The sequence below is a fragment of the Castanea sativa genome, chromosome 2, assembly GCF_040712315.1.
Source record: "Castanea sativa cultivar Marrone di Chiusa Pesio chromosome 2, ASM4071231v1".
NCBI classification, from domain to species: Eukaryota; Viridiplantae; Streptophyta; class Magnoliopsida; order Fagales; family Fagaceae; genus Castanea; species Castanea sativa.
Genome location: NC_134014.1, coordinates 34,873,272 through 34,944,898, shown reverse-complemented (window position 1 = coordinate 34,944,898; position 71,627 = coordinate 34,873,272). Strand labels below are relative to the sequence as shown.

General features: G+C 36.5%; 4 protein-coding genes across 7 annotated transcripts; all 4 read right to left on the bottom strand.

The window, feature by feature from the left end:
• Window positions 1-35,084: 35,084 nt before the first annotated feature.
• LOC142626491 (protein FMP32, mitochondrial) lies at window positions 35,085-38,554 on the bottom strand. Of its 2 annotated transcripts, none has more exons than XM_075800319.1 (8): window positions 38,193-38,554; window positions 37,611-37,934; window positions 37,265-37,396; window positions 37,026-37,085; window positions 35,802-35,878; window positions 35,642-35,698; window positions 35,455-35,521; window positions 35,085-35,348 (listed from the first exon to the last, which is right to left on the bottom strand). In XM_075800319.1, the coding sequence occupies exons 2-8, from the start codon at window positions 37,851-37,853 to the stop codon at window positions 35,229-35,231; spliced, it is 756 nt and encodes a 251-aa protein (XP_075656434.1). In that variant the 5' UTR covers window positions 37,854-37,934; window positions 38,193-38,554; the 3' UTR covers window positions 35,085-35,228. The 2 variants fall into 2 exon arrangements, with proteins under 2 accessions (XP_075656434.1, XP_075656435.1); XM_075800320.1 differs by having other exon boundaries at window positions 37,611-37,929; window positions 38,193-38,545.
• A 1,168-nt stretch (window positions 38,555-39,722) lies between these two features.
• LOC142623475 (uncharacterized) lies at window positions 39,723-43,097 on the bottom strand. Of its 2 annotated transcripts, none has more exons than XM_075796901.1 (5): window positions 42,804-43,097; window positions 42,029-42,216; window positions 41,788-41,863; window positions 40,362-40,434; window positions 39,723-40,249 (listed from the first exon to the last, which is right to left on the bottom strand). In XM_075796901.1, exons 1-5 carry the CDS (start codon window positions 42,988-42,990, stop codon window positions 40,129-40,131), a joined length of 645 nt encoding a protein of 214 aa, XP_075653016.1. In that variant the 5' UTR covers window positions 42,991-43,097; the 3' UTR covers window positions 39,723-40,128. The 2 variants fall into 2 exon arrangements, with proteins under 2 accessions (XP_075653016.1, XP_075653017.1); XM_075796902.1 differs by having other exon boundaries at window positions 40,362-40,431; window positions 42,804-43,063.
• Window positions 43,098-44,178: 1,081 nt separating this feature from the next.
• Window positions 44,179-52,420, bottom strand: LOC142626122 (transmembrane and coiled-coil domain-containing protein STS1-like). 2 transcript variants are annotated; one of them, XM_075799907.1, is made up of 15 exons: window positions 52,058-52,420; window positions 51,377-51,458; window positions 50,633-51,124; window positions 50,126-50,297; window positions 49,879-50,031; window positions 49,025-49,122; window positions 48,706-48,797; window positions 47,807-47,877; window positions 47,575-47,710; window positions 47,088-47,147; window positions 46,897-46,979; window positions 46,740-46,816; window positions 46,569-46,639; window positions 44,809-44,866; window positions 44,179-44,721 (listed from the first exon to the last, which is right to left on the bottom strand). In XM_075799907.1, exons 1-15 carry the CDS (start codon window positions 52,285-52,287, stop codon window positions 44,599-44,601), a joined length of 1,998 nt encoding a protein of 665 aa, XP_075656022.1. In that variant the 5' UTR covers window positions 52,288-52,420; the 3' UTR covers window positions 44,179-44,598. The 2 variants fall into 2 exon arrangements, with proteins under 2 accessions (XP_075656022.1, XP_075656023.1); XM_075799908.1 differs by lacking the exon at window positions 51,377-51,458 and having other exon boundaries at window positions 52,058-52,388.
• Window positions 52,421-54,232: 1,812 nt separating this feature from the next.
• LOC142626400 (zinc finger CCCH domain-containing protein 44) lies at window positions 54,233-64,187 on the bottom strand. Its single transcript, XM_075800222.1, has 10 exons — window positions 63,521-64,187; window positions 63,148-63,227; window positions 61,774-61,958; window positions 60,600-61,518; window positions 60,381-60,508; window positions 58,460-58,519; window positions 58,324-58,374; window positions 58,080-58,150; window positions 57,153-57,307; window positions 54,233-57,042 (listed from the first exon to the last, which is right to left on the bottom strand). Exons 1-10 carry the CDS (start codon window positions 64,030-64,032, stop codon window positions 54,587-54,589), a joined length of 4,617 nt encoding a protein of 1,538 aa, XP_075656337.1. The 5' UTR covers window positions 64,033-64,187; the 3' UTR covers window positions 54,233-54,586.
• Window positions 64,188-71,627: the final 7,440 nt, after the last annotated feature.

The following is a 71,627-nucleotide window of genomic DNA, read 5'->3' as shown; positions in this document are numbered from 1 at the left end:
GAACTCCTGAGGCTATCTCGTCAGTGGGGGACCCCGACCTTAGGTGCGTCATTATTTATTTTTTACAAGTGTTTCCCTCTTGCAGAGATGACGACCAAGTTCAACAAAGGTATGTATGATAAGATGAGGGCCAAAAAGGACGAACCCTTGTCCCATCTCAAGAAGAAGGTGGTACGTATCACTGGGAAGGGCCCTCCCGTTACTTCAGCCACTTCTGTTACCCACCTCGCCTCCGGGACTGATATGACGAGGTCTGCTTCTTCCGCTACTTCCATCGAAGAGATCCCTACTCCTGCCTCAAAAAAGCAGCGTACCTCAGATAAGGGGAAGGAGAAAGCTGATTCTCGCTCGTCCTTGATCTGGGACGATGAAAAGTTGGCAATGGACAGGGCCCATGAAATTGTGACGGCAGAAAACTTGAGGATCTTTTCGGGCTCGTCCACAAAGGAGCTTGTGGGTCGTCATCTCCACAAGCTAGTCCAGGTAACGCCCTTGTGCCAATTTTATTTCTTTGTGTTCGTCCTTCCTTTTTTTTTTTTTTTTTGGAGGTTCGGTCTCCTTGCGTGTTCTTCAGGTGTTGGGGGAGGGTATTCACCTTTCCTCCGAGTATCTAGCTCAGGAGGCCAAGGTCAAGTCCGCTCTATCCCAAATAACGGCCTTGGAGGTGGATAACTCAAAGCTGAAGAAGGAGCTTATAACTTCTATGGGCGAAGCCAATCTTGCCAAGGAAAAGGCCAAGAAACTTAGTGACGACCTCAAAACCGAGCGGCAATTGGTTTTGGAGAAGGATGAACAACTTGCCACTGCTAGGAAGAGGTTGAAGGGCGTCGCTGCTAGGGCCATAGAAGGCTTCCAACAAACTGAAGAGTACAACTCCGTGCTCTTCAGTTGGTACTTCAAAGGGTTCAAGCTGTTGAGGAGATATCTGATCAAGCACCCTTCTGGAGTAAACCTGGAGACGCTGGATATGGAGGAGGTAGACAAAGAGATGTCTGCTGACGAGGCTGCCCAGCAGTCGGCCCCTGAGCCCAGTGCCCCCGCGGATGTTCCTCCTACTAACGATGATGCAGCTAACATATGAAACTTGTGATAATTCCTGCTCTTCTTTTTTTTTTTTTTGGGTGCCCTTTGTGTTTTGGGCTTAAATTTCAGAACAATTTTATTCTTATTTTGAGAACACTACTTTTGGGTCCGATGTTTCAGGACTCTTGGATGGAAAAGTAATTACTTACTGCTTTGGTTTTTATAACTGCCTACTTTCTTGTCTTCTTGTATGTTGCACTTGTTTCCCTTTCCAATGATCTTGCACTTAGGCTCACCCTTTTTTTTTTTTTTGTGAGATAATACCTTCATCTCATCGGTAACGTACATCCGTCAGGGCGGGATCTTATTACTTAGATTTTTTTTTTTGATATAATCTCTTTGTATCGTCAGTAATGTACATCCGTCAGGGCGGAATCTTATTACTTAGACTTTTTTTTTTGATATAATCTCTTTGTATCGTCAGTAACGTACATCCGTCAAGGCGGAATCTTATTACTTAGACTCTTTTTGAGATAATCTCTTTATATCGTCAGTAACGTACATCCGTCAAGGCGGAATCTTATTACTTGACTCTTTTTGAGATAATCTCTTTATATCGTCATTAATGTACATCCGTCAAGGCGGAATCTTATTACTTAGGCCTTTTTGAGATAATCTCTTTATATCGTCAGTAATGTACATCCGTCAAGGCGGAATCTTATTACTTGGACCTTTTACTCTTGTAACTCGTACTTGTGACCTGGCCTGTCAGCACGACTATATTAGATGAACAATGCTTTTATTAATTTCAAAAAGTGAATACATTAATTTGTTACACCCTTTGGTGGTACTTCTTCAAGTGCTCAATGTTCCATGGTCGAGGAAGCCTTTTCCCGTCCAAGGTTTCCAGGTGATAACTGTCTTACCTGGAATAATGGGTAACTCGGTATGGTCCTTCCCATGTGGGGCCGAGTTTTCCTTGGGTAGAGTCTCTGGTTGCCGTAGTGACCTTGCACAGGACGAGGTCACCTATGTCAAGTCGTCTGAGCCTCACCCTCCTATTATAGTATTCGGTCAATTTCTGTTGGTATTTCGTCATCCTGTTGGAACCTCTGTCTCTTACTTCGTCAAGGCAGTCCAGATTTATTCGCAATTGTTTGTTATTATTTTCTTCGTGGAATGCTTCTCGTCTGATGCTGGCTACTCCTACTTCGACCGGGATTACTGCTTCAGTGCCATATGTAAGCCTGAATGGGGTCTCGCCCGTCGGGGTTCTCGTTGTGGTTCTGTAGGCCCATAATACATTGGGAAATTCTTCTGGCCAGGCACCCTTCGCGTCATCCAGTTTGGTTTTAATTATCTGGAGCAATGTTCAATTCGTCACTTCTGTCTGTCCATTTGCCTATGGATGCCCTGGGGATGAGAACTGGTTTCTGATGCCGAGGCCGGAGCAGAAGTCCCTGAAGCCTTGGTTGTCAAACTGCCGCCCATTATCTGATATGATCGTCCATGAGATCCCGAACCTACAGATTATATTTTTCCACACGAAGCTTCGGATTCGTGCCTCGGTGATGGTTGTCATCGCCTCTGCTTCGACCCATTTTATAAAGTAATCAATTGCAACAAGTAGGAATCTTACCTGACCTTTACCCGGGGGTAGTGGTCCGACAATGTCGATTCCCCATTGCGCGAATGGCCACGGGGATGATATTGTCGTCAATTTCTCTGCTGGAAGTCGTTGGACATTCCCGAATCTCTGACACTTGTCACAATTCTTGACGAGTTCTACTGCGTCAGCTTGGACAGTTGGCTAGAAATAACCTGTTCAAATGACTTTGCTTACTAAGGACCTAGGGCCAGCGTGATCTCCACAAATACCTTCGTGGATTTCTTCCAGGATGTACCTGGCTTCGTCTTCGTCAACACACTTCAAGTAGGGCAGGGAATGGCCTCTTTTGTATAGGTGGTCATTTAGGATCGTGTGCCTGGTTGCTCTCTGCTTGATTTTCTAGGCCTCCTTGGCATCTTGGGGGAGGTGTCTGTCTTGGAGGAAGGACACGATCGGTGTCATCCAGCTGTTTATGCTCTGGATTGCGAATGTCGGGATTTCTTCGATGCTGGGGTGTTTTTGCATCTCTATGCTCAGTTCCGTGCATGCCAGTCTTCTTCTGAGGAGGCTATTTTTGCAATCTCATCTACTTCCATATTCTAGCCTCTTGGGATCTATACAAACTCCAATTTGTCAAACTCTCAGGCCAAATGTTTCGCCATCTTGAGGTATTTCTGCATTCTTTCCTCCTTTGCTTCATACTCCTCTCTGATTTGTCATATTACTAGCTTCGAGTCACTCTGAACGAGCAGATTTTTTGCTCCGAGTGCCTTCCCGAGTCTCAGTCCCGTCAATATCCCTTCGTACTCCGCTTCGTTATTGGTGGCTGGAAATTTTAGTTGAACTCCATATCTGAGCTTTTCTCTGTCAGGGGTGATTATAATGACCCCTACTCCTCCCTTTTTTTTGGGCTGATGAGCCATCAGTTTGGATTGTCCACTGTTCTGTTTTAACACCGCAGTCGTCATCTTCATGAGGGGTGAACTCGGCAATGAAATCTGCTAAGGCTTGTGCCTTGATGGCAGTTCTGGGAAGGTACTCGATGTCGAACTGGCTGAGTTCGATTGCCCACTGTACCATTCTCCCTGCTGCCTCAGGTTTGTTCATGGATTTCCTAATCGGTTGGTCCGTCATTACGAGGATTGGATGTGCTTCGAAGAATGGTCGCAACTTCCGTGAAGCCACTATTAACACGAATGCAATCTTCTCAATCCTAGGGTACTTGGCTTCTGCTCCTTAGAGGGCTTGACTGATGTACTAAACTGGAAGCTGCTTCTTGTCTTCCTCTCGAATCAAGGCTACGCTGACGGCTGTGGCTAATGCTGCTAGGTATAGATAAAGGTTTTCTCCTTCCTTTGACGGGCTTAGTAGGGGCGGATTGCTCAGGTAATGTTTAAGCTCTTGAAACGCTGCTTCGCATTCGTTAGTCCAGGCGAAAGCTTGCTTCAACGTCTTGAAAAAGGGTAAGCATTTGTCCGTTGCTTTAGAGACGAACCTATTCAGTGTAGCAATCCTCCCTGTGAGCTTCTGGACCTCTTTGACGGACTTTGGCGACGTCATGTTGAGTATTGCTTGTACCTTCTCCAGATTTGCTTCTATCCCTCTTTGGGACACCATGAATCCCAAGAATTTTCCTGAGGCTACCCCAAAAACACACTTACTGGGATTCAACTTCATCTGATATTTTCTAAGGGTGTTAAATGTTTCTTCCAAATCGTCCAGGTGCACCAATTCCTTTTTGCTCTTGACAAGCATATCGTCCACATATACCTCCATGTTTCTGCCAATCTGTTTGCTGAACATCGTGTTTACTAATCTTTAGTATGTTGCCCCCGCGTTCTTCAGTCCAAAGGGCATTACCTTGTAGCAGTCCTAGCTCGTGATGAATGCGGTTTTTTCTTGATCTTCCTCAGCCATCTTTATCTGGTTATATCCTGAAAAGGCATCCATGAACGTCAGTAGTTTATGCCCGGCAGTGGAATCTACCAGCTGGTCTATCCTAGGTATGGGGAAACTGTCCTTTGGGCAAGCCTTGTTTAGATCCGTGAAATCTACACACATTCTCCATTTTCCATTCGTTTTTTTTACGAGCACGACGTTGGCCAGCCACTCGGGATAATAAACTTCCCGAATGAAGTCTGCCTGCAACAACTTGTTAACTTCATCGGTGATTACCTGGCTTCGTTCGGGGGCAAAGACTCCGCCAAACTGATGAGGCAAAAAACCTCGTCAGTAGATGTGAGTTCGTCCAGATGATGCCGGTCACGTTCCTGCGTCTCGACGGAAGTAAAAGCTCCTTTAATTGGTCACCGGTGTGGTGCCTGCCACAACGCCTCCGATGCCAAAGTCAGCGCAAAAAGAAGGTTTATAATAACAGAGTAACCTCGTATCTACTGTAATTGTATCTGTATGTGTAGCTTGTGTTGGAGGTGTGAAGGCTTTATATACTTTCTTCTGGATTCTAGCCGTTGCGGCATTAATTCCTTGCTTAATGACGCTCCCAGCCGAGTAATGGATCTTTAATACGCCTCCAACGGTCTACCCAGTTGGTGTTGTAACCGCCCAAGGTATTACTAGTGGCATTGAATGATTCTGGTATCCTCGTCAATGACGTGGCAGTATTAGGTTCGTCGAAGGGGTGGTGTCGTCTGAAGTATTCGTCCGTGATTCATCTCGTCAGTCCCATCACTACTTATTGATGTCTTACGGCATTGGTTAAGGAACATAACATATCTGTCCAACAAATGGCCTTAGGCTTTAGGACAATTGTTAATGAACAATTTTCATAAAATATTAATATCACTTTTAAGATAAATATAAAAATAAGTCAAAAAGTTAATTATTTTTTTCTTTTCTTATAAAAAGTTTTTTCAAAACTAACTCCCTTAGAGAAAAATTCACAATGAATCCTGTGATCCCGTAACAATAGCGGAGTTACAAAGAGACTAAAGGAGGCCATGACCCCAATATCTTGGAAAACCTAAAAGTATATATGCTTATAGGCAATAGGTTAGTCCCATATAATTATATATGGACCCCCATTTGTTTAAGAACTTCAAAATAAAAATTTTTAAAAAAAAAAAAAAAAAGTGGCCCCGATTATCTGTAAAATAAAGAACCTGTCGAGTAGGTCTCTTCTTCTTATCTCAACCATTTATTCAACAAAACCAAGATACACCTATTTTTCAATAAAAAGAAATATTATTTGACAAATCAAACACTCTACCCTTAACTGTAACTCTAACATATTGCATTTGAATATTTGGAGAATGGCATGCTTCTTTTTCTTTACTTTTTTTGAGCTCACGCCTTGTAACCTAGAGGACCAAGAAGGAAAAAAAAAATTAATAAAAGGCATTATTAGTTTTGCAGCTTTTGCTAAGATAAGGCTAGTTTTTTGGTTGGATAGTTGCTATTTGGATGAGGTTAGTTAGACTTAGCTTCTCCAATAACACATAATTTTTTGGTTCTTTGGGGGTAATTTTTTTTTTTTTTTTTGCTAAAATACAATCACTATTGTGAATGTTTTTATTGTTTTTGTTGAGTATTTTGGTTGGATAGTTACTATTTGGGTGAGGCTAGTTAGACTTATTGAGGAAAAGGAGCCTAAGGTTTTGGAAGAGGGGCCAATTGTTGGGAATAATACACCAAGTAATAAAGGAAGAACAAGGATAACACAAAAGCCAAATAGAAATAGATAACTTGGAGGCACAAAATTGTTATCCTTAGATAATATTTGCCCCCACACTCTTGTTGCTAAAGAGTTATCGCAAACTTGTTCTCAGGATACAATCAAGTTGTTAGGTACAAATAGCAATTCTGGAGAATAATCACAGGATTTCTTGTGTTTATCTCTAACTTTTTCAAGTGAATATAAGCCTCTATTTATACCCATAGGGTTATATTTCATCAAAAAGCACGTATAAAGAGTCAAAATATTCCATAAAACCATTCACAAGACTTCAAATCTCTTTAAACATTTAGAACAGTAACCAAAAATTTTTGCAGAAAACTCAATTTTATGAGTTTCGATCGGTCGAGAGTTCCTTTCGATCAATTGAATGCTCTTTTCAATCGATCGAACAAGAATCAAATAGCAATCTAATCATCTAGTGACTCCAAGATTATTTTCTTCATCATTTCAATCGATCAAGTAAAAGCTTCAATCAATCAAATATCCTTTAATTCAAATTTCATTTAGAAAATTCCAAAACTTGAATTTTCACTTTGTAAAACAATACTCTCCAAACTCAAACATCATTATTACAACATATCCATGTATATACCTATATATACAACACCAACTACAAAAATGAAAATATTATAACTATAAAAAAAAATTTTAAAAAACAACAACAACAACAACAATAACAACAAATTTGGACCCAAGGGGGGCTCAGACCCCCTTGTGCCCTCATCTGGGTCCATCCCTGATTTTATAACGATGAGTTCTTACGTGTGTGAGAAACCTTCTTGAGGGGAGTTATTGTTTTATGAGTTGATATTGTATGTGCCGATGTAGTGGGAAGATGGTAGACCACTTTTTGATACATTGCAGTGTAGTTGAAAGCCAAAATAAATAAATAAAATCCATGACTTTAGTTGAGAAGAAAAGATTGATTTTTTTTTTCCAAGGCTTTGGTAAGTATAAAACTTTTTTTTTTGGGTATTTGATGGTATAAAAGATTGAAAATATCTTATTCCAATTCATTATAATGACTTGCTATCATGTTCTATGTGTTGAAAATTTATATAATTATATGCACTAATTTACAAATTAATGTGATGTTAGAATGTATCTATTTTATTCTTAGTACTTACAAAACTTCTCTTTCTTGAATCCTTCAATCCATTTTACCAACCCACCATGAAATGTATTCACACACATATTATATATCCATGAAATTGAGCTAAAGTTATACGCATATAGATATTAATTTGAGTACTCATCCATGTACTCATTTTTTTTTTTAATAAAATATTAATATCTTAACACTGTCAATCTTGAGACAAATGTCAAACTTTAACAGATATAGTTATTGTATTTGTAATACCTATGTTGGGTTATAAAAATGTTATTTTCATCTTGAATTGTTATGGTGATATATTTTTTCAACTCTACAATAAATGGTAGAAACTAGAAAGGCCGTATAAAAAAGGAAAACACGTAGGTGAACATGCTAGTGCCACGTTTGAAAGAGATAGAAAAAACGTAACAGTTAAAGATATTTAGGTTAGTATTTTAGTGGAGAAGTTAGCTCCTATGCAATAAACGTAGGTGACATATTTTTTAATACATTTGAGAGAGTTTTTATTTTATTTTATATAAAGTTTCAATTTATAACGTCTACTTCTGATGATTGTATTTTTTACTTCTTGATCATTAGATCAAAATACCAATAAGCTTTTGGTATAGGCAGAAATTGAATCTCAAATCTCTTATTTAACCATCAAAGATCTTATCAATTAAACCAACTGGAATCCACTTTGAGAAAATTATATTAATAGATTTATGAGAATAATATGTATATATATATATATATATATATATATATATATATATATATATATATATATATATATAAATGTAGATGAGATACGGAAGGACCTAGTGGAGGCTCGATCTTGTATTATGGCTAATAATTTGTCAAGTTAGCAATAAGTAATAACTACAAATATTAATTAGTTCCTATGCAATAAACGTGAGAGACATATTTTTAAATACACCAATAGGTATTTGGTGTAGACAGAAATTAAACCTCAAATTTTTTATTCAACGATAAAAGATTTTATCAATTGAGCCAACTGAAATCCACTTTGAAAAAGTTACATTAATGGATTAATGAGAATAATATATATATATATATAAAGTTGTCAAAATTGAGATCCTACGTAGGATCGTGAGAGGTAGGTGGGATCGTAGATCGTAAAATCAGATCGTAGATTGTAAGATCCTACATTATTTGAGGAAAAAACAAAAAATATACATTAGTATGTTAAATAATCACATAAATTATGCATTCATTAATATAATTATCATACGTCATTATATTCATTTGTAAATATCATTTAAAAAAGTCAAAAATCTCAAAATGTGACACTTTATTGGAATATATTTTATTTTGGTCCAACTGATACTCTTTTTACATTAAAGTGGAAAAACTTGGTTTATTGAAATTTTATTTTTCATTTAGGTCCAACTAAGCCTCCTATCACGTCAAAGAAGAATACAAGAAACCAAAGTCATTTAAGATCATCAGAACCGTACGATCCTACCGATCCTGAATTATCGCAAAAATCTTTGAAAGATCCGGATCATTTTGGACAGGTGAGATCATAAAATCGTAAGATCCAGATCAAGATTATATATATATATATATATATATATATATATATGAGATACGGAAGGACCTAGTGGAGGCTCGATGTTGTATTATGGCCAATAGTTTGTCGAGTTAGCAAAAAGTAATAACCACAGATATTTGTGCAGTGCGTGAGAGAGACATGGATGGAAGCTAGAATCTTCGGTCGATTGTGAGGAGGACGTGAGGCCTTTCATTTGTTTTCATTCTTTTAATAATACATTTGTTTTCATTCAATTTGATAATAATGATAAAAAAAAATAACAATGTGGGGTACACCATATGTTAGTTCAGACGCTCCATCAAATGAATTTAATCTCATCTTCAAATTTCCAACAACTTCATATAGACAAAACTAGCTAGGACCCTTGTAATCTTAGATAATACTATTTTAATGTTGCCTCTCGTATTGCTAATAACATGAGATGGATTCCATTCTTGTCCAGTTTATATCCTATTACCCAAAAATAATAATTAACTACCATTTCCATAAAAATACATCTTGCTTTCGGTGGGAAAAGTTGAGACGATTACTAGCATTCGCATCAACTCGCGCAAAAATTTATATTTATTTTAGCATAATAATCTTTTTTTTTTTTTCACATACCGTTAAAGTACAAATTTTCGGACCCTAATTTTTTTAGCCCACTCACAAAAAGTACCCACACAAGCTCAAGAATTATTTTGAAGCCCATATAAATATTTCCCACATATTACTCAAATATTCTCCATGTTATTGGACTCCCACAAATATTCTCTATATATAAGCCCTATTACCTTGGGCCCTCTCACAAATATTACTTATCATATTCCACATATTATCCAACTTGGGTTTTCACAAAAATACCCATCACATTGCTACCAACATTAGGCCACAAAACTATACTTTCCCCAGAAAAAAGCCCAAAATTATTTAACTTGTGGGCAAGACCCAAAAGGCCCAACAAAACTCTTTACAAAGCCTGTTGCTACACGGCACTTTTACTAAGCCCGTTGCTACACGGCACCTTTACAAAGTCCGTTGCTACATGACACCTTTACAAAGCTTGTTGTTACACGACACTCTTACTAAGCTTGTTGCTATACGGCACATTCACAAAGCCCGCTGCTACACGGCACATTTACAAAGTCCATTGCTACACGGCAATCTTACTAAGTTCATTGCTACACGGCAATATTTTTACAAAATCTCGAATCATTTTACAAAACCCAAATACTAATTTGGCACCTATTTACAGAACCCAAATATTAATTTGGCACTATTTAAAAAAAGCCCAAATACTAATTTGGCACCTATTGTAAAAAGCCTAAACATTATTTTGGCAACTATATACAAAGCTCAAATACTAATTTGGCACCTATTTCTAAAAATTCAATATCATTTTGGCAACTATTTTACGAAGCTTAAATCGGAAGTTATATCGAAGGTCTTTTGAGGGCCCGTACCTGCAATGTTTGCACCCTAGCATGACTGAAGAACTGCTAGCTGAATTGCATGAAGGCGTGTGCGGCAGTCACGTTAGTGGACATTCATTGGCTCACAGAGCAATGACTCAGGGATTTTGGTGGCCATAAATGCGGAAGGACACCATCGAATATGCATGAAGGTGCAAGCAATGTCAAAGGCACGCCCCAACGATCCACCAACCTACTAGGAACCTAAATCCTGTTAGTAGCCCGTGGCCCTTCGCTCAGTGGGGGCTGGACATAGTTGGACCTTTTTCTCAGGCAACGGGCAACCGAAGATTTGTATTGGTAGCCGTGGATTACTTCACAAAGTGGGCAAAAAAGGAGGCGCTGGCAAACATCCTAGATGTTGATGTCAAGAAGTTCGTATGGAAAAGCATTATAACAAGATTTGGGGTGCCAGAGCCCCTCGTGTCGGACAATGGGCTGCAGTTCGACAGCAGAGCTTTCCGCGAATTCTATAGCAACCTTGGCATCAGGAACGGGTATTCTACCCCGACTTACCCTCAGAGTAACGACTAAGCTGAAGCCACTAATAAGGCCATCATTAACGGATTGAAGAAAAGGTTAAAGGGCACCAAAGGTAAATGGGGTGAGGAACTGCCAAGCGTCCTATGGGCGTACCAGACAACCCCGAGGAGATCCACTGGAGAGACATCATTTTTTCTAACTTTCGGAGCAGAGGCTGTCATTCCAGCTGAGTTAAACCTGTGCAGCACCCGAGTCGCAGGGTTTGCTCCAGCCGAGAATGAAAAATTGATGTTCAGACAGCTAAATTTGTTGGAGGAGCACCGTGAAGCGGCGACCATTCGGCTAGTAAAGTATCAGTAGAAGCTCGCCTGAAGATACAACAGAAGCGTGAGGAGAAGGGAGTTTACCACGGGAGACCTAGTGCTTCGTAAAGTTGTTGGGAATACACGAGACATCAATGCAGGGAAACTGGCCCCGTCCTGGGAAGGGCCCTATAGAGTGACCACCATTGCAAATGCAGGAGCATACTACTTGGAAGATTTGGAGGAAAAATCACTTCCTTGGCCATGGAACGTTCACAACTTAAAGAAATTTTATCACTAACCGGTTGTGCACCAGGGTGCAAATTGAATGCAACTGTGCATATATGTTTTACGTGTTAATGTGATGTTATTTATTCATGCAGGTGCATTTAACTCCATTGCTGTTAATTTATTATTGCCGGTCAACAAATATGGAGAAAGTTAAGTAGGCTAAGGCAACTCGTTCTATTCTAAGGACGGAAACCTGTCCTCGGTCCGATCTTCATCACTGAGCAGGTGGAACCCTTAAGCTATAATATTCTAAGGATAGAAACCTGTCATTGGTTCGATCTTCATCATGGAGCAGGTGGAAACCTTAAGCTATAATATTTTAAGGACAGAAACTTGTCCTCAGTTCGATCTTCATCATCGAGCAAATGGAAACCTTGAGCTATTATGTTCTAAGGACAGAAACTTGTCCTCGGTTGGATCTTCATCACCAAGGAGGTGGAAACTTTAAGCTATAATATTCTAAGAACAGAAACCTGTCCTCGGTTCGATCTTCATCACCGAGCGGGTGGAAACCTTAAGCTATAATATTCTATGGACAGAAACCTGTCCTTGGTTCGGTTTTCATCTCCAAGCAGGTGGAAACCTTGAGAAACTTCTCATCGGTTCAATCTTCATCACCAAACAGATAAAAACCCTAAGCCGGAATATCCTAAGGACAAAAAACTGCTCACGGTACAATCTTTATTACCATACAAGTGGGTGTTATGAACGGAACGGGGCGAAACCCGATACGAGTTCCCAGCTACCATGAGTGAGAAAATAAGGTATGATGAGCAACTTAGCCGTAATCATATGCAAACTCAGTAGTCATCAAGCAAGCACGGATGTGTTTAAAGGGAAGGAGAGGGGAGAAGGAGTAAAACACACAAGTTGACATCTTAATAAGATTAATTAAAACCATCAAAAGGTTAAAGAAATTGTTTTATCACCACAACCCGGCAATCTAGGCCTACCAAGCATAAAACCAGCAAAATATAATATAATAAAAAAATAAAAAATAAAAAAACTAAAAAGCTGAAGAGAACTAAAAGTCTTCACGCAGTAGGGTCGGCAAGTGGAGTCTGAGCAGCATGTTGCCCGGGTATATCCTTGGCTGACTAAGCTATAAGAGGGTCTGGTTTTGAATATCCTCGGCTCCGGTACGAATATTACTTGTGACCTCTAGGTCGACCACTTCTACATGGGAATCAATTGCCCGCACAAGATCCCTCATGCTTGGCCTATCCTCCTCATCTTCAGCACTGGCACGACTTTGAACGAAGGGAGGAGGGGCCGGATAGGGAATCTGCTCGGTATTCCACAGTGAAGAATCCTCAGCCACTCCCATTGCTTGAAGGGCGACCAACCACCCTTCCCCAAACCCATGATGTCGGGCTTGATGGATAATAGGCTCCACATAATTTTTTGCCTCCATCAACCCCGCATTATACCATTTATCCTTGCAGGCCTCAAGAGCATCTTTTAAGCCAACAATCTGGTCAGCTTGGGCCAAATTTAGGCTATCTGCCATTGCCAATTTAAGCTTGGTCTCTCCCAGTTTGGTCACCATAGCTGTTAGCTTCTTCTCTACCACCAATCGAGCTTTCTCAGCATCTATTACTTTTTTTTCCAAAGCATCGGCAGTTTTGCCCTTCTCCTTGGCTGTAGTCTCAGCAACAGCCTTCAGCGCCTTCTCCCGATCAATGACCTCAGCCGCCTCTTTTAGTCTCTCATCAATGACGCAAATCAACTGCGTGGCTTGAGGACATAACGATAATAGGGCGATGAGACAAAAAAAAAATACCTAAGTATTGCAACTCATGAAAAAAAGGAGATAGGAAATTACAGCGATGGTGTGCCATTGCAGCCGCCTAGCAAGTGACTCGTCGTCACCGTCCAAGAAGAAGTAAGCATCCTCGAGCAGAAAGAGGCCTTGCGCCAGACTCTGAGCAACCCGCCCTCCTTCGCCCTGTGCCTACAACCGAACGTTGGCAATCACCGGCAAAGGTTTATCGCCCAATCTAAAGACAGGTTGCCAACCAACCTCGAGCTGGGAAGAAGATGCCACATTGGTCCTGATCTGAGCCACTGGTTGAGTAACGCCTGTTGTCTCCTAGGTCTTGGGACCAGTTTTTATGTGGGGCGGGGTCTTCGGTGGAGCGTCATCCGGGATGGGAGTAGTTTTCTCGACAGCTCACTTCCTCTTTTGCTTACACCAGAAGGAAGAGCCTGCCCCTTTCCTTGCGTGGATTGAGGTTGAGCAACGGGGCTGACCCCGGGCAAAAATTGAGCGAGGGTCATCGTTCTCTGCTTCACCATTTTCGTTGTTGGGGCGAATTTGGCGCCTGAAATGCCGATCGGCTCAGCTACTTCTCCTTCAACTGCCTGGACTTGGGCTTCGCTCCCCTCGATGGGAATGTGTCCCTGATCTTTGAGAGCCTGGGAAACTCGTTCGGCTGACTTGTCCCTGACCGGGGCAAGGTCTTCAACAGTTACGTAGAGAGGACCGAGATCTCGGGCTTCGCAAGTAGTCAACGAGGGGGGGAGGAAGTTGCTGTGTCGGACGTCGATAGAAGACAGCAACGGGCTATCTACTAAAAAGGCTTGGCTGAAAGATTTCCAAGTCTTGTACATGGGGGTGCAGCTGAGTATAAGGTGCGATGCCTGGAGCTACCCGTCGGTCTGAACGAATATCTCGAACCTTAGCACAAAATTCTGGTCTCTTATATTCACCACTCTGAGATCCGGGGTAAATACTTTACCGTCTGCAACAAAGAGATACAGTGAGTTAGTATCCGAATAAAAATAAATAAAAATAAAAATAAAAAAGGGGGGGAAGAAAGGAAAAACGAATTGGTAATTGGTACGAACCAACTTTGCGCCTCGAGAGGAGGCAAGGGATGTCATCGGTAAACCAGTTGCCGCGCACCCGGATGAACTCCCCAGCGAAATTCCTATTAGAATCAGGCAGGCATGAAATTAGCCGTACCCACGTATCTCTGACTTTCAAATAATAATTGGTGTCCTTATTCCCACACAGACTGTACATATAGTTTATTTCGTGATGGTTCAATTTCATACCGCATATTTGATTCAACCTACTGACGCAATTAACTACCCAGTAAAAATTGGGAGGGAGTTGGTCCAGACACAAACCGTAAAACCTTAGGGTGTCGAGTAAGAAAGCATCCACGGGGAACCTAACCCCACCCTCCAAGATTGACATTAAAGGGAAAAAAATGGTGTTAGAACCTCTATAGAGAGCAATTTCACTCTCATGGCAGTACACCACATTCACATCCTCAGGGATGTTAAATGTTTGCCTAAAGATGGCTAAGGACGCCTCAATGTTCAAAAGGTAAGCATAACCCATCCTAGACTCCAAGATCGAAGAAAGAAACTAAAGTAAAAGAGAGAGGTAGAAGACTTACTTTGGGCTCTAAGAGAGAGGGATATTCTAGGCTGAAGGATTAACACGCAGGTGAATGCTCAGTAGAGAGGAAACTCAGAGAATGGAGATCGTAAAAGTGAAAGAAGGTTTCGAAGTGACTTATTTATGGGAACCAAGAAGGGAAAAGTTAACGCTGATTAATAAATGAGAAGCGGGAAACCCTGTGGATCCCCACATCAACTGCCACGCACATGTCGCCTCGGTTCACGAACCGTCAGGCAATGATGACAACTGAGCCAGCGGTCACGTACCACACGCCTTTTTAGGAGCACATTAATGAGTCTTCTAAATCGCCCTATGCCTATCCGTTGAGTCTCTCGGATAGCGCTTGACTTAAATCCTTGACTCATGCCCGAGGGCCAGGCATGAGTCAAGGCGGGGCTATTGTACGGTACATTACTCCTCTGTAAGCCCAATACCCACGAAGCCCATCATAATAATGCCACGATTACAGAGCCCAGAACTCGTTGGGCCTCAAACCCTACAGTATCAAGCGCAAATACACACTCTATTGGACCACAAACATGGCTCGGGTGATCCTCGACACCCTACCAAAAAGCCGGGAATCACTGTGAAACCAGTTACAACATGAACCACGATGGTGAGGTCCTACTTGGTTGGGGAATGCAATCTCCCAATGAGATGAGTCCCAGTGAGCTCGGTGAAGCCTAGGGAGTATCACTGCAAGGCAATCCATCCAGCGGTGGAACCAATTCTAATGCCACTCTCACCACCTCCCACTCCCAACTAAACACCCACTTAAGGGTAATAGCATTGGACCTCTCCTCCTACTTACCATAAAAGCAATCATAACCCTTCCACTAGCCTTGGGCTATAAATAAGATATGGGAATTTGAGAAAGGGGGTTGGCAATTGATGAGTGAACACTAAGAAAAGAGAGTGATTATTCTGAAAAAATAGGGAGACAATTTTGAGAGGACAAGGAACAAAGGTATTTGGGTTGCCGGGCATAGAAACACCCATTGTAGGAAATCCAAAAGCCCACAAAACAAATATATTGTGAGCCCAAAACAGAGTTGGCTCCAACAGCTCCTTTTGGGCGCACATAGGCACTATTTTACAAAGTCCAAATATTAATTTGACACCTATTTTACAAAACCCAAATACTAATTTGACACTATTTTACAAAGTCCAAATATTATTTTAGCAAATATTTCATAAAGTTCAAATGCTATTTTAGCACATATTTACAAAACTCAAATATTATCTTAACACTTGTTTCACATATACTAAATCTCACACTCATGGGAAATATAAATACTCATCCCTCAAGAAATACCTCTCTTACAAAATTTATAAAAACCCATGTATATCACTTATGGCAAAACTCTTCATTTTGTAAGGATAACCAAGCCCAAAGAAGCTCAATTACAAAGCCCAGCTGAGCCAACCCAGCTCATACACAAATTCTAGCAACTGAAGCTCACGTGAGTTGACCAGCCAAAATTCAGTACAACTTAACAGCTGGAGCCCACTGCCATCAAGTTCCAACTTGTCCAATCAGATCAGAAGAGGACACGTGTCCATCAAGGGTTGAACCCTTCCTTCACAAGCTGAAATTTCATCATTTCTCATGTGACATAAAGCTGAAAGTGACTTGACAGAAAGTTAGGAAGCTTCAACCAGCTGTCCCTTCTTTCTTCTCCAGCCTATTCAGTCAACAAACAAGAGCAGCCATGACCAGGCCATTATAGCTCCTAAAACAACTTGAAATCAGCTCATTTTCATACTAAAAATGTGCATTCTCTAGTTCATGGACCAAGCACATGAACCCTAAATGGGGAAACTTAGGGAATGTGGTTTAAAGGGCACCAAGGGGATCCCAGCAGAGTTCCCAGCAAGGTCTCCAAAGTTGACACCTGGCTTGGGGTAATACAATCTGCCCTAGGGAGCTCTGATTCTAGCAGTAGCATAACCAAGATCATTAACCTAATGCATGCTTTAATCCCATCGGCCAAGGCCAATTAACATTCAATGCTAAGTTAGAATCCCAGCTGTTATTACCCAAAACAGCAAGAACCTTCTAAAAGTTGAGCTTACTAATCTTAGCTAAAATACTAGGAACGATTCTCTAAGGATTTTCTGAATATTGAGGAAGATTTCGCAGAGATTATTTGCTAATTACCCCCTAAAACCCAACTATAAATGGAACTCTCCATTAATGCTTCACTAGAACAAGACCAAAAGAGAACACACAAAGAAATACACTCATAGAGAAGAACTCTTACTCAACTCCTCTATTTAGCTTTCTCAAAACTCCAATATAGTTCTAAGTCACTAAGCTCTCGACTTCAAGCATAGAAACTGAGTTCTTCAGCTCCTAGCTCAAAAATGCCCCACATACTTCCACTTAAAAACATTTAGCTACTCCCAGCAGAAAGTCCCAGCAGCCTTACTATACACTCTCACTCATTACTCATACTACTCACAAATGACTCTCTCTACTCACTACATATACTATATCCATGAGCATGTCTTGGCACCATAATGATCTTGCAGCGCTAGCTATGATCTCTCTCTCTCCCTTCATCTCACACTAAACTTTCCTCATTATTTGTTATTATGGAACCCATGATATTTACTTATTCATTTATTATTGATGGTTATGATATAATTGTTACTATAGAATTTTTCCCTCATATTGTTGTATTTGAAGACTCTTCTCCAGAGCTAACGGATGATGAGTCTAAAAATGTAGATATTTTTACTTAATCTGTGAAATATCTAACAGCTGGAAGTTTATTTCGCCTTACTTTACCACTGGGACATTTTACCGCTGGGTCACTTTCCTACAGAAACACTTTACCGCTGGACTATTTTCTACATAAACATTTTACTGCTGGGTTATTTCTTACAATATGTTTTAACCATGCTGACATGTCTACCGTAGGGATTGTTTATGGGTCATTCTTGTCAGTCCCAATCTAGGCCCAAGGCATAAAATACAGTGAATTCTTTGGATCTTCACCGATAGTCTTTGGGCCGTGCATCGAGCCCATCGTCGAGTTTCGATTTAGGCCCCGACCCAACACAAATCTCATTTGTCAAAAGGAAAACTTTTTCGCTCTCGACACATACTCACTTTTCAAAACACCATACATTCTCACCATACACATACTCACTTTGCTAATTTATTACTTTATATTTCATTAAAATGTCAATTTTTCTTGATTTTTTTAATTGTTTCTTTTTCTTCACACACAACAACCACCATCCATTCTCTTCCTTCATCCTCGAGATATATACGTAAAAAAATATTAGACAACTAAATACAAAATGCATAGTGTCAGTGTAAATTTACACGATTACTATAGCAATTTGTAAATTTGCACAATCATATACAGACTAATGTAAATTCTCTAGCTATTTTTTGTTGGTTGAGCGGGACTTCACTGCAATATTTATTATTATTATTATTATTATTATTATTATTATTATTATTATTGATGTGGGATAAAAACACTCAAACCACCCAACCCGTCCATGGACGGTCATCACCTCGGCAGCCGTCCAGAAGTTATCCTCAGGACGAGGGTCACGAACAAGGACGTCCAGAGGGTGATAGCGAAGTTACATCTCTCGTCCGTGGGGTGCGCACAGCCTACCCTGAGAGGACTCGTCCACGTGAAGATCCATGGACTAGGATTTTACACTTGGAATCAGCAGGTGCACTCGACGAAGGAAATTCAGGACGAAGGTACCATACTTGGGAGAATCTCCGAATAAAATGTGGCAATCCTTTATCCCACGCATAACGGTCATGTATCCGTTGTGAAATAGAAATGTAACTCCTGGACAGTTATGGTAGTTACATTTAAGCCTAGAATCCAGGAGAGGTTCCCATTTCAATAACCGTCTATGAAGGCACTATATAAAGACTGATTCAGACAAGGCAAAGGTATGTTCAGTTTTACTAAAAGAAAGTTGGAACTCAGATTACTTAGAGGGAAAACTAACTTTACCATCGGAGGATTTTTGGCCGGCAGCCCCGGTCGCCTTTGATACGCTTTTCTTTCTTTTTCAGGCCGTAGAAAGAACCAGTAGTCCTTTCAAATCCGAAGCATCCAGCCTACTGATTTTCTTGGCATCATCAATTATTATTATTATTATTATTATTATTATTGCTGTCTCTTTGTATCTCTTTCAAAATGGGTGGCAATTAAGTGTTATTTTTATAAATAATTAGCATTTACGGTTTAAATCTTAAAATGACGAGTGTTCTACTTTATATCCTTTCCTATTAATTAATAATAGTTTACCTTTTTTTTAGTTATTGTTGATGGTCATTTTGGCAGGAAAAGCCCAATAGCAGGAAGAAGCCCAACAATATAGGTAGAAAAGAGTTAGTAAATTGAAGAAAAGAAAAAGTCAATAAAACCAAATGGCAGGAATGATGGGTCATAGGCCTAGAAAATAATAAATGGGCCTCAAAGGAAGCAAGCGGGCCTAAAAGAGCCCAGAGGATGAAGTAATAAACTCATGGGAACTATGAGAAATGGAAAGTAAGCAAGAATGGGCCTAAGGGGCCCGAAGTAAATGAATTAAGTGAGTGAGGGGGTAATAGCAAGCCCATATACCCCCCAAAGGAAAAGGATGTGGAAATTTGGGCCGAGGAAGACCAAACAGAGTTAGCAAAAGCCCATGGGAATGCAGAATTAGAATGGGCCGAGGATGCCTAAGGAAAAGAAATGGGCCAAGGATGCCCAAGAATAAAGAAATGGGCCAAGGAAGCCCGTAAGTAATAGAATTGGGTTAAGAGGGCCCGAAATAGCATGAATGCACAATGACAATACGGGGTCACTGTAATTAAGAAAAAGCATACAGTAGGTCCAAAAGAGGCCCAGGAAGCACGAATTAAATAACACCACGACAGGAATAACAGAATGGCATGGCAGGAATGCTAGCAAATCCACGGAAGAAACAAGGAGTGGGTTAAGAAGATAAAAGCCCACAATCAAGCAAGGTCCAGCCCTTGTAGGAAACAAGCCATAAAGATTGAAGGCTTAGAAATCAATTCACACCACAAGAAGCCAAGAATGTGCAGTAGAACACATAGGTGAGCATCCAAGCCATGGCAAATGCATGAGCAGCAAACGAGCTTTGGATGCACACGGAAGTGGAGCACATACAAGGCTCAAGCACCACCAACCTGTACCTAGCCAACACAGAAGTGGTGGGCCATGGGTCAAAGGTAAGAGGGGGTATGGTCTGGCAGTGGAGAAAAGGGGGAAGCCTATTCTGGGGTTCTCGCTCAAACACTTTTCGGGAAATGTCTTGCTGTGATGACATATTAGCCAAAATGGAGGATGAGTTGGAACCACTAGGTGCATTCCATGAGGGATAGTGAGAGAGAGAATGCCCACATTGTTGCAGATAGGAATGTCACAGTAAACAAGCAAACAAAGTGGAATTCTTTATCTAGTAATGGGGTGTGGCACGGCCAGCACAGGTAAGTGGTAGTGGCCGGGCAACTGACAAACTAGTAAGTGGTCTGGAGGTACACCCACACCCATACAAAAGTAGTTAAAGGGTAAAACAGTAAAAATCAGTCACGGTAAGCAGTATATAAGGAGCCTCTGCTGTGCACAGTAGAGAGCATCTACACGATCATCACAATCACAACAATATCACAATAACAACAAGAAAATGGAAGTAAAAAGAAAAGAAAGAAGTAGAAAACAGAGTAGCAAAAAGTTAGGAAAAGAAAGCTAGAGAGAAAAACAGAGAGAGTAGACAAGAGTAAGATGGCAACCATACACCAATAGGCTAATCCCTTGTCTTCCTTTTAAGAGCCTACCCTCTGTTGAGGATTAAGGATTTTTCTTTTGGGCATAAGTCATTCAGGTCCATTGCCTCAAAGTAGGTAATTTCTACAATAGGATCATCCTACAAGGTTATCCACATTAAGTAAGTGGTTCCCTCCTTGGTCTTAGTTCCATAATGCAACTGAGCACGGTAGACTAACCATTTCTTCTTTGATTTTACTGTTTAAGCATCAACATTATTTCTCTTTTATCTTTGCCATTTCACTTTTTGCATTGTGTTTCCTGTTGTTGTGCTGTTCTTTTCTTTATCTCAATCAAGTATCTTTAGTTTATTTTGGCTAACGGCGGGCGTGTCTCCTTTGCTATTGTTATATTATATTTGTCTGCCGTAACCTTTTTGTAACAGTTTCATCTGCCAAGGGCATGTGACCAAAGTCTCTTTCAACAATGGGGCCTTAATTTGTGCACAAGCTAGTTTGAGGTGAGTTACAATCGGACCAGTCCTAACTCTCCAACCCAGAACCTTTAAGCCTTAGTGTGGCAAGAAGAAACCCGGCTCATAAACCTCAAAAAGGCCCACCCATACTTAAAAAACATAGATATCCAATATGCTATACGTAGGATTGCTAAACCATAAAGTGAAACACTTATTAAGGTGGAGTAGAAGACTTTTATTCTAAAATTATTTTCAATTAACTTAATTGATAAAATCTATCTTCCACAAGAAATTATTTAGAATTAAATGATCCATGTCTACGAGATTAAAATCTAATAAGTGTGAGACATGTCAGCAAAAAATAATTAACCTACTAATAATTGAAAGACATGTGTTAGTAGATAATTATTTTTACACACATATCTCTTGTTTATTAAATTTTGATATAAATAACGTGATATTATTTAGGCAAAAATGCAAAACTGTCCTCTAACTTTCACTCTTTTTCATTTCTATCCTCTAACTTTTAATTTTGTCAATTCAATCCTCTAACTTTTAATTTTTGTCAATGCAGGATTCCGTTAAACCTAGTTATGGGCTACTGTTAACCCTTTTTTTTTTTTAATTTTGAAAATTTTAAAAAAAAAATTTACTCAAATCCTGAAATTACAAAGAAACACTAAGACCCAAATCCTAACATACTAAAAGCAAAAGCAAAGATGTCACAACAAAAGCAAGAAAACCAAGAAGACGGGAGCCGCCCTTTGTTCCCCAGTATTTCGGAATACAGCAGTCGAAATGGAACGTGAAGCCGAGGCCAATGCCGACTCCGGAGTACCTCGAGCTGCTGAGGGAGCTGTTCTGCCACCAAATCGAGTCGTTCGATTACATGGCGGACGCAGGTCTCTCGATCCTCTTCAACATCATCAAGCTAGTTCTCCACCCCCACCAGTGGATTTGTGTCTGAGATACCCACTTTCAACTCACCACCCAGTGTTCTTTCTCACACTCTTTACTCTGACTTTCAATACAAGTCCACCCTTCACCAATACCCCCATCAAAATTCCTTCTTCTCCAGCTCTAATGGCCATTTCCATTTCTCCAAAACCCTCATACTTACCATTCTACTCTTCTCTACCCTCCTCCTTTTCTCTCACTCTACCACTTAAACCCATATCCAGGCAAGCTTTGCATCTGTCTCTCTCTCTTTATCTCTTTGACACACACACACACACACACACTGAGTTTACTGATCTCTCTCTGTTTTTTTTTCCATTTCAGGTCCCTCAAGCTCCTCTGCTGTCTCTCCCTCGAACACCAACAACCAAATGAGCAAATACCCACCACGCAAAATGATGCCACTGACACTCTCCGTGTGGTCTTCGCCGCTGGTGGCACTGGTGGCCACATATATCTTGCAGTCACCATAGCCGACGAGCTCAAAATCACCAACCCCAACATCCAAAATCACGACTCCTTCTCCAACCGCACCCTCAAGATCTCCTTCAAAAACCCCAAGCTCTTAGTACATTAGGGATTTGGGTCTCAATCTCCTTAAATTTTTTTTTTTTTTTTTACATTTTTTTCTTTTGATTCTGAAATATTTATTAAAAAAATAAAAAATAAAATAAAAAGTTAACAGCAGCCATAACTGAAGTTTAACGGAATCCTGTATTAGCAAAAATTGAAAGTTAGAGAACTTAATTGACAAAACTGATGGTTAGAGAACTAAAATAAAAAAGAGTGAAAATTAGAGAGCTAATTTTGTATTTTTGCCTATTATTTAATATAAAATACATTTTGTAAGGTTTTGAATTTGGGCCATTTGGCAATGGAATTCTCAATTCTTGGACGTTCCTGGTCGTGTGGTACAGACACCTTTTTATGGGAACAAAAGGAAACTTAAATTGGACAAACTACATAAAATACAATTTTATTTACACGGTTTATCCTCAATTTTATTTAATTTTTATTTTCGTTACTCACAATCAACTACTATTTCAATATGGTAAAAAATGTAAAAAGGAAAATAGAGCCGGTTTAGTGAGTAATCTTAAACTCACATTTTCACATTTTAAATGACATTACACACTTTTTCACATATTTTTTTAATCATACATACTTTAAAAAATTACAAAAAAATTATCACAAACCACGAATACCCTGAAGTGTTCATAGTAGGGGCGGAGCCAGGGGGGTCGAGAGGGGGCACTTCCCCCCCCCCCCGGCCCCACCCAAAAAAAGTTTTAATATTTACTTAATTTGCCTAAATGAATTTGAGGTAAAAAGATAGTACTATTACAAATGAAAAGTTATAAAACTGTAGACAATACAACCAGCTGCTTGCATGAGATGATTGGGAGCATAGCCCACTTATACCATCTTAAAATATAAGCTCATTCTATATTAACATAACCCAATTCTATTATTAAAATTTAAAAACAAAAAAAACAAAAAAAAAACAAACAGTTACCTTGATGCATGTTTAACTTATAACCTCATATTGTTTGATTTTTCTACTCTCTTTCTTTGGTAACTTTTTAAATGCATTTCTTGTATTGCAAAATAAATAAATGGTTAATGAATATGATGGTTTTTCAAAAATAAGTATACACGTCAAGCTAAAATAAATAGATCTATAACATATAGCTTTACAAAAATAATAGAAATTTACCTAAGTTGAGCTTTATGTCTATCTAACAACTAAAAAATCTTTCAATTCGTAAGTATAGTTATAGCTTTTTTTTATAGTTAAAATTTTAAAAGGATTATTCATGTAAATGAATTCCTAAATAAATAAATATAATATAATGAATTTGTTATTTTATTGAAAATTTTCTTGCATTTAAATACGGTTTAGCATACACATGAGTGAATTGTGATATTTTGTAAATTGATCTCAAATACTATATGTACATGTTCACTTGCATGTGTATAAATATTTTTGCTAAATGTAATTTTTGCCCCTCCTCAAGTTAGATCTTAGCTCTGCCACTTGTTCATAGTATTATATTCATGGTATTATTTATAGTATTTATGGCAGTGGGTCCCAAGAAGGTTCTTCCGGTTCCAGATTCAATGGACAAATCAGCACACAATCCAACCGCATATTCATCGGTAGATTGTGTGGCCTTCTGAATCTTCAGAAGTCAGCTATTTTCTCGATTAGATTCTCAAGTAATTCAGTTTTTGTTTTTGATTTTGTTTTTGTTTTTGTTTTGCCTGGAATGCAAATCACTTCATAGATTACAGAAATCTTTCTATTTGTCAAACCTACAGGTTTGAACTGTGGACTTTTAACTAGCTTCTTCTTCTTCTTTTGTTTTTTGCCTGCAATGCAATCACTTCATGGATTACAGAAATCTTTCTATTTGTCAAACCTACAGGATTGAACTGTGGACTATCAACTAGCTTCTTCTTTTTTTTGGAAAGGGACCATCAACTAGTTAGGGTGGCATTGTATGGACGGTTTAATTCCCTATTCCATCCGCAACCTAAGTACCCAATAACTAAAAATAAATGAATTCGGCTTTTGAACAGCGGATACAGGTCACGTGTGGATGCACCAAACACAATTCGATATTCACACTGATGTAAAAATGCATTGGACAGAAGTTTTACTCAAGATAAATGATATCCAAATAACGAGGCTCTTTAGGCTGTAATTTTGAGTGATTGGACAAACTAGTCTAAAATGTGAACAAATAAGTTCATACCGGCCTGATTGTAAGAAATGGAACATGCAATTGTCAAATTTAGTTAAGGCAAGGGAGGAAGGGATTGACAAAGTAATTATTGAAAGTGACAACTTTAGTCTTTAGCCAAGTGCAGAATGCACGTGCAGGTCCTCTAAAGTGAACGCTCTCTGGAGTAATGAAAAGTCATTACGGACTTTTAATGGATTAACGAGATGGTCCGTATGCCAGTTGATTGACCCTATCTTTTTCTTTAACAATGCCGGTGTGAGAATAATGTCACCCAACGTGATATTTTATGATGTCTCTATTATCAATAAAAAATTATTCAAAATTTCTTTTAAAATTTTACAATATTTTTATGATGTAAAATATTAGAATATTAAAATATGTCTAGTTGATTTTGTAGACTAAGATTATGAATCATGTCATTATAGTCCTTGACTTGACCATATCCATCATAATGTAGCCTATTCTAGTAGGTACATTATTGGACCATGATGGAAAGAATGTGCAAGTTAAAATTGCTCAAACTATAGAAGACAATAAGGGCTAGTCTTATGATAGTTAGTACATAATAATCTTAGAAGTCCTTCCGTAATGAGATTCATGCACGTTGAGTGTTGGCCTTAATAAATCTATCGTATCATTGCCAGTAACTTGGCCTCCTATAAGAGGTACTGTCATTATAGCGATTTTGGATATGAACGATAGATGAATCCATGTGTTAGGATGGAGTTACAAAAGTAATGACATGTTAATGAACTTATTCATTAATGAATCTAATTAATGAAATTTTTTATTAATGAATGCAACATATCTGTTACACAAATTGTTATTACAATAGAAAGGATTTTATGGCTGGTCATGTCCTTTTAGAATATTATATATTTTGTCAAGGCCACACTTGCAAAGGGTGTGATAACGGGAAAGAAAACTCTCATTAATCCTAACCAGCTAGGGAGAGCATCCTAATTTTTTGTGAGGTTCTTGAATAATATAATTTAGTATTAAAATTTCTCACATTTTATTGTTGATTTTTATTACATATGCACATGATATAATTGTTAATTGATAAATGTATTATATTTGTTTTTCTTGAATTATTACTTTTTAAGTATAATTCCTACAGGGGCCAGTTTTTTCATTGCTAATATGATATTTGAGAAGTCAATAAAGAGACTTGATTTTGGGGTTAAAATATGGCCCAAAGGGTATTGATGAAGTGTGAAAGACTCATTTTGCTTTAGGTTCGGGTTACATACAACAAAAATTATAATAAGACCCCAAAAATACATCCTGCAAAGATAAGCTAGCACAAAGGATGACCCACCATAATAAGTGTTTAAATAATAGTTTAGCTGTAAATAAGAGAAACGTCAGTAGATGCCTAAAAAATTAATAAATATATTTGCATAGTAAAAATTATGCATTTCTTCCATAGTTGGTTAATGTAAAAGTGGGCTTGTTATAACAAGTACACAAGGAAATATGGTCCAGCAGTCAATATGACAGACCTCCAACGGTAATGTCTGATTAGTCAATAAATGTGTTTACATGATAAAAATCATATATTTTTCTCATTTTTATTAAATCAACATGAGGGAAAACTTTTATAATATCCAAGACATTATGACCTTCATTATAATAAAAATAAACAAGGATTAAAGACTTAATAATTATAAGTAAAAGAGGAAAAATTATGATGGAATGAAGGGAGAGAAAGAGTGTCCATCTAATGCAGTAAATGTTTAAACAAGATCTTTGCCATATTATGCCCATAGTGATGAATATGTGTGTATAGTAAGTGGTGGGAGTGAATTTATGAAAAGTATGAGTGATATGCATTGATAATAGCTTAATTTTGCATATTTATATTATTGTTAGAAAGCATTATCATACTTATTTCGAATTAATTCATGCATTTTATATTTGATTTTGGAATAATGCCGAATAATCAATTTTGTGCTTAATTGAATTTTATTAAGTGAATTTGTTTTTTGTAGGAGAATAAAATTAAATAAGTGGATTTGTGCAAAGAAGAAAGTTAATGGACTTTACTTTTATAAGGACAATGATGAAGATAAAGAAGGCCAACCCAATTAAATTTAAGTCTAATTAGAGTAAGGAACCAAAGGAAATTTGCACCAAATCCAAGTCCAATTTGGATTAGGATTCCAACCTACACATCAGTTAGTATTTTTAAAATAACTTTCGGCTCAAATGTCCAATTGAGATGATTCAAATTGGGCTAAAAAGTTAACTTAAAGGGCTACAACTTTGTAGTTTATCAAAAGTCCGAATTCTGATGTTAAATGAACCAAAATCGTCAGTTAAGTAAAGTCTAAAAATCTAGAATTTTCTCTAAACGGGAATTCAACTTGTAATAAGATTCTTTGACCTATTTAAAGACTCTTTAAGGCAAAATTCAGAGGAGGCTAGTGCTAGGGCTAGGGGCTGAACATAGAGAGCGCGGCTACCTCTTTGGTTTGCTTCCATGACATTTAGTTTTATTTTATATGTCTAATTTAATATTTAGTATTTTATTTTTGTGTTTTCTTTCAATTACTATGAGTAACTAAATTTATAATTAGGGTTGAGGGTAAAACCTTGTTAAGGATTATCAGTAATATTTATATGATTTGATTTTTCCTACAATAGTTGTTCTTTAATGATTTAAATTATTCTTGCTTCGTATCAATTGACTAAGATGAGATTCTAGATATGAGTTCAATCATATTTTTCTCATGATTTAGGATTTGTCTTAATTAATTGAATGATTTGTTTATTATTTCTTGATTTTAAAATTGTATATCTCTTGTGATTTGTTTGACTATGGATACAATTGATGATTTGATTATATACCTAGGAAGCGAAGAAAAGCATGCTTTAGATATTTAAATAGAAGTTTTAATAGTAATATTCTCCATGGTAGCAAGGTTGATTTCTAGATTATCATGTAGTGGTTGAGAAAAATTAATGATCGTAAATATATGCTGATATGAATTAACAAGGTGGATTCCAAAACCTTAATTCCTTTCTCTAGATTGTTTACATCTATTTACTGCTTTATATTATATCTTTGCTTAGTTTAATTATTTGCGTAGTATATTTGATTGCAAACAACCAATTTTTATTTAACTAGATTAGGATTAATTAAGCTAAGATTTGATTAATTTTCCTACGTTCATTCAAGTCCCTGTGGGTTCAACCTCGTTCTTGTCAAACTATAATTCAGTACGGTTCGTACACTTGCAAGTACTTTAAAATTTCACAACAATGAGTCAATATATGGAAGCATGGAAGAGAGATAAAGTGGTGTTTACCCATTTTTGGGTATAGTGTAAAAATGGGTTATTTATGACTATTTTAAGTTGTTGGGATTTTCCGAGGAGATAGAATGAGATGTTTATGGGTAAGTGTACATAGGTATTTATGGATCAAAAGCTGATTTATGAACTAAATGACTGATTTATAAGCTGAAAATAGCATGACAGGTGAGGAATTTTATGATAAGATGTTGTTCCTTTGATGAGTTGATAGTAGTTCCTTTTATAGTAAAGCTTAAGGGATTGATTAGCAAAATTTAAGAGGGACCAGGTCTCCCAGTAGCAAAATCTCTGAATATCTCCTCTAAGATTTTGACCAAAATGGTGAGACTTGCTTTTAGAGTGTTTTGCTTATTTGGGTAATGAAGCTGAAGGCTGAGATGCTCCTAATCTAGGCATTAAATGCTGAGATTTGGAGATTAATTTCGTCCAACAGGATTAGAGCAAGTATGAGAACTAGAAATCTTGTTTGCTGCAACTAGGATCAAAGCTCAAGAGGGTTGGTTGACACTTCAAGCCAGGTGTCAACCATTGATGCCTCTAAAAGCATCTACAAGACTCCCCCTTATGCCCTCCAAATCATTTTTCCCTAATTTTTCCCTTTTAAGATTCATGGGCTTAGTTCATGAATCAATTACATACATTTTTAATAAGAAAATAAACTATTTAGTTAAAAATTTCATGAGCTTGGAGGTCTTTGTTATGGCTTCCCTTCCCCTTTGAACCAAAACTTGGAGAGGAAGTAGACAATGAGATGACCTCAGCTCGTATATGTCAACCCAACCTCTGGTATTGTCCACATCAGAGTTGGCAGTGGCAATAAGGCTGATGAGACAAGTGGCCAGCTCCTAATTTGGTTTGGGAGCTTGGCTGTTTCTTGAGATGCTCTTTAGTGGAAGGCAAAACTAAAAGGAGTTCTCCAATTGGGTCAGTTTGCACACATGGACTTTTTTGGCTGAAATTTCATGTTGGGCTTGGCCATGAAGGCTGAATATTTTTGTGGGCCTCTGAATTGGTGGTTCTCTTCACTTGGGCTATCCTTTTGCTTTCTCATTGTGAGCCCTACAAAATGAACAAAACTACCATATATTGCCATGAGTTTTTATTCCAAATTGGTTTTAGTTATTAGTAAAAATGAAATGTATTCATGAGCTTTAATAAATATTTATTATAGGTTTTAGGTATTAATTTTAATGGGTTTTAAATAACAACTTGTATAGTTTTTCATAATTTTTACCATGGATTATTTTGTAAATAATATTTTCTTTGGGGTTTTTAAATAGTAACCTCAAATGTTTCCTGTGAATAATATTTACCATGGGTTTTAATAGAGCTAATATCCATGAGTTTATAATATGGTATGAAATAAATAAATGTTATGGGTTTAAGATAAATAATCATAACTTTCCATGGGTTTTCATATTAGTAACATAAATTCATAATTCTCCATGGGCTTGATATATGTTTTCCATGGGTTTTGGAAAAATGAATAGTGTTACGTAACATAAATGGTTACCATGAGTTTGATAAGATAGATTCCATGAACTTGCAATATTATAGTAATAGGATTAAGAACTTAAAGCATTGTTCATCAATGGACTTTAAGTTAAATACTTATGATATAGTATTTTGCCAAGTATTGATAACCTTGGCCTTTTTGCTAAATAGTGTCAAATAGCTAGCTTGGGCTTTTAATAGTACCAACATAAATCGAGTTTTTGATATTGCTAATAAAAATTAGACTTTTGAAATATTGTCTTGGGTTTTAAAAAGAATGGGATGTGTACATTGGGCTCATAGGGCCAGTTTTAAGCTTAGTTAAATAATGATAATGAAATTGGATAAGATATGAGTTCTTGGGCTTTTTGTGATAGTTTATATTGTGGCACAATTTAGATAATGAGATAGGAAATATTTATGGGCCAATGGGATGAGAAATATTCTTGGAGGCCCAAAATAATTTATAGGTGATATTTTTGTATTTTTTAGTGAATAAATAAATGTGATTAAGTAGGATTGGGGCACATGGTATGAGTGAAAAAATTGTACTTCAACAAACAGTACCTTTTTCCTCTTAAGCAAGGACAAAGCTAGGACTCATAGTTAGGAGTGAACGACTTTGCTGCTGGTTATGTGCGGTGGCTTAGCCACTGAAGTTTTTTTTTTTTTTTTTTTGTGACTTTGATGCATATTGTTGGATAAGAACAATTATTTTGTTTGAAATTTTTTTAAAAGTCGAGTTGTTTGTTTGGTAAGTTAAACTCTTTTTTTTTTTTTAGTTTCACTATTGGTAATTTTTGTTGTTGGGATAATTTTTTTTGGCTTGTATATTTTGTTTTAAATTTTAAATTTATAGATTTTTTATGGTCTTTAAAAAGAAGAAAATGCTAAAGCTACAAATTTGTTTACAAATTACTGATATGGTGAGTAGTTATTGGTAAGTAAAAAAGTGATGTATGTTAGAGTCATATATTCAATGTAATTAGCTAATCCTTTAACAAAACGTACTTTACTTGTAATTTGATAGATCTAAAGTAGGTTTAATATATTAAGAAGTATGTTGCTCAAACATATTAAGTGGTATCTTTAAAGTCATGAAGATTGATCTAAGAAACAAGAGAAGAAAAACTTATTCATTAAGTCTCTACACAAGCTCGATCTATCGAGAATTACGATTTTAGAAATTCTAGACCTAAAATCCGGCCAATGCTGTATTATTTGATTAGGGTTTCTAGGCATATTTTAAAAACCTTCATACACGAATACAGAGATTTAGAACTCATATACTTTGTATGAAGTTATTGCATATGTATGCCTTAGAGTTTTGTAACCAAGTGATTCCTGATCTTCATCGTTTATGAAGTAAAGAACTTTGCAGCTAATAACAATCATTCAAGTTGCTTGAGTTAGTCACGTACTGGGATCCTTTTAAAGGAGTTAGTCCCAGATTGGAGATTTGTGCAACAAATGAAAGAAGGCTACTACAAGATCAAGTCCAATTAGGTATTGGATTAAAGGTTCAATTGTAGGTTGGTATTTTGAAATAGGTCAGGGTAGTGGTAAGATTTCTTATACTTGTAACTGCTTGATTTTTTATTAGTGGATTCTTGTGAATGGTGACCTTAAATTCACCCGATGTGGTTTTTACCTTGCAAGAGGTTTTTCCCATTTGTCAATAAATTACCGTGTTAATTCATTTTCCGCTACATTTTAGTTATTTGGTGATTTGTTGGTGCCTCCACTATTTGCATGTAATTTGACCTAATTAATTAATTTGGGCAATTAAATTAATTAACTAGGGTCAATCTATCTTAACCCAACAGTGTAAGTAGTGGACTTAGATGCGAACTAATAAGAGTTTACTATCTCAAGAATTTGTAAAAATATTATAAAAATTTTGTGGCTATAACATCACTTTTAAAAGAATTAATGATATAATTAAGGGGTCAAAGTGTAATTTTATAGAACCAAATTGTTAAAATTAATATCTACTATATATTCTAATGAAGACTACCTTCATCCCTGCTCTTGAGTTTCTACGGAGCGATGTCAATAACCTAGCAGGTGATGTATTTCTGCCTTGTTTCTAATGCCAAGTTATATTATCTAGAAAAGGAGGAGGGAAAAAACAAGGATAGATTAGCCAAATTACAATAACAAACAGGGCTATGAAAATGAGAATTTGGCATATCAGGCCCTTCTACAAAGAAGGACAAAGTTTGGATACAACTTCCATTAAAAAAAAGTAATGTGACTATATATGTTGAAAATCTAATTGTTGGATTGCATATTCTTTATATTCTTAACACGCGTGTCAAATTTTGTGTCAATTGGATGTTATTTACTATTCGATCCATAAATTTATTTTTTATGTAAAATTTTATACTACAAAAACTTGAAATTTAAATATTTGATTGATAACATAGTTATTAATCTTTGATTTTCTGAAAATTTTGCAAATATGGATAATATAAAAGAAAATTTAATCCAATGGTGAATTTGTCAAAATTAACATCTAATAAAAAGATATTGAGTGGAGTTATAGCCAAATTTTATCCATCTCACAAAGTGCATAAGCATGGGTTTTGGGAAGGGCTTCCAAGTCCATAATCAACCCATGTCATTTAGTCTTTAAGTTACCCAATTCATATTCTGTATTGCATCCCATGAAATTCTCTATGAAAGTCCAATATGACAAGTTAAAAACTAAAATTTTATCTAAGTCTCAACCATCCTATCAAAGAAGATAAAAAAGTGAAATTTAAAAAGTCCAATTTGATTAACTATTGAGTAATTTTTTATTTTAGCCATCCATAAGTATTGCATCCCTTACAATACCTGGGAGCTAGGGCATTTCACATGATCTAGATCTCTATTAGGATAACTATATGACAAATTAATCTTGACATGAGTAAAGCTTATGACAAAGAAAACTGTGTTTATTTAGAAGTTGTGATGAGGAAGTTGGGATTCTGTGATCAGTGGATAAAATTGATAATGGTTTGTGTTACTACAGTGTCTTACTCCATTTTGATTAATGGCAAACTCAAGGGTTTGATCCACCCTTATAGAGGTATTCGACAAGGAGATCCTCTTTCTCCTTTTCTATTTCTCTTATGCACTAAAGGTTTGCATGGCCTAATCTCCTAAGTTGCTACTACGGGGGACATTTGGGGGTACTCTTTTTGCAGGAAAAGTCCATAGCTCACTCACATTTTGTTTGTAGATGATTTTTTTTTTTTTTCTTTTGTGCAGAGAAACTGAATATGAGTGCCAAAAAAATTTAGACATTCGGGAGGTTTATGGGCGTTGTTTGGGTCAACATATCAACAAAAATAAAACAATCATCTTCTTTAGTAAATCTACCCTTGAAACTGTTAGAGATCATATCAAGGAAGCATTGGGGTTCCAGAGATTAAGCAACATGAGAAATATCTGGGTTTGCTATCGTTTGTGGGAAGAAGGAAGAAAGGTATTTTGGCAGAAGCTGCAAGGACGGGAAGAAAAGTTATTGTCTCAAGCTAGAAGGAAAGTTTTAATCAAAGCTATGGTGCAAGCTATCCCCACATAGCTTCAAAATTCCCTAACTTAGTAATGATATCTAAAGTCTTATTAGAAAATTTTGGTGGGGCCAAAAGTCGACCGTAGAAAAACCCACTCGGTTAAATAGGAAGCTCTCTGTCAACCTAAAAAAGAGGGAGGTATGGATTTCAAAGATGCTAAACAGGTTTGGCGTCTCTTACATAACAAGCACTCTCTTTTTTACCGGGTCTTCAAGCTTAAATTTTTTCCAGATTACTCAATCATGGAAGCTGATCCTATGCTTGGTTCATACGCCTAGCAACGTATCTTAACAGGGCGGATGTGCTGAAACGAGGAGCAAGATGAAGGATAGGTGGTGGGGACTCCATTAGTATTTGGAATGATTCTTGGCTCCCGAAAATTGATCACCCGTTTATCCGCTCCCCTATTGTTGATGGTTTCCAAGAAGCAAGAATGGGTGATCTCATACTTCAAGAGAGTAGGACCTGGGACGGTGATCTAGTTTACGGCCTCTTTTCTCCCTAAGAAGTTGAGTTGGTGTTAAGCTTACCCCTTAGCTAAACCCCTGTTGAAGATACGCTGATCTGGCCCTTTGTATCTTCGGGTGTTTACTCTGTTAAGTCTGGTTATAATTTTCTTGCAAAAGAAAATTTTTCTCCTAATTTGAACATTAGTAATCCAAGTCCTCATGATGTTTTTTCAAAGCAAATCTAGTCAGCAGAGATTCCGAACAAAGTGAGAAATTTTCTTTGGCATGCTTGTAGAAATGATAAATTGATTATACAAGTGACATTGATTCATAATTAGTATTTTGTAAATAAATCATAATATTTCTTGTATATCCTTCAACTAAAAACAGTAATGGATGGGAGAAGATACCTGATCTAGGACACAAATTTGTAGGAATCAATATATATTATATCATAAAGATCCTAACCCAAGTATTACTTTCGTTAGCCACATACATGTCCATTAATAAGTCAAACTGTACATAAATAACCCACCAATTAAGCCTAATGTTATCATCCATTAGAATGTATTCTGAGGGTACCAATGATTATGTTGCTCAACTCAACCAGTAAGGAGAGGGATTCTTGTCAATGGCAAACGCAGTGCAACAAGCGGAGAGAAAGGCGGTGTGGACAATGAAGGGGCTTGCATAATTGTATTGGTCATGAGCTTCAAGGTTAGCGATAGTGAAGATATCAAGCCAACAACAGAGCCTAAGTTGAGCCAAAATTCGACCGCAAATCCAGTGTTCTTCCCAGTACGGAACCTAGGGTTCCTTCATACCGGTTTTGGTATTAAAAAAACAGCCAGTTCGGTTGGTAACAAACACTATTTAGAACTATGTCTCATACACACTTTTCACTTGAGCCGGTAACATACACGCCAAGCTAAAAATAGTAATGATAAAATTAACAAATGATAAATCAAACTTACAAGAAGTTTATAACAATTGTATACAGATAAAAAATTAAAGGCTGACAACTCCGCTACTTAGTGCAGTTAATTGGCGAATAAACCTGCAAGTTCAAACCCACCCCCCCCCCCCCCAAAAAAAAAAAAAATTCCCCGTACGACTTACATCACATGAAATAAAAAGTTGGGCCTTGACAAATTTAGGATTCCCTGAAACTCTCATTTCCATTTTAGCAAACGTATTAGGCCTAGCGCATTTCTTGAATAAGCAAAAGCATTCCATTGATCAGAATTCGTCTCTGTCAAGTTCTTGTTTCCGGCACAAACAAGTCAAGCAAAAACTTCCATGGAAGAACACAAAAAGAATGGAACTAACAATAAGGCTGAGCTATATCGGGACATGCTTTAGCCCCACTTCTAGTTCCCAATTTTTTTGATTCTTTATTTCTTTTCCTACTTTCCAAACAAACAGCAGCTTTAAAAGAATGAACTATTATTTTCTTGTTTTGAGTATGTAACCATTGATTTGCAATACAATACAACACAATACAATACATCATGTTTACATCAAAATACGGAGTACAGCAAGGCCAACGGCAGAGATGGAAACAAGAGTACCAATGCAGTATTTTATCACATCATATTTTGCTGCTTCCAACTGGGCCCTCAAAGCATGAATTTCCTGATATTATATGAAATGTATATATTGAAAATAAATAAATAAAAAATAAAACTCATGGTGAAAATCAACCAAGACCAATCCATTTTTCAATACTTGTATCACTTACCCTGTCAAGTTTATTAGTGAGGTTATTTGTTTCAGCATTCTGGTTTGCCAGCTCATCCCGTATCCTCCTGCACCAGTATAGATTAAAAGTTAAAAAAAATTATCACTGACAGTGACAAAGATTTAAGTGAGAACAAATGTTCTTTATGCTCAGAACAAAATAAATTTAAGTATGTCTCTTTATTTACCCCCTTTCAAGATTCAAATCCAACCGCTGCCCAGCAGTGACTTTGTCAATCTCATACCTGCACCACAATCAATGTCTTTGCACAATAAAGATCAAGAACAAACAAAATACTCACATGGCAGCAAATCAAAATCAATTGCTTAATAACTATATAACCACACCTCAATTCACTGCGCATCTTCTCTATATCATTCCGAAGTTTCTCAGTCTCATGTTGCAACAAAGAAAAGTGGTGTCCCTGTATTGTATGTTTTTTTGATAAGTAACTACCCACAGAACCATGCAGGGAACTTCAATAACAGTAAATCTTTCTTCTTGTATTAAATGCAATCCTTTTAGGTATCCCAAAAAAAAATCAAGTCAGTGGAAACTGAATTTCCAAAAAATTTTGCTTATCCTCAAGGAATTTAGAGGGGCAATACGGACACTTTATATACATATACATCTCTTAGCTTCCGACTATTATCATATTCATCTTGGATAGAAAAAAGTGGAGCTTTTATGCATTTCTTACATGCTCAAACCTATGAAATGAAGTAAATCACCACAGATTATAGAACCATAATTGGGGATTAGAAAAATCATTGGTGCAATGGCAAGTGTCCTTTGCCCAAGTGAGTGCTGCAGGTTCATGTCCGGGAATCAACACCTCCAAAAATTGGGGGTAAGGAATCCTAAAAACTACCTCTCCCAGAACCCCCACAGAAGTCAGAGTCTTGTACACACAGCCTTTTCATATTATTTTATTGAAAATTCCTATTTCAAGGGCACTGAATTCAACCTAATCTGCAGCTCAAGTCTAATCCTCAGCCTCAGTGCTGAGGCAATTAAATGTTACATGAATCTTGAACAAAAATGTAGTATGTTTATTCTGCTCCTGCATAGAAATCAGACAGAAGAACCTCTGGAATCATACTGTTCCATTCTTGACAGGAGCCAAGAGACGGAACAGATTCTTACTTGAAATCATCAATCCTCAAAAGCCCAAATACAATGTAGATGGACAGAACTATTGGGGATTCAACGGGTATGCATATATAAGCACACAATCTGAAGAACAAAATGAGTACAGCAATTAGTGTTTATATGCAAAGAACCAATGGTCATCCTAAACATAATTTAGCATAAAGTAGCAACATCCAAAATCTCTAGCTATCCACAATCAATACATTTCATATTCATCTTAGAAGTACTTCACCGAACCCTACTAAGTACTAAGTACCAAATTCACATTTAGGTTTGTCCAAATAAGTGAGAAGAAGAAGAAAAAGCTGTAACTATCATACTGAAACCAAAAAGTGCATAAAGTCCACATCTAATATTACCAAAATAATATCTATCATACAAATAAAAGTCCACATCTAATATTTAAAACTAGTGAATACCTGTGAGCTTTGAACTTCAGATTTAAACTTGGACAAATTGGATTCTTGAATCATTTCAATCTACAGACAAAAACAAACACCAATTAGAAAGTTATAATTCAAGAGAACAAAAGATTGCAATCATGACCATGTAAAAGTAGTTCTTACATACTTCATTTAAAAACATCTGATGTTAATTAAATTGATGAATGCAGACAAGTTTCGGAATCAACCCACATAGGAAAATAAAAAAGAAATACCTTCTGCATTTCTGCCTTTGAAACAAATGACTGAGATACATTTTCCACGCTGTCATTCAGAACTTCGGTTATAGCAGCCGTTATAGCCTCGGCTTGCTTTGATGGCACACCTTGCCCTTCTAATCTCCTAACCTAAACACAATGCCGCATGTCATTTTCTAACAATTAAACATTATGCAGCACTAAGCTGCCATCCAATCCCATCTCCTATTAGTTTCTAAACCCTAACCATACACAACGGTGCCCATATTCAACAATGATTAATTTTCATTCACTTCAATGCATTTTCTCAGCAACCAAACAATGATTAATAAAATAAACAATAGAACAAGTGAAATGTAATTACTAGGGCTAATGTGTCCACGAGGAACAACCGCTTTCCGTTGGATTTCACAAGCTGAGAAATGTGTCTACAATGCAATTGCCTATTCTGCGAAACCGAAATCGAAACCGAAGCCGATAAGCAAATATTTGAGGGATCGTAAATCGGTTTATCCAAAGAAGACACCAAATCCGAAGCTCCAAACCCTCTTATCCCTGAATTGGCTCCCAATTGTCCCCAACGCCTATAAGCCGCAGCAGCGGCCATTCGATTCCAGTACAAATTCAAGTTCTCAAGCCCTAGAAAAATCCACCAAATTCCCAAATTCGGTCCCGGTAATCTTCTTCACTACCAAACAAATCACACATACAATACAATAATGAGATTTTGTACGAAAAATCAAATCCCAAAGACATCGAAATCGCAATCTCAATTTGGTTTATGGAAACAATTGTTAAAAAAAAAAGAATTCAAAAAAAAAAAAGTAAGATTCTAAAATTTTCACTTTATTCCTCCTTTTTTTTGTATCAATTTTTTCTTGGCAACCAAACAGAGAAAGTAGCGTGTAAAGTGAAATGTTAAATGTGATAGGTAATAGTGTAGTACCTGTATTTCCAATTCAAGATCAAGCAAAGACTGCGAGAGAGAAATTTTCAATTTTCACTTTCCAGGAATAGGTTTGTCCTTGTTTGTTATTAACTTTGACGATCGTTTTTCCCTGGAAATTTTCATAACAGCTAATATAATATTGCTCCTCTTTTTTTCTCTCTCTTGGGAATTGGTAAGAGATTTCGCGGTTGCTTCTTCGAAGGGATTTTCTTTTTCCAACGAAAATGTTTGACGCTCAACCGAAAAAGAGAACTGAAATGAAAAGATCTCAATCTTCACGTTTCCTTCATTTTATAATGTCCCAACTCCCATCTCCCAGAGCGTGCATCCAGCATTTCTCTCTCAGCCGCCCAAGCTATATAATAAAATGTGCGGTCTAATTTTTAATTTTATAAAGCAGTTTTTTTTTTGTTTTTTTATTTCGTAGTTACAACAATATAAAAAAAATAAAAAAAATATTTTGAATTTTAACGTCTTTGAAATTTCAGTTCAAACTATAAAACTAAAACCAAGTATTGAAGTATAGACGATTCTCAAAAAAAAAAAAAACTTAAGTACAGACGAAAATAGTTGAAATGGAGTTAGTTGGAGTTATATTTGGGAAACCCTATGTTCTGTATGATTAAACAAATTGTTTTCTGTTACGAGGATTATAGAAGAAATGCGGGCCTAATAGCCTGTTTGGATGAGTGGGTTTTTGAATCATATTACTCAGTTTTCATAACTGAGTTCTCAAAACACGAGTCTTACAAAAAAATTTGTGTTTGACTTGGTTTTCAACACTTCTTTTCATCACTCAAAACTCAAAAATTTGAGTTAGAGTGATAGAAACAAGAAACAGCAAATGGGTGTTTTCAAAAACTACTGAAAACTGAGTTTTGAGTTTTGAAAATTGAGTTATGAAAACTAACTTATCTCTAAACCAAACGGGCCCTAAGTTTCCATGTACATATCGCGAAAGCACATTCCAACAAGTTTGGCAAGCTAGCTAGGATGGATATACTACTTAATTTGAAAATAAGATTTTATTCTCTAATATCATGATAAAGTTAATGTGCCTATCAAACCATGATTTGATGATATCGGTTGTTTTAGTTTTATTTTTCAAACAGTTTATGGTTCATGTCATTTGCCACAATCATTGAGCAATTGACATTGTTATATATGAGGACATTGGAAATAATTTCGAAGGAGGAAGAAATTAAACCAATCCCTTAGATGATGACATAGAAGCAATACCAACCTCTTGGCCCTTGTGGCAAAATGTTGTGAGTCTCGAGGCTCAATTTCCATACAAGAAGACGAAGTTTGCAGCTAGCATAAAAAATAAAATTAAAAAAAAAAAACATCCATCAAGAATAACTGACGTTCTGATGCTGCAGAGTGCAGATTACAAGCCAAGACCTCACCTACAAACCAATCCCCTGGAGATTACATTATCTTATCTATATCCTGTCAGAAATTATCCATCAAGTAACCAATGGATCTCGTTTTGAATAGGTGGTGTAATTATCAGACAATTGAGGATAACATAATTGCTTCTTTTTTTTTTTTTTTTGTAAAGCAATAGCGTTCCACTGATTTATTCATCAGAAAATAGTATACAATGAACAGTGACATTTTCAGTATGGCACAACATGGATAACGAGTACTAATTGTATCATACAAGAGAGAACATTGACACCCCTCCTCCCCACCCGGGCTCAATATTATCAATGTAACAGGCAATAATATCCATGATAATGGAACTGTTGTGCAGGAACGGTAATACAAACCCCTCTGCACTCAAAACTATTTGTGTTATGAAAAGGGGACGAATGCATTTTAAAAAGGAATCGAATTCTAGCACTAGAAAGTGCATAGAACAAATTCCTTTTTAAAGAGAATTCCTGCTAGATTTACTTTTTTCATCATATCTCCAGGACCAGCCATCTTACTTTGGCCTCTTTCGGTAGGGGTATAGAACATCATCAAAAGTCTCCTTTATGGAGTTCCCAACTCTACGCATGTTCCTAGCCACCCCTGATGCAACCAGATTTGCATTCCTTGTAAACCTGCATTTTTGCATAAAAACCAAATATGTCCATTAAACCATCTATACATCTTCAGGAAATTATTGAGTCCCAGTTTATATTGATTACTTCTCAAATTAAATTATATGCTTGCCTGCTAAGGAAATCGTCCCCCACAGAATGAGCTGGTCTGTGTCTTCGAGGCTGAGGTAACTCACGGCCATCTTCTAGAAAACAAATCCCAATGATAATAAACAAAAATGTAAACATGTTGAATTATATAACACATAAATATCTCAAATAGATGCAGATGTCTATAAATGAAATTTTCTCAAGCAAAGAAAGAGAACAGAAGGCTCTAGTTTGATAGACACTCTGCAACAATAATAGAGTTGTGGCCTTGATGATGATAAAGCTTATTTATCATTCCCAGAAACTACCAGACAAAAAATAACAAAGAGAAACTAGTAAAACAAGAAATATTTACCAATTATGCCATAACAAGAGACTTCCCAGCGTCCTCTCTGTTCTATATGGAATTATCTATAATCCCATACTGACTATTAAGCCTGGAAACCCATCATGAACCATGTTTCTTGCTAGTTAACTTATGAATCATTAAAGAAACAAAGAGAGTAAGCCCAAAAAATAAAAACCAATAACTGTGATCAAGATGCCATAGTTGGACTAAACAATGCATGTTATATTTTAGTTCCACATTTGATCCTTGAAAAGAGTGAATGAAAATGCAAATTTCAGAAATCCAATTTGAAAAAGGCAAACAGTTTTCTTGGCCCTTGGCAGGCAATGGTAGCCAGGTATTGACCGCCATTGCCTACCATTTGCTGAGGTGACAACCTTGACCAGAAAGAATTATGTAACACAGAAGAATAAAATGATAATTAATTAAATACGAAAAAATACAAAGAAAAAGGGTGACTTATGCAGGTTGCATGGGCAACAAAGCCATATGCAAATGGTCAACCAAATTTTTTGTTGGTTGTTTTACATTTTCATCACACTATAATTTTTTTAAACCTTAGACATCGTTGTTGGAAACACTAGGAAGTGCTAATTGAGCTACAAACCTCCTAGCATTTTCAGCACACTATAACTGAACTTGTGATGTTGTAAAAACTAAAGAAGATCATACAAGTGAATGGAGTTTATTTTCACTTTTGACAGGGGAGATTTAATTTTAAAAACAAACCCTGCCCCACTACTTATTTCAAAAAAATCAATTCATAAAAAGAGACTGAGAATTTAAGAATATGAAATCCCCCCCGCACCCCCCCCCCCCCCCAAAAAAAAAACCCAGGCCTTTACTAGCTCCACACTTGATACACAGCGATTAACATACTACAGTTCAAGAAACCCACATTTAAAAACTAAGGAAATCTCAACCAATTGACCAGTATGATCAAATAAGTGAAATAAGATATAATTCTTTTACACAACCATCATCTAGACCATTGCTCAGATGCATCCAAACACCCAGGAATTACTTGGAGACCTTGACCAAACTGTAGCCAAGATATTTCAATCAAATCAAAAGAGCGTAACCCAAAATCTTTCCTTACCTTCTCTATTATGAATATGAGCAGGAGCAGAAGCTGGAGCAGGTTCATCAGCAGACAGTCTTCTGTCCACCAAAATCTGCAGTAACTCATCTGTCAGATAAAATTCTATGTTCTAGGTTATAAATAACCACAAACATTTCAAATTTTCGCAAACTGAAATGGTGCACACACAAACACAGAGAGAGAGAGAGAGAGAGAGAGAGAGAGAGAGAGAGAGAGAGAGAGAGAGAGAGAATTCAACCTCAAGGCCAACACAGACTGGCAATTCTGCTTTTGCCCCTTGGTTATCAGCTACACGGTCTTTTCCAATCCTATCCAAATAGACAGAATAACCGACACAACCGTAATTAAAATCGGTAAGATCTCTTCCTTCTTTTGAAGCTTCCTTTGAAGCTTCCATCTCCGTTTGCCCAACAATGTAGCCAGGTACTGCTAATCAAAGCTACTATCAGTATGTATCATGAATTATTATCCTACAATAATAACACTATTTACAAAAATTGACATGGTTCTAACAGCACAAATCGGATCAAGATCAATATGCTCTAGACTAGAGTCTAGACATTAGACATATAGCTCAAAGTTTCAGACTCCGTAAAGAATTTAAGACCTAACAACGATTTTGTTTTTCCAACAGAGACCTCCAGAGTTCATATCCCCCCCTCGCCCATTGTAACTATCGAGTTTATGATACCTTAAAAAACAAAGTAAAATTAAAAATTCAACTGATGTTGTATGTATTTACTGTCTGTGTCCTTGTCCTGGCTACGCAGTACTTAAAAAATTATAGTGATGCAACAGCTGATCAGGAATTATATTGTGAAAATGCGCTTTTATATGATTCGCTATCAATTTTAAATATTATTAAAAGCTTAACAAAAACACAATTCAGCTGTAATTGACAAAATTGTATTGAAACAGAATAAAATAAAATAACCTGTTCGGTTATGAGGAGAAATTGGATTGGATTTTGAAATATGAAGAAAAGAAAAGAGTAATCAAGGAAAGGAAAAGACCTTGTTGGAGGGTGCGAGAGATGCCGATGCAGCGAGGGTTGCGAGCTTTGGATTTGAGAGAGGAAGAGAAATACAAATATCCCTTGCATGTCTTTCCTTTTGCTACTTTCACTTGCCCTTCCTTTGTGTTTGTGTTTGTGTTTGTGTTTGTGGGCTCTTCTTCTCTCTCTGTTTCACTCCTATCCATTCCTCTCTCTCTTTCGTGTCTCTCTTCTCTAATTTGGGATTGTATTTGTATCGGTCATTTTTTTGTTTCTCTCAGTCTCACTCTCTGCAGCAGAAACGATGCTTAAAACGATGTCGTATTGTCAGGGAGCCAGTTGTCTTTTTAACCAAACGTACCGACATTGCATGGCTGAAATCAGAATTCATTAACGGACAAGGCTTTCCTACAAATCAGTTGAATAATCTCCTCCCATTTAAATAGTTTTTTTAAGATTCGTTAAATAGGCAAAGCTTTCTTGAAATTTCACCCTATCATTTTATTAGACGTGAATTTTTAAAGTCTAACAGTTGGATGATTTGTTTTTATTATACGCTACATGCTTGCAAAATTTCAAGAATATCAAAAATCAATAACTATATAATCAATCAAATGTTTAAATTTCAAATTTTTTGTGATTTAAAATTATGCATAAAAAATAATTTTGTTGATCGAATCCTAAATATAATCCGATTTGAACAAAATTTGACATGCGTGTAAAGCACGTATCAAACAAAAAAAATTCAACAGTTACATTTTCAAAATTCAAATCCAATAAAAATATATAGGAGAAGTTTGAAAGATTCTTTATCCTATTAAATAGGTCATATGACACTTGGATAGTTTTATTAAAAGAGATACTACGTCCACAATATTTTTATAATATTTTCACAACAAATTACAAGTGGTTAGTTGTTATTGGTTTAAATTTGAACTTAACACTAAGATTACTTTTTTGCCCCCAACAATAACAACTAGTAACAACCTATCACTTAAGATTTATTGTAAAAATGTTATAAAAATATTTTAAATATATTATTTCTCTTTTATTAATAATCACATAATGGTTCAGTTCAAATTTTCTTCCAAACCAATTTAGATTCCATTCATGAAAGCTTAAAATAGATAACACCTACTATTACACTGATTAATTTTTTATTTGGTGAAGCTTTTTCCATACACTGATTTTTCTTTGCCTCCATCTGGTTCATTTTTAATGAATAATTTTCACTCAATCTTCACTGTAAGTATCCATTTGCCTTGCCCCTATGAGAAATTATGTCTTTCCAAGACCACAAGCGAAAATTGCATTAAGAACAAATTTTAGAAGAATTAATCATGTGTTGCTGTAATCAGAGACTTAGGGAATCTAACACTGATAGAGAACATTATATTTAAATAATATAATATAATATAAAAAAAAAAAGTCTCTTCATCCCCAAGTATAGTGGATTGGAAGTCTATATCAATTGTTTTGGAGTTGTGTGGGAATCAATACATTTTTCCAAATCGAAGAGGAGTTATTCACCCAGATCAAGATGGTAATATAAATAAATATGAACCAGACATTTTCAGCCTCCTATCAGGCATTAATTACACTTGGGTGTATATACAAATGCAAGGAAAAAAGGGTGAAACATCAACTAGCCAAGAAGCTCTAAGTTGAGTGATTTAATATGCTTTGATCCGCCTGAGGTACTCCGTACAAGTGCTACACTTCCATCAGCTAGAAAGGAAATGATAGGGATATCACAATACCAGCTGCAAGAGTGGACAAAAGTAGAATCCGAAATGCAAACCAAAAAAAAATCTCTATTGTTTGCAAGTAGTGCTCCTGAAAACAGGATAATATGTATCCAGCTCAAGCTGGTCCAGGACTAGCTGTGTAGACCATAAATAGGAAGAGTGACCTTCAATGAGATCAGTTACGTCAACCTGCAAAGCCAGACAAGGTGACATTGTGAAAAACTGAACCCCAGATGACGAAGTGCGATGGCCAACACAAGAAATGAAACAACTTACATTCTCAATCCCCGGAATATTGATTGGTTGAATTCCTGCTAATCCTTGAGTAAGTAAACTGTCCAAAAATAATTGTTAGTTTATGTGGAAGGACGATCTCAATAGTAACCTCTCCACATAATAATCAAGCTGCAGCCTGCAGCTAACAGCAGCTCTATTTAAGGGCTATTTTTTTTTTTTTTAAATAACGGAATTATATTAACCAAAAGTCCAGGTACACCAGGGGTGTACATGGAAAACAATACATCAAACACATAAATTACAAAGATCAAGCATTTCTAAAAAATTAGAACAAGGGAAAAGATTAAAGGAAGAACTCCACTCAAGCAAGCCGTGAAGAAGAAGAGATTTAAATTCTGAAATAGACATATATAAAAAATTACAACGTATAGTAAAATATGGGGCACTACAATCAAAACATGCAGGGAGTTAAATCAAATTCAATTTTTTCTAAAACATGCGGCATATGTAGTATACATCCAATGAAGCACCTATTTAAAATATCCAATGATCACCCATCTCCTGAGAATGAAACACAACAGTCCTAAACAGTCACAAAAATCATAGGTCAAATCAACATCCTTTTTTCCCCCTTTAAAACAAGAGGGGAAGGGGATTTCAAACCTAGTTATTTCATAAAGGAGACTGGGAAATACCACTGAGCCACAAGGCTCTAGGAAAATCAACATCCTCTTAGGATCATAATCCTAATCATTGTCAAGCAGTTACATTGAAGTTCAAGCAGAGGCTGAAACAGAATCAGCTTCAGCTGGAGGTGCTCACTCAGGTTTGGTAGTTTGATTCACATAGGTTGGTTCATTTTGGAGACATAAAACATTTTAAGGGGGCCTCTTCTCATTGTCTATATTTCCAAAGCAATAGTGTATGATTTCACCTTTACTTTCCAGAACTAAAACTACTCAGGGAGAACTGTCCAAAATTTAGAGTATGTCAATCTGCAATGAACAGAAAGCAAAACCAACTTTCCAAAATTGGGGAACATGCAGTAGAGTGCTGGACCATTTTGAAGAAAAGACAGGCATTTTATAGAGAGTTACAATGAGACACACAAGATAAGTATTTGCCCCTATGCTACTACAGGCTGGGAGACATACACAAACACACGCACATGTGCATGTGCATTTTTATTTTTTTTTGGGGGGTGGTTGAAATTACAAGAAGTAAATGCAGAAAGGTCACAATCACTGAGACTCCCCTGAACCATTGAGAAGAAATGACGTTAATTTTTAAAATTAGATTTCTATTATCTCCTTTGGTGGGCACATCCATGCATTTCATATAAAATACGTGTATAACTTCCATTAATTTTTAAAATTAGATTTCTATTATCTCCTTTGGTGGGCACATCCATGCATTTCATACAAAATACGTGTATAACTTCCGTTAATTTTTAAAATTAGATTTCTATTATCTCCTTTGGTGGGCACATCCATTCATTTCATATAAAATATGTGTATAACTTCAAAAGCACGCATAAAACAAGCTTGGATTGGGTTGGTTCATTATAGCCACTGGAGCACTTGCTTGCTAAGATAAAGTTGTTCCAAGTTCACTAACTTGGCAGATAGGATCACCAAACAGAGAGATATATGGACTATAATAGTTGTGGCCCATAGATGACCTCATGTACATCTAGAGCAAATTCCTGCATTTTGTAAATCTGGTATAATTATACCATATTACATTTTGCAGACCAGATATAACTATACCATAGTGCATTGTCCATGATGCATGCATACCTAGCACGGAAAGCAACACCAAGCATCCAATCATTTTTGGAATAAGCATTCACAAATCTTCCAGCCACCATCTGCAACACAGCATGAGGTGATAGAGGACTTCCTCAGATGAGAGTGCGTACTAAATAAAGATCTGCTCTAAACAAAAAAAGTCAAGTGAATTCCAATCACCTTTCTAGCAGCTTCCCAGTTCTCATCATTAATGGAGATGGGTGCTCCTAGAAGAACAACTCTCTCTACAAGTTCAGCTGCCAATATTCAGAAGAGGAGCATTAAGATCACTCTAGCAAATCCACAAAATATGTGAAGAGTAATTTGTACTTTTTACCATCACGTTCAGTCTCAGCCAAAAACTGGAGACACTTGAAAATTACTCGTGCTCCAAGAGAGTAACCTACTAGTGTCACAGGCCTGAAAGATTCATAGAAAACCAACAATAGAATTAAGAAGATTGATCTCTCTGAAATTTTTGAAGACATTAGTTTAAGAATAGTATTGCCAAGTTCTGACTTGACATACCTGTTGCCTTGCAATCCACTTAATAACACTTCAGCAAGCAGCTTCCCTGCTTTGTCTGATCTAGAAAGTGACAAAATATATAGCCGCATGTAGAAAATCGCAAAAGAATTAAGAAATAACATGTTCAATATGTGACAATTCTGAAAAACATTGTTTTATCTTGTGCTGTTAAGATGCATCGTTTTGTATGCTCTCACTCAGTACTAGGTTTCCCTATAGTATTCCCCCAGTCTTCTGACTAGCTCTATCAATTCCAATATATTCCTACAAAATTAAGTCCAAAAACCAGATTTATCACTACAGCTGCAAGCATCCTCCTTTACAAACTTCTACCTAGGCTACCTTCTTCAGGATGCAGAAATATGGAAACCCTCACTCCAAAAACCACGTGCATGCAATTCAAATGAAAATGGAACCAGAAGAAGTTTTTCCCCTCTTCCCATCTAAGAGTTCCGTTCCACTTATAGTTAAGAGTGGAAAAGTATACCTGTCAACAGCAATTGTCCACTTGCTATCTATAAAGTCGGTTGCGGCAAGTAGCGCTGCTGGCCAAGCCAATGCTGTTATGAGTGTGCTTAACACAGTCAGCATTGCACCTTGCTTCATCATCTGCAATGCAAGCCCTACAGTATGCAGCAGCAACATCAACATCATACATGCTTCTTATGATTGCAATTATAGCTTATTTTAACAGCAGCCAAGAGTTCAAAAGCAAGTACTTGAAGTAAGCCAATCCTGAATTGCAGTGCTCACTGCAATTAGATTCTTAGACTCCCACTGAAGCGCATACCTAAATGCCAAGGTCATAAGAAATATCAAATTTGTAAATTTTGTTATGACAAGCATCCAAGTTATTACTTTTTAACGGATTATTATCAACATAAGAAACATAAGATACAGAAGGAAGATAAAATAAGTATAGCAGTTCCATCAAATTCATACTGCATTGACATCATATCTTCCACTCCCAAAAAAGAAGAAATAATATTGTTCTATCACACCATGAGTGATAAGAGTTCATAGATGATACTAGCATAGTTCATAAAAACTGAAGAAAAAGTAATAACGTTCTACAACTCTCTTTTTTAGTTTAGCTGATCCAATACTCATGAAAAACCCTCAAATAAATTAGAGAACAAATTTCTGATAAATCTCACATAGGTGGAACATTGAACTACAATGAAAAAAGTGCCAAGAGAAAAAGCTATTAGAGACATACATCACCCACTTGAAACGCATAAGAAATTTAGAATCGCCCTATAAATGGTTAAGTGGGATACAAATAAGCATTTACTTTCTCTTTGGTCCTCTTCTCAGAAGCGAAAATAAAAGAGAGAAGAAAAAGTAAAATAATATCCCCGTGTTTCATTATGCACAAAAACGAAAATGTTTGCTGTTCTTTTCTCATTTTCTTATTCATCTTCCGTTGTTGCCCAACTATCTCTCAACAATCACCTATTTGAGAATAAATTCCAGTGGGCCTCTCTCTGTCTTGTTAAAGAACCAAATGGCAGAATGGCAGAAAATTCAAAACTTTACTTTTAAGTTTTAACCACTTCAGTGATAAATTAAACACGATATAATATCAGGAATTGGAAGGTGGCAAAGATATAAATACCTTTCTAAGTTATTATTTTGTCCTTCCCAAGGCCTTACAAAATCTTCCTCATCAAAAACAAATCCCGAGACCAAGATCTCAACTGCTAGCCTCTGATATAGAAGTTCAATTTTTTTGAGTCCATAAATTAGACATATGTAATGTTAACAAGATGGGAAGAGGGTGAGAGAAATGGAGAAAATCATAAAATACAAAAACCATAAAGATAGTCCTCAGACTGAAAGGTTTTTTTACAAAATAAAATAAATTACTGAAAGCATTCCTTAAGGAAAAATGAAATGCTTCCATGAAATATAAAATAGAAGCTACAACAACTCACGCCTTGATTATGGTTTTCTCCTATAGCTTTGAATTCAAATTCATCAACACTTCCAACTCTTCTAGCCATTTTGGTCCCTGTAAGTCCAGCACCGGCCGCTGTTTTGGATAGAGACATCGATGAGTTCTCCGTCAAATAAGCAAAATATCACTTATGTATATACAATTTCCGGAAAAAAAAGAACTGTTTTACTGATAGAACTATTGACTAAAGTATCGTGATAGTGAATAAAGGAATTCGACATTAACTTGCAACATAAATTGCAAAGAGGCATCCTGGAGTAAAAAGTTTTATACCATCATCTTGAGGATTCTGTTGGTGTTAATGGGTATGCATGACTCATTTTCAAGTCAGTGAAAGCTAACTATAATGAATACTCGAAAATCAGACAGACGCTTTTAGTCAAAACCCCTTTTAACAACTAAAAGACCACATAAGGACTTGCTATATAACCCTAACTGCCAGCACAATTGTGGACTTCTCTATGAAATCTGCTTTTTAAACTATTCTATGTGATCATTCAGTTCAAAACACTTTAATTATCATGCAGTAAGAAAGGTATAACAGGATCACCCTCATAACGCAATCAAAAGATAGCATTCATCCTATAGAAATGTTAGTTAATTAGACTAGCAAGGTCATTCCTGAGGAGCCACATCCAAGTTAAACAAAAGACCCTCATAAGACATGTAGAGACATAAAAAGAACAGCCCAATTATATACTACTGCATAAAACAATCACAGATCAAACACATTGGACACACCAAAAACATCTATTTTTTCCTTTAAAAGGGATAACAGATTTATAAGATCATTTGAGAAGATTAAACTATGGAATGTAATCAAGTGTTCACCTCCAAATGACGCAGCAACAGCAACTGAACCAGCAACAGTTCCTGCAGCACTTGCAGCTGCCGCAAACCCACCAGCCCCAATCACAGGGATCAGAGTCCCTAATGTTGGAGCTAGGGCACTAAGTCCTGCAGCGATTGCTGGGGCAGCTAATCCTGTTAATATTGAAAATGAAACTGAGAAGTCAACCACAAGAAGAGTGTTTTTCAAGTGGAAATTTTTATGAAAAACAAATATGAGGCTCCATACCACCAGTAATTGCCATCAAGGCGCCTCCAGTTACCGCAGCCGCACCAATGATACCACCACGCTTCCATTTAGCCCATTTGTTTTTTGAAGTTTGTTTTTCTTCTTCTCTCTTTGATTCTCCCTCTTTTGCTAAAGCCATTGCAGAGCAAGCAACCATTATCTCAATTGCTTCCTGCAACACAAAAACTTCCCTTAACAAGGTCAAAATATAAAACATGATCTTTAACTAAAAAGACAAAAAATTACAATTAGGTTTAATATATATATACACACACACACACACCTACAAGTACAATTACAAGTGATTAAATGACAGAGGAAAAAAGAAGGGAATGCATCTCAATGGTGATTTCCACTGAATGTTAGATGATATTTTGACTTATATCACTAGAGCATAATAGGGAGTTGAGAAATCTTTTCCTCATCCATCATAGGACCTAATACCAACAAAATTCTCATCCACATTTACAATGACCAACAGAGTACCAAGAGTTTGAGTACACAAACCATTTTTGTCCATTTGATATCAAACCAAGTTGCCAGCAAGCGTAAAGCCACACGATGTCGAGCATCATAGCCCTTTCTTTGTCGGTTACACTTTTTGTTGTCATCACTTGTATCTGCCAGACAAGCTGAAAGAAGCACATAGAGAACTGTAACTTTCCTCCGATAACTAAGCATTGTTACCTCCTCAATTGGTTTCTCATCCATTTTACTCATTAACGCATGATCTGCATCTTTAATTTCAAACGTATTACTATCTGTCTCCTGCAACAAGTGCACATCTTCTGCTTCCAAGTTTGATTGCACTTCAGCAGTGGAAAATTTCTCACGACATTCATGTTCATATTCACGAAGCTTTTCCCTCTTAGCCTTGGAAGATTCAGAATCTTCTTCCATGCTACGTGCAGTAACATCGACAGCTGTTGACAAAGCAAGTTCCTGTTCTTCCCTTTGAGAAGAATTTTCACCACTTTCTTCTGCAAGTAACCTCAAGAACTGTGACAAAATAAAATCTTTAAGTACAAAAAAGAAAGAGCTAACAAATTAAATAACGTAACTATGTAAATACGAACCTAATTCAAATACAACAAATGGCCTCACAAAGGAATTCTTAATTGAAATAAAAAAAACCTCTTTCTAAACATCAAGCATCATACAGGAAAACCTCAAACAAGTTTTTTACATTTGTGAATGTATGTATGCATGCCTGTGAGAGGGGAACATGATGCAAGAAATCAAACCACATACTGCTCCAACATGATGGTTAGCTGAAGAAGTCCCAGCAGTTTCCTCAAGTCCATACCATGCACTAGAGCTGATCTCTAAAAACCTATTCATGACATGGTCAACATTCAAAATCAATGATCACTCTACAACAACAACAACAACAACAACAAAGCCTTAGTCCCAAATTTTCAGGGCCGGCTATCGATCCTCAACAAATTACTTAAAGTCGGCTACATGTATCATTTTCCTGCTTTCTATTCTTCACTTACAAAATCAACACTCCCAAAAAAATTAAAAATAAAAAATCCCAAATTAACATAAAAGTAAAGGCTGCATTATCTTGTTCTATCAAGAATAAAAATTCCAGGATTTACATTACATGTCCCCAAAATGCAATTGTTATAAACACAAAAGAGAGTCATAACATGTATCATTTTCCTCATTTCTGTTCTATCTGAATTCATACACTCTATTACAAAATCAACTATCACTTCCCAAAAAAAAACTAATACCATTGACATTAATTTACTTGCAAAATAAATGAATAGGAAGAATCAAAAGTAAAACCCATCCCAATTACCGCATAGTCATAGACTCATATATAGGATTTACATTACATGTCCCCAAACTGCGATTGTTGAGAGTCATAACATTATATTCCAAAGTTGACATTAGATTGAAGAAAGAAGAAACTGAACTCACTTGAAAACAGGTCGGAGCAGGCCCGAGTTTTGGTGGACCCAAAGCCCCGGGTCCTCGGAGACCGCGTCGTTACTACTGCTGCTGCTATCACTGGTTTTGGTTCGGTCATCGGTTGGGTCATCCAAGCCCAGCGGGTGGGTCTGGTGGATCTGGGCTTGGTGAAGAGCGAGTCCAAACAACGCTCCCGCTGCGTAGCTTTGCGTCGGCGTCAAATACGACGTCGTTGCCATATTACTCTGAAGTGTTTTTTTTTTTTGAAAGTCGGAAATTCGTAGCTGACGTTAAGTATATACTAGCATTTTGTGGAAGGTGTAATTGAGAAGAGAAGAGAACAATTCAATTCTTTCTTGGAAGCTCGTGAAAAACCATGCCGTTTTGTTTTTGCCCAGTCAATGTCAAAAAACTTGAAATGACTGACACGTTACCCTTTTTTTTTAATTATTAATTACTACTATTAGCCATAAAGGCTTAATTGGAGCCGTGTAGCCAGAAAAGAACAGTGAAAAAGAAAAAAATAATAATAAGCCAAGAGGTGAAAAAAAATCATCAAAATCATAATCAAAGTATCATTGACGGTTAAAAAAATGATAAATAGTTTATTTAATCAAGTTTTTTGTTTAATTCATCAGGGTAAATACCTCTTGTTTACTATGTAAATTGGTCCTGAAAAGTGGGATCAATTTTCAGTAAAAGCTTGTTGCGAGAATTGTTGTATTTGCAGATTTTTTTTATCTTTATCTTTTTAAATAATTCAATAATTTTAAAATGAATTTTTTGAATTTTGAATATTTTATTTGAAAACACAAAAAAAAAAAAAGTATCAACAAGTCGAACAACCAGACTCTATATTACTATTAGTATATTGCTAGGCAAAAAAAAAAAACAAGAAAAGGAATTGAATCGCCGACTCTGCAACAGAATTCATGTGTCTCTTCTCTTGGCGTTAAGCGTGGTACGTGACTGATCATTACATGCAATAGACGTTTCTATCTAAACAAACAAAATTTACATGCAATAGACGTGTTCTAAACCCTCAACTATAAATCAGCCCAAAAAAAGCCCCTTTTACTCTAGGACACTTTTGTATTCAACACAAGTGGTTGATTTAGACCTGAAGGTGATTGAGAGAAACAGTATAGTGTTATATATACAGCCTTTTTCTTTCTTTAAATAGAGCACATTTATAACTCAACATAACGCTTAAGTACAACGAAAGGGCATGCATGTGATGCGAGACATCACGTTCCATAAAAATGTATGGCACAAAAAAGCAAAAGATAAACCTTTTTTTTTTTGCTAAACAGCAAATGATAAACTTGCTTTCAAGTAAAGGTCCACATCACATCAACCTTTGACACCAGCTGATCAACACATTGATTTAGCTTCCTTGAACACGACTGACTAAAATAAATGTAATCAATCCTTTTTCTAGATCATAGAAGATTCCTGCAATCAACAAAGACAAAGAGAGAGAAACCAAAAATACGGAGAGGCATACAATTCGTGATTAACAAATTAATAAACAACAACAGTCTTCAGCATCAAGTTCAAGTTCAAGTTCAAGTTGTTTCTCAAAAAAAGGTTCAAGTTCAAGTTCATGAGCAATGTTACTTTGTAACATTACATGTCCCCTTTATACACCGCCATAAATAAGGTTGGACATATATTGGTTGATACAGGCAGTGACGCCCATTACCCATCTTCAGTCTTAAGTAGTCACCAAAAGCCTACTTGATACAGCCCTTTTAAATACCCTTCTTCTTTTTTTTCTTTTTTAAGTTTCGGATCCATTCCGTTTTCATATTATAACAACATATCTATCATCTAATGGTATTGGATAGAATGACTACATTGATTGAATGCATATCAAAGTCAAGACTAAGAGTGGTGAAATGAACAAAAATCAAAGGTGGTTTAGGAATGAACTGAGTTTTAAGCAAAGTTAGATGGTGTAATTGAGAGTTTATAACAATAATACTAGTAATAATTTTATTATATTTTTATTGGTAAGTTACAAAGTAAATTTGAATTGCTAATCCTCAAATTCACCAGCTCTCCTCTCAATCCACATGCCCTGGGCCCGCTAAGCAACCTAAGATATTTATTAAACGAGAAACTTCAATTCTCATTCAACACAACCCCGCCAGTGGTGGTCCTAAGAGAGACTAATCAATGTAGGCAAAAACAACTATTTATATATAATAGCGTTTGAGCAGACATCTGCATAGTCCACAAATTACACCCCCCACCCCACAATTTGGGGTAGCATGTGTATCCGACCAAGATTCCAGATGCGTCAAAGCAAAAGTCATGAGGAAAGCGTTGTGGCAGGCAAATTAAATCACCCTTCCTAAATTGTCCACAACTTTGCAACTCTAGAGCTACCCAGATATTCAAAAAATAATGTTTTACGCTGCTTGTTGACTGATACTTTTACAGGTTAAATTGCAACATTGGTAAGAACCAGACTTCCCTAACATGAATAATGATTACAGAATTAAATGTGCCTAATTGCATAGAACCCCATAATCATGGGTGCAAATAACCACATGCCGCCCCCTTCTTGCAGTAGCCACTTTCATAAAACTTACAAACTCGCTGCCCTTTGGGAGGAGGCCTGAAGGAACCTCCTCCATTTCCACCACCATACATGGGCTGTCTGTTCCATGTACCCCTACCTCTACCATATCCAAAATCCCTGCTCTGAAAACCCCGATCTCTAGGGCCAGAAAATCTGTCACCACCATATCTTGGTTGGGTTCCCCAAATGCCAACATTCCCAGCAGAAGCACTCAAATTCATGCTTACACTGTCCTCTGCTGCTACTTGACCAGTTCCATAACCCATATTTGTAGTTCTTTGATCTAATCCTCCCCAGCCCAAGTTTGCACCTCCCTGCACTGCTCCATAACTAGTGGCTGTACTTTCTGATCCCACTCTCCAATCTGTGGTACCCATGTCCCAACTTGCTGTAGATGGTGGTGTAGGTTGGATGTCAGAACCAGATTCCCATTGGTTAACTGAAATATCGCTGGGCTTTGCATCTCCCTCCACTTCAAAACTTGTGGAGGAATGCCCACTGGACCTTTTTTGAGGATCAAGAACATCGGCCCCAGATACACCATGTGGTTCATCAGTCACTGTAGATTGAGAAGGTACTTGTAAATCACCAGTGGAGCTTAAGGCATCACCTTTTCCTGGATCAAGTGCTGGGCTAAACCCATCTAAAGGACTCATACAATCATTTTTAGAATCATCTATCAATGCATCTCCACACTTCATAATTGAAGTAGGGGAAGGCAAGCCATCAAGAGACTCCATTGCTTCAACTTCAGCCAACAGATCTGAAACTGATTCATCAGCTAAAGAGCAGAAGTCAGCAGGTTCAGTAACTATTGCCTGCCAATTAGATGTATTTGATGGAGGATGGGACGGGGAAGAGTGTGTCAGTTGGTCATTTATTGAAGTTGGGGTAGCAGCATGATCACTGATCATTTCAGTGGGTTTCAGAGAAGATGCAGAGACAAGACTGGAGTCCCATTCCTCAACAGAAGGTTTGGCTGGAGAAGGGGGGTACCCACCCCATTTAGCAGCTACATCATGAATTTGAGTCCCACCACCCACTAAACTAGAAGCAGTGCTCCAGGTAGGGTCTGCATTTTGTACAGGAACACTTGAAGAAACAGCTTGCTTGTTTTCACCAGCCTGACCTTTTGAGTCTTCGTTGTTTTTCTTTGGAGTGGGACCGGGCAGATCTGGAATAACAATTTCCTGATTTTTCACTGTTGTTTCAAGTGACTTAACTACAGAGGTAAAACCAGAATTGGAATCCCAGCTGTTCAATGAACCATTCATGGGTGGAGGCCTCTGGCTCTGTTCAGAAGATTGGCCTGAATGGCCCTCACTATCAGATCGGTTCTCATAACCCTGTTCATTTTTAGTTTGACCGTCAGCGGTACTGTTTGAATTGCAATTTCCATTTTCCTGACCAGAATTGCTTTCACCCCCATGATCTTTCCTCACTTGATGTGACAGAGTTTCATCAGACTTCCCAGATAATGCAGGTGGGGTTAATGAACTATTACACAATTGAGGCTGGTCAAGCCAGGTACTATTTCCCTGGGATGAGTCCCAGCCTGGTAGAGAAACTCCATTCCTTATCTCATCAGAATTAGTAACATCTGCAGGTGTAGTCCAACTAGAAGAATTAGAGCCCCATTCGTTGCCCCTAAAAACTTCATCATCATTATTACTATAAACACTTGAGTCTTCCTGCTTTGGCTTTGAGCTCCCCTCAACTTCTTTATTGTCTGTCTGAGCAGCATTCATACTCTCACTCCACCCACCATCACGGATATTATCTCCAACATCTGAGGCAACTCCAACTCCCTGAGACAGTAAATTACCATCATCCGGAAAAGGTGGCACTTCATGGTATCGTCCACTTAGAGCATCAGTCAAAAGTACAGATTTATCTTGCTTTTCATTTATCCTCCATATTCTCTGATCAGAAGGGAAGTGCTCACTCCATTTACGCAGCTGCAGCATAGAGAATGGCCCTTGAGTTTTGCCAGCTGGGTCCTCGTAGTGCCAAATTTTGTCAGTCTCAGAATCATTAGCAGATTGCTCTGACACTGAAGAATGAGCCAGTGGTGAAATTTCTGATGCAACCACCACTGCTTGACTATTCCAAGCAATGTCCAATGAACCAGAAGTATTAACCTGGTTTACTGGTGGATTCCAACTATTTATTCCAGGTGCTTCTCTTTCCTGATTCCAAGAGGATTCTTTCACTGTATCATGAAGCTGAGAAGCACCACCTTCATCAGAATTACTAGTCATACCAACTTTACTACTCTGCTCACAAGACTTGGTAAAGTTTTTTCTGCTTCCAACATCGTCTGATATATCACCTGCTCTTCGTGCAGAGATAGGCTCCCTCCCCTTTCTACCATAGCCAGAAGGTTTTGGTCTCAAACTAACATCTGCACGCACACCAGCACCATTACTACCAAATTAAAAATTCAAATTAAAACTTAAAGATAATATAATATCAATTGTATGCGTTCCATGTTCATAAATCAAAAGTAGGGACCTTGTCTCTTCTCATCTAATTCCCCAGCATTATCCTCAGAGTCATAACTTGGATCCATTTTTGGATCGGTGTGTACTTCAGGAATCTCATACAGTCTGCGCTGACGCTCCTCGGGTGACTTCAGAAGTTGTAATTTCTCCACGCATTCTCTTAACGTGCAACATAGTTAAGGAATGCTTTATAAATTTGTACCAATTTCTTTGCAACATCACAAATATTAAGAATAGAAAATGCTACCAATCAATGGTTACAAGGTAATTCTTTAGCAGTGTGGTGTAAATATTTTAACTCACATGCTCTATTTTCAATTGCCATTAATATAATAATAATTGGTAAGTCACACATGCACCCAATAGGTTAACTTCAAAAACAAATGAAATAAATTTGAAGATTAAAACATCTCTTTACTTCCCCCATTACATCCCAACTATCAGATATAACATAAAGTGAAACATCAAGAGATGGCTACAAGGCTAGCTATGCTCTATTTCTACAAGCAGTCAAAAAATCAATGCTGACAAATGAGTGTAACCAACATGAGGTTCTTGAGATGGATGAGGCAGAAAAATTTATAATAAAAAATGAGCCTTTAAAATATTGAAAATGTGGTCATTCATCAATCATGCCACACATCATTCCCTTGGGTTCTCAAATATGTAACCAGCAATCCATCTTAACATCCAGGAACACATAATCTACGCAACTTCAATGGGAATATTCTTTATTTTATTTTATTTTATTTTTGATAGGTAACTTGTATGGAATATTCTTCCTCAAATGAATTTCCATATACAGATATTTGGCATAACTAAGGTTTAAAAAAAAAAACAGAGAAGGCATTTGTTTTCAAACACCAAGAGTTTAAATTGGCAGGGGGGAAATTCAAATATCAAATAGAATGAAACAATTTGAAACAACAAAGGATATTCTTTCTTATGTCCCTTTTCACTTGCTCGATCACGTAGATGATTAAGTCTCAATATCTCTGCTTCCAGCACCTAGATTGCAAAATAAGACCACAGCGTTCAGCAATGATTTTCCAGGGTAAAACATTTATAAGCCACAACATTCACTCAACGCAATTGTAACAGACTAAAAGAATATTTACTACACAAGCATCCTGCATACAAAACTGCCTCATTACCCCAGGATCAAAAGGAAAGGAACTCACATCATTCACTCTCACTGCTTTAAGCGTCATTGCCTTTGTCTGAATCTCACCCTACAACCAAGAACAAGTTTCCTTTACAAAAGGGATGCAAAATTCCTAGGTTGAGACATAGGGGAACATAAGAGTCAAGACTTACCACATTCAACTGTTTGATGAGCCCGCACTTTATACTCTGGCGTAAACGTTTGCACTCATCCTGAAAACATAACATAAAATATCAACTATAGAAGCCAACTAGTAAACTCCATTCATGATGCTCCAAAATACTACACCTCACCCAGGTAGTCTTGCTCGCAGAATAAAATTCTATATGACACTGCTAGTGTGTTTAAGTTGTGAATGTTCATACAATCCAAAAATAATACGAAATTGAAATAGCACAAATAATGCAAATACTCTTTCAGTTCATTCATTCATGCTAAAGGTGGTAAAGGTAAGGCTTCCACAGGCATTTCTTGCAATGGCTTGATCCTATTACGCAATTTGGATATCAATTCAGACTTTGTATTTATGAAATCCAACCACAGTTGAGTATGTGATCATCCCCCTGAGAAGGACTATAGATCTCTGCAGTTTGGGTTCACAGTTCTGCAAGGTGGTTTACATTTGAAATTCAGGCAACTGATGTGTACACAGTACAAACTTGGTGGAAAAGGTTAAAAGAATGTTGGATGTTAGTAGGCAAGTTGTAGATGGATATACTACTGCTTCAGTGGATGGATTCATTCATTGGCTTGTGAGTTACCCTGATATATCTGATTTGATATGTTCCTTTTATCTCAGGAACAAGCAGTCTGAACCAACCATGCAAGTAATTTTGTGTCTGTACATATGTACTGACACATGTTTGAATGTATCGATATATAGGTCTCCACAACTTTGGTTCACACTTGGGATCATCCAATCCTCTCTGCCTCCCTTCAAGCCCAAACCCACCTCCTCCTCCTCCTCTGCACCACTGCCACTGCCACTGCCACTACCACAAGCACAACCACAACCACAACCCCCCATCTCTCTCGCCTTCAAAGTTCAACCGCACCTCCTCCTCCCCCGCTTCCTCTCCACCTCCCTTTGCCAACTATCAAAACTCAAACCCATCAACATCGACACCCAAAATGCCTGCCAAATCCAAACCCATTGCCTCTGGACCTATGCCCTCACCTTCAGCTGCATAGCCATGGATCAACCAGTGATTCCTCCTCCTCCTCCGCTTCCTCTTAGTCTTCGAAGCCATGGGTCAACCAAAAAGGCCCCATCTATGACTCTTTTTATTGTTTTGGGAAAATACATTGGGATATCTGTTGATTATTGTTTTATTTTGAGAAGTTTTTGTTGTGATTTTGGGATGATAGACAGATTGATCGTGACAAAAAATCGGTTCTGTGAGAGAAAAAAAGGTGTGAACAGAAGAGGAACATACTGAATGAAAGGAAAAGGAAGGAGAAAAGAGTCGTTGGCATGGGTTTTAATGCATTATTAGCGGGCCCAATTGCTTTAGTGAAAATGAGAAGTAGAATGAGAATAAAAGGTAACTTTTTTTAACTTTTGACTTCTGCTCTAGAAACATAAATTTGAAAAATGCATTCTACACAAAATGCATTCTGCAAATCTCAATATGTCCAACCAAACACCTTAATTTTTTACAGAATGCATTTTACACCTAGAAATCCGTGGGAATGTGTTTTTGTAGTGGTTCCAAACACTACCTAACAGTAGACTAAAATACAAAAATCATGTTTTTAAGTTACAAAAAATACTCAAGTAGACCATAAAAACTGCATTATGCACTAACAACTACTTAAATCTGAGTAGGATTTTTTTTTTTAACTCAATTGTTACAACAAGTGGGGGAGGGGCATTTGAACTTTGATTCTCCTCTAAATGTGAACAGGCAATGCCATTGAGCTATAAGGCTCTTGGCCTAAGTAGTTAACACAAATGAGAAAAAAAAAATCATCATTTTTGTTTGTGATGGAAACCATACTGTCCTATTATTACAAGATAAAAAGGTAGCAATTTTCATTTCTACAAAATGTAGGAGTTGAGAAAAATATCACCTCAGAGAACTCCTGGTTTGAAATCCCCTCAATTGATATGACCTCTTTCTTGTCTAAATTTAAGATTTCAAGCATCACATCTGTAGTTCTTTCTCCAATTTTATATGCTTCAGCCACCTTGCTTGTACCTAATACACAAAAACCTTAAAAGTGTCACAATTTTGCGTAATATGTGTTTTACTGTGTACATTTAGAGGATAGGTGTTATAAAGTCAATACCTACAACTTGTACAAGCCTATACATTTCTTGCTTTTGGTCATTATTGGGAATTCTTATTCGCACAAATGAGCCAATAACTTTTTCGTTAAATTTGTCAGCATCATCCATAAGGCTCTCCATCAAATTACGCCGCAAGTAAATCAAGTTAATGTTGTGAACATCAATTGCTGCAAATGCATCTAAATTAATGTGTGATCCTCTCTCACCAGGTTTTTTACGTGTTCTACGCCTCTTATCACTACCTGTCGGAAGTTGGTTATCATAATTCCCATCAGTCTCCAACTGACTAGCAACAGCATCGACAACCCCCACTTTTAAAATATCATCTGCTGGAGAGTTTTCTTTTATAAGAAAGTGAGATTCAAGAAGCTTGAGCATTTCAAAGTGACCAACACATGCTTTTCCAAATAGACTTATAAGCCTTGAATCACAAACAATTTGACATTTTCGCTGAGGATCACGGAGATTGTTTTTCCTTATATACTCTAGCAAAAGAGCCTGGACATCAAACTGAGATAGCGGGGATGTATCACCATTTTTCGTATGCGCAACAAACTCTAAGAGTTCCTTTGATGCCCATATTGTGCCTTCAGGCAGATACATCCCATTATTACTAACTGATTTTTCCATAGATAGAGAGTCTTTATTAAGCAGAGGCTGCTTCCTAGTCTTTCTCTTTCTGGAATTATTTGTTTCTATACCTGTACAAGAATGGTTGAAACTAGAACCTTTGTCATTATTACCATCATAAACTTCACCTGAAGATTCCGTCTTGCAAACTATAGTATCAGCTTCTTTCCATGGATTTTTGGCTCGAGTAAGCTCATCTAAAGTCAAAGACAGTTTCCCCTTCAAAAATATCCAATACATCTTGAAGAGATACTCCCAGCTGCTTTTGTCATCAAAATCCACTTGAGCCTGCACAACATAATAAATTATTCCATATTATCAGCCCTGGAATTTTTTATGCCTGCCCTATCCAAATTCAACCAAGCTGAGAGAGATTTTTTTTTTTTTAACAAGTCCAAGCTAAGAGAGCTTTGCTCACAGCAGAAAGTGACCAAAAGAAAGAAAAAGAGGAAGACAGAAGGAGTGTTCAGCATATCAATTCCTTTTTCTTTCTTTTTTTTTCCTTTTTTTTTTTTTTTGATCAACAATAATTAAAAAGCGTACCGTGTCCTTATTTCCTTGCAAATTCTCGATCAGCATCACAGTTCTCATGCACGCACCACAAAATCCATTGTTTCCTCTTACGCACAGATAATCAGCATCTTTAATACAACCCTTGCACAAAGAATATGTACAAGTATAGCACATATAATGCGCAGCCTTGTGACAACTACTGCATATATGCCAACCTGAAATGCATGAACACAGTAAAGAACAAAAAGCCATACAGCCTAAAGATCATAAGTCAAATTACTAACGGAGATTTAGAAAAAAATGATAACTTCATTTAGTGTATGTTTGAAATGGAGAGAAAAGGTGGGAGAGGATAGGAGAAGAGGGGATGGTAGCAGGAATTTTAGTATATTCTGGCCACCTTCCCCAATCCTCTCCTCTCCCTCATCTAAGCATAGGATTAAAATAGCACCGACTACTGAAAACTCCAAAACAAAATATTTAAAAACCCAAATAACAGACATAGAGTTCCATTTTATAAAGGTAATTTATACGGGCATGCAATAGTAGGTTTTGACCCGGGACCTCACCCTCCACCCATTTGCGTAGGATGAGAAAAGTGTCATTTTCATTTAAGTCATAACTCATTGATAACTTCACAAAAAATACTTTTTGAGTCCGTTTGGCCCCGCAAAATTGCGGGGCAAACCAGCATCTTTCTACAAAATCAAAATTCAATTGTTTAGCATCGTTTTAAATAAAGGAATTGCCTTTTTTGAAAACACCAAAGATCATGTTTGCAATTCACATATAGTAGGTAGCTTTTTCGTTAACACACCGCTTTTAAAACCCAAATCAAGTTTTTGCACCGCAGTATTTTCTAAAACTGCTAACCCAAACAGACACTTTTTTATTTCGTAATACTTTTTCCAATAACATTGATTAGAGGTGAATTCGAATACAAATGATATTACACAAAAGGAAACCAATGGCATCAAACATTTAATAACAATCAAGTCATTTTGTTGATCAATAATATTTACATCAAGATGGTAATCTATAACAATAACAACGTACACATTGAAACTACCATATAATGCCTATATAACAAACATGCCCCACCTGCGGGAAAGGATCCCCTTCAATTGAATCCTCCCGTTTTTAGTTATATGTGTGACAGGTGGTACTTATTCAATTTTTAAATACCACGTGCCTTACAGCTAAACAAAAATTGAAGGGAATTGGATAATTCAATGAGAGTGATCTTATACTTCTAGTACCACAAAATTCGGACACAACAGTAAATGAAACTGTTAAAAACTATCAGATTGCTTTCCTTTCATATGGCTACAGGATAACACAGCAACTGTATTCTATAAACAGAGAGATTTAAAAGAGAATTAGATGCTAAAACCAACAACATACCGCAATTCCATTTAGCCCGCGATTTAAAGAATGCCTCGTCCCGCTTAATGCATGAAGGATGGTATGCTTTAGGGCAGCCCCTAACAAGTAATAAACAAAAACAAATAAAGTAAATTAATAAGCTTTATTTCTTTCTCTCTCTTTTTTCTCCTTTTGGGTAATGGAAATGAAGAAATGAATAAATAAACAAAAACTTAAAACCCTAACCCACGCTTTCGTTGCCCATCAACTTTTTTCAAAAGCCAGAATCAGCTAATTTTACTCTTAATTGAGCAACTTTCGGTTTCACTGTTCTCATTCCTCAAGCCCTAAATAGATTAGCAACGACGAAACAAAGCAAAAGAGAAAAATAAGCGAAGAAGACTATACTGACCGGCGATCACAGAGCACGAGGCTACCACCATCGAAGCAAATGAAACACACGTCCTCTTCGTCCTTCTTCTTCCTCGGCGGTGGCGACGTTACGGTCATCTTCGGCTGACCTCTCGGCGGTCTACCCCGCTTTCTCTTCGCCACCACCACCGTCGTCGTCGTCGACGTCGTCGAAGTAACAGTAGTAGCAGTAGTATCCGGCACCACCGGAACGGGAGAAGGCTCCAACTTGTTCTGCGTCGCTGTTTTCGTCATCATCATCATCAACTCCACCGCCGCCTTGGAAGCGTCCTCCGTCGCCGCCGGTGTAGCTCCGACGAGTTTGGAATCATCGATATGACATTGATCGACGCTCATGAGGTCCGCGTCTCTGCTCTGCTCCGACGAATTGTCAAAGCAAGGCTGTGATTGCCCTCCTCCATCTTGAATACACGGTTTGTAAAGACTCAAAGCCTGTTGATTTTGATTTTGATTTTGATGTTGATTTAGCTGTTGCTGTTGTTGCTCTTCCATACCCGAATTCGGGGAAGAGAGAGAGAGAGAGAGCGAGAGAGAGATTGAATTGTTAAATCTAAAATCGGAGATTGGAGGTTAGAGGTTAGGGGTCGTCTTCGAAAACCCTAGACCTTGGGTCGATTGGGGAGTAGTGGGCACATGGAAATGGACTCAGTGTGGATGTGACAGGGCATTGTTTTTTTTATTATTACTTCTTCTTTTTTTTTCTTTTTTTTATATAGAGGGAAAGTGAAATGGAAATAGAAGGAAGTTGAGTGCAGAACGACACCCAAAGACGGTCTCTTCGGATTGGCTCGAATTGTTTGTGCTGGCACTTAATAGTCGCTGATTATTGTAGCATAGCACACGAGTTACACACTGTCTTCTTTCTCTCCAGTTGGAATTATATATTATGTTTTGAATTTCGTAAAACCACTGTTTCTTTTATTCCAATTATAAACACGATGTTTTAAAATCTGTAAGTACTGTTTTAATTATAATTATAGAATAGTGATTACACAATTTTACAATTATAAATACCATCTTTGGATTGTAGAATACGATTTCAGGCGCTTGTTTTCTTCCCTTCTCAATAAAATAATACAACGGTTTTCAATTAATATCGTTAAGAAAATTTTAATACCACTTTTAATTATAATGGTAGAATAGTGAAAATAGAAATTTCAAATATACACTATCGTAACTTCTTAATAGTATAATAACACAACAGTCTTTCCTTAATAGAGAAGTGAATGCTATTAAGATATTTATTAATAAACTATTTTTAAAATGTTCTTATATTGCTTTTACAATATATATATAAAAAAATTATTAAAAAAAGTCAACTGATTTTTTTTTTCTATAAAAAATTTTAAGAATACTTCTTAAATTAATATTCTTGAAATATTATTTAATTTTTTAGTGGTTTTTCAGCAGTGTTTTTTTTTTTCTTCCTGTTAATGGTACTTTATCTTCCACTTCTTTGTTTTTGTTTTTCTTTGTTTGTTTTTAGTTTTTTCATAACTTTCTGCCGAGAAGCGTCAAACGCGGCTCTTGGGAGACCTCATTCTCCAATATCGAGCACCACGTGGTCAGTGAGCACCTAGAAAGGCAACCGATTGTACACTGGGGTCCACTTTAGACATTTTTTGGTTCAACGCCTAAAACATGATCAAAACAAAAAAAACTACTCTTCTCTCTCTCTCTCTCTCTCTCTCTCTTTTTTCTTTTTTTTCTTTTCCTACATTTTTAGGTTCAGCCCCTTTTTCCATACTGCCTAGTTAGGATTTACAAGGAAATGACGATAGTTCACAAAGTCAAGCACGCAGTAAAATTCATTCCATTTGCCCAAGAAGTTTACCATCAGTTGGCATTTTGGATATATTTTTTTATTTAATTCAGGACTTTGGTGAACCGGCGTCTTAGTTTGTTATGAAAATATTCTTTTTTTGTTTTGTTATAACTTTTTTTTAATATACTGTCAATATTTTGCAATATTTTTTTTATAGTACAATGTTAAATAACTCTTTTTATTTTTTTTCTAAAAAAAAAATCAAAAACATTGTACATAGAAATATATTTTACAACAAAACAATCTTAAATGGAATGTAGTGAAAAAACAATATAACTAGTGTTATAACAAAATTAATAACATTTTCACAGTGCCTAATTTGTCTAGTAAGTCACCTGCAAGTAATTAAAAAATTAATTATAATATATTATAGTGTGCCAATAATGAGAAGGTACATAAATCAAAATATATGAAATTGTTATAAAAAAAAATTTCACAATAAAAAAATAATATGAGAATATGAGAAAGCGGGGGCTTCAAAATTTTTTTTTTTTTTTAATTGATTGATATTCTACTCCCAACACGCAACAAGGGAAACCAAAAAGTTTCACGCTACACCGCTATAAATAAAAGTTTAAATTAAAAAATTGAAAAAACAAATAAGTCTAAGATTCCATCATTGTTTGATTCATTAGCATATGTCAGAATGCCTTTTCAAAAAACAAAAGGCATATATGTCAGAACTTGGTTGGACGTTTATAGGAGGTGGGTTTGGCCAGACAACTTAAGATTAAGAATTACTAAAATCAATACGTTTACTGACATATCAAATTTGAGAGTGAAGTTGGTTTATATCATAATTTTTACAACTTAGCATTCGTTAGCAAGATGTGAAATTAAGTGTATCCTTAGAATATCCCTAGAATTGCTGTAATGAGATTCTATTACGCTTCGAGATAAGATACGTCTTTGGTTTATCCAAACTATATTAGAGAGCAGAAAAAGAATTACGTGTTGCTGAAAATATTTAGCTATGTGACACAATACTGTCAATTGTGCTGACTGCTAAACGACTAGCAAAAAATATATATATATAAAGAAAAATTGAGTTTTAACATATAATTTTTTTAAAGAATAATACTAAGCACACAATATTTTTATAACATTTTATAACAAATCTTAACTACTAAGCCTTTATTGATTACAATCTAAGCTCACTACTTAAAATATTTCTTTACTTACTTGTAACAGCTTGCCATATTACTCTTTTTTAATATATGCATCAAGTTTTTTATTTATAGAAATTACCTTCGACAAACATGTGGGTTTTAGACTTCAATTACTTTAACTGGTAAAATCCATCATCACTAAAGCATTTCAATCTATATACTCATAAGACTGTTTTATCTATGATAGACGATTGGGTTTGTTTGGTGGGATATTTTTTAAAGGGTTGTTATCTTTTTAAAACTCATAAGCTATTTTAATCAAAAAATTGTTTTAGCTTTTTGTCAAATTTGTTTGATCTTTCATCAATTTAGTGAGGGAGCTTATATTTTTTTTGTACATATTTTTAAATTCTTTTTTCTCACATTTTTAAGGTACAAGTATTTTTAGTACACCTTCGGCAAAAAGCAATCAACAAAAAAACTAAATAAGTCAATGCCAAATGCACACAAAATCTCATGCCACTAAAACATTTCAATCTATATACTCATAACACTGTTTCATCTATGATAGGTTATTGGGTTTGTTTGGTGGGATATTTTTTAAAGGGTGGTTATGCTTTTCAAAACTCATAAGCTATCTTAATCAAAAACTTGTTTTAGCTTTTCGTCAATTTTTTTTTATCTTTCGTCAATTTGGTGAAGAAGCTTCTTTTTTTTCTTTGCATTTTTTAGTGAGCTTTTAACAAATATGTCAATAATTACTTCTCAAAACAATTAAGAGCTTTTAATAAACATGTCAATTATTACTTCACAAAATAATTAAGAGTCATGCTAGACATAAATTTTCACATAACTCACTATCACTTTTATGGGAAATATTGAAAGTTATTAAAAAAAATCAATTATTTTTTTCTTTTCTCATAATTTTTTTTTAAAAGTATTTCTTATATTAATGTCTTTAAGACATTTGTTAAGTTTACTCCATTTTTTGATGGTTTATTATGTGTCTCTAGATTTTTTTCAATAATTAAACTTCTCTCTTTTTCATTTTTGAGAAACTCTAGAAGACTAGAACCAATGAAAAAAATTTCACATTTTCTTACAATGTTGTATTGTGGTGGACTCCAAGTCTCCTAGTGTAATGTGGTGTGAAATTTTATATTTATAATTCAGTGTCATTAGCATGGCTCTATTTATTTTCTATCTTTCTTTTTCTTTTTTCTTTTTTCTTTTTTCTTTTTTCTTTTTTCTTTTTTTCCTTTGGGCTAGCTTAAACTTTTCATAATATTAAAAGGTTTTAGTTCATGACAGGTAAACATGCATGTGGTTATGTTATGGCAACGCTTTTTTTATGATCTTTCCTGTATTGATAACAAATTCTGTTATTTATTGTCAAAGCATAACAAAACAAAACACCATAAAAAAATAGAGTAGCAAGCTTGGCATGTGTTCATATCGTTTGGATGATACTAAAATGCCCTTAAATAATCTCTTATTCTCCAATTTCTAGGATTATAACTTTATTTTTTCATCATCATCATTATTATTATTATTGTTGTTTCTTTGGGCAAAAGAAATTTGGTTTGTACAACACCGCAGCATTAGCAGTAATGGTCACTTTACATGTATAAATATTTGTGAGGTGTGGGAGGTAAGAGCCAAAATTCAAGTATTCAAGAGGGAGCTTCACACACATGTATACTTAGATTAAGTTAAAGTATAATTTATATCTTGTAAAAAATATATTTAAAAAATTTGAAAAAAAAAAAAAACCTAGATTGTAAGAGCTCTACCATTGGGGTGTAAACACCCCTCAATTGCTATTTTACAACCAAAACCTTAAAAAGAATGCTTCATCCAGGTATGGGTTTGCATAATATTTTACCATCTATGAACAGTTGGTTCTAACTTGGATGTAAACCCAAATTATATATTATATTTAATTCTCTCTCTCTCTCTCTCTCTCTCTCTCTCTCTTCTTTTTCTTTTCTGCACTTCTCCCTTCTCTCTTCTACCTCAGTGCCTTTCAACACTTTCTGAATCTCTCCTTTCTTCACTTGTGGTTGTTTTGGTGGTGGCTAGGTTGGGAGTGGTGGCTGGGTGGTTGAGATCGGACTGGTGCTCGTCGGAACGTGGCAATGGACTTTTGCATTTCAGTGGTGGGTTTTGCGTTTTTCAGTGACTTTTGTTTTGGGCTTTTGGATTAGATGAATTTGGACTGACAATGTGCTCGTCGAATCATTTCAGTGATGGATTTTGTCAGATCATTTCTGGGTTTTGCCGCCATGGGTTTGAGTTTTGCTCATCGTGGGTTTTGGTGGTTGTTCACGGTGGATGGTGATGTTTTGGTGGTTTACGGTGATGTTTTGGTGATTGTTCAAGGTGGATGGTGATGTTTTGGTGGTTGTTCACGGCGGTAGGGTGGGTTTTGATGTGGGATAGGCAAAATGTGGGTTTTGGTGGTTGTTGAGGGAAATTACACTTTACCACCCTAAACTATGCACTAGATTACACTTTGCACCATAAACTATCCGATTGCACACTTTGCACCCTAAATTATCACACTTTGCACCCCAATGTTATTTTTGTTGTTATATTTAATAGAATCTTGCTACATGTGACAAGCACATGCTTCTTGCTTAGGTGAAACAAAGTTAAAAGACTGAATAACCATTTTTCAAAATCAATTAAAACAAAACCCATCCTCTTCCCTAGATTCGGTTTAAAATATTTATTTAAATTTATTTCTTTGATTTTATAGCAAAATTCATTCACAGTACCCCATCCACCTTCTCTGAATCATTGTTTGTTTTATTTTCATCATTGGATAGACGGTTCCAAAATCCAAATGCCTCCTTTTGACCCTCAAAACTAGGCTCAGATTAGAAAACTGAACCACAGAATGTGTTATTGATACATTGAAAAACTATACAGAACAAATCTTCAAAGATTGGCCTTAACCCACCTCAAATGAAAGAATGAGCTATATTAAATTATTATTAATATAAAAAGAAAGAGAAATATTCTGGTCTGTGTGGCTTCAAAATTAAGAAAAGAGCTTTCCACTGATATGGGCCTGGACTGTCATTCAAATATTTCAACGTTAAGGATTCCTTTGTGTCAAGGTCCTTTTCAAACGCAAGCAACATAGACTGAGTTTGGATTGCACTGAAAATTGCCTGCGTTTGGTGTTTGGCGTTTAAATAGTGGGACCCACGGCTACAGTGGGTCCCATGGCAACTGTGCATACAGCAAATCACAAATTTTTGGGTCCCACACGGCACTATTCATATATAACAATTATTTTGCTACAGTATTCTCAGCAATAAGAAATATCCAAACAAACATATATTAGAGAGAAATCTTTTTTTAGATGGTGGGTTTGAGAGAAAGGGATAAAGGTTCTAATGATGAAAACAAAATAAACAATGATTCGAGGAAGGCAGATGGGGTACTGTGAATGAATTCTGCCATGGAATTAGAGAGGTAAATTAACATATTTTGAAACTGAATCTGGGAAAAGGATGGGTTTTGTTTTAATTGATTTTGAAGAAAGGTGTTTCAATCTTTTAACTTTATTCCACTTAAATAAGAAGCATGTGCTTGCAAGATTCTGTTAAATATAACAATCAAAATAACACCGAGGTGCAAAGTGTGCAGTCGGATAGTTTATGGTGTAAAGTGTAATCTATTGCATAGTTTAGGGTGGTAAAGTGTAATTTCCCCTGATTGTTAATGTTTGTGGTGGATGGTAATGGTAAGTCTTTTTTGTGGTGGTGAGTTGCAGTGGTGATGGTGGTAGGGGTTGAGTTTTTTTATGATTGTGGACTTGTGGTTTGGATTTTTAGTGGTGGTGGGGGCAATTATTTTTGGGTAATTTTGGTGGTGAGAATTTTTTTAGGTAATTTTGGTGGTGACAAATTGGGTATTCTAGCTGAGTTTTGGTGGTGGTTAGTGGTGGTTGAGTTTTGGAAGAGAAGAGAGAAACATTTTTTTTTTTTAATTTGATGGTGTAGTTTATATTATTTTAGTAAGTTGTATATAAAAATAGAAACTGAGATGTTAGATGAATTGTAAAATGAGATGATAAAATAGATAAAGTAGGTTTTAAAGTTGTAAAATATAACTTTTTTGGAATCCTAGATGGGAATGCTCTAATTGTACCTACTTTAGAAAAACAAAAAAGACTTTAGATTGTACACATAAATATTATCAATCGGGTATATTATGTGGTGTGGATTGTGGACTATGTGGAGTTATGCGCCTCTACATTTAATTCATGCATATGATACATACTTTTGGTCAAAGTACCATCTCTCTGTGACTTAGCTGGTGCCTTTAATAATGGATTACCAAACAATCTTAACAATCAATGACTCCATGTGGTGGGGTTGAGACAAAGGTTTTCAAACCCGAATCATTCACTGAACCGTAAAAGGGAGAAGTTCAAGGTTTTTGAGGTCGAACCGGGGTTGAACCGTGATGACGTCATAATTAATTTAATAATTAATTAAAGCCTAAATAGAGATATTAAATTTATAAAACTAGCAAAATTGACTAATATATCAATATATGTGAGGGAAATTTAATGATTTTCAAGCATATATTTAATAATTAAATAAGAAAGTTAATAAAATAAAATAAAATAATAACCATGAAAACATTAAAATTTATGATTAATTTTTGAAGTAAAGTTGAATATCTTTGAAAGATTTTAATTATAAATTTTTTTATTCCTTGTAAGAGATAGATAATTTAATTAAGTAGAATAAAATTGTGTTAAGTTGTTTTTTATAAAAATAAATAAAAAAAAAAAAATTGCTAAGGGATTCACAGAATTGCCACATATGCCCGGTTCTTTATGCTTAAAAAACCGGATTTCAAACCAGTTCTCAGTTTTCACGATCCGACCTCCCGGTCTGATCCGGGTCTAAGAACCTTGGTTGAGACCCTGAGAGATCATTCTTCATTTTGATGTAAAATATCAAGGAGCAAAGAAAGAAATCTAAGGAGGAGATCATATAAATGGACCTTAAAGAGTTGAGTAGTTATACACTTAATGTATAAATAAATACGATATGTCTTGTGAGCACATAATTGTTCAAGTTTTATAAGGAGCACGTGTATACTGTTTAAGAGTCTGTAGAAAGTAG

Excerpts from the sequence above, each read along its gene's own strand:
- LOC142626491 (XM_075800319.1), bottom strand. The coding sequence starts at position 37,853 with ATGGCCGCTGCTGCGGCTTATAGGCGTTGGGGACAATTGGGAGCCAAT. Across the intron at positions 37,086-37,264 it reads CAAAGGCAGAAATGCAGAAG|ATTGAAATGATTCAAGAATC; the intron begins GTATTTCTTTTT and ends TTTTGTCTGTAG. Across the intron at positions 35,349-35,454 it reads TCACTAATAAACTTGACAGG|GAAATTCATGCTTTGAGGGC; the intron begins GTAAGTGATACA and ends ATATAATATCAG.
- LOC142623475 (XM_075796901.1), bottom strand. The coding sequence starts at position 42,990 with ATGGATAGGAGTGAAACAGAGAGAGAAGAAGAGCCCACAAACACAAAC. Across the intron at positions 42,217-42,803 it reads CTCTCGCACCCTCCAACAAG|TACCTGGCTACATTGTTGGG; the intron begins GTCTTTTCCTTT and ends TTTGATTAGCAG. Across the intron at positions 40,250-40,361 it reads GGGGACGATTTCCTTAGCAG|GTTTACAAGGAATGCAAATC; the intron begins GCAAGCATATAA and ends GCAAAAATGCAG.
- LOC142626122 (XM_075799907.1), bottom strand. The coding sequence starts at position 52,287 with ATGGCAACGACGTCGTATTTGACGCCGACGCAAAGCTACGCAGCGGGA. Across the intron at positions 51,125-51,376 it reads CTAACCATCATGTTGGAGCA|TTCTTGAGGTTACTTGCAGA; the intron begins GTATGTGGTTTG and ends ATTTTGTCACAG. Across the intron at positions 50,298-50,632 it reads ATATCAAATGGACAAAAATG|GAAGCAATTGAGATAATGGT; the intron begins GTTTGTGTACTC and ends TTTGTGTTGCAG.
- LOC142626400 (XM_075800222.1), bottom strand. The coding sequence starts at position 64,032 with ATGGAAGAGCAACAACAGCAACAGCTAAATCAACATCAAAATCAAAAT. Across the intron at positions 63,228-63,520 it reads CTCGTGCTCTGTGATCGCCG|GGGCTGCCCTAAAGCATACC; the intron begins GTCAGTATAGTC and ends ATTACTTGTTAG. Across the intron at positions 60,509-60,599 it reads TAGGCTTGTACAAGTTGTAG|GTACAAGCAAGGTGGCTGAA; the intron begins GTATTGACTTTA and ends TTTGTGTATTAG.